This window comes from Triticum aestivum, chromosome 2D, assembly GCF_018294505.1.
Source record: "Triticum aestivum cultivar Chinese Spring chromosome 2D, IWGSC CS RefSeq v2.1, whole genome shotgun sequence".
NCBI lineage: Eukaryota > Viridiplantae > Streptophyta > Magnoliopsida > Poales > Poaceae > Triticum > Triticum aestivum.
In genome coordinates this window covers 13,414,996-13,486,310 of record NC_057799.1, presented here as the reverse complement: position 1 = coordinate 13,486,310, position 71,315 = coordinate 13,414,996, and the positions used below count along the sequence as shown (strand labels likewise).

The 71,315-nt window shown below is 45.1% G+C and overlaps 5 protein-coding genes across 9 annotated transcripts; 1 reads left to right on the top strand and 4 right to left on the bottom strand.

Moving 5' to 3' along the window:
- Positions 1–40,818: 40,818 nt before the first annotated feature.
- Positions 40,819–41,473, bottom strand: LOC123051101 (calvin cycle protein CP12-1, chloroplastic). The gene has a single exon (XM_044473883.1). The coding sequence runs from the start codon at positions 41,403–41,405 to the stop codon at positions 41,025–41,027; it is 381 nt and encodes a 126-aa protein (XP_044329818.1). The 5' UTR covers positions 41,406–41,473; the 3' UTR covers positions 40,819–41,024.
- A 7,479-nt stretch (positions 41,474–48,952) lies between these two features.
- LOC123051099 (glyoxylate/hydroxypyruvate reductase HPR3) lies at positions 48,953–51,332 on the bottom strand. 4 transcript variants are annotated; one of them, XM_044473878.1, is made up of 4 exons: positions 50,738–51,332; positions 49,907–50,402; positions 49,496–49,564; positions 48,953–49,381 (listed from the first exon to the last, which is right to left on the bottom strand). In XM_044473878.1, coding segments are annotated over exons 1-4 (1,062 nt in total). In that variant the 5' UTR covers positions 51,233–51,332; the 3' UTR covers positions 48,953–49,379. The 4 variants fall into 4 exon arrangements, with proteins under 4 accessions (XP_044329813.1, XP_044329812.1, XP_044329815.1 ...); XM_044473877.1 differs by having other exon boundaries at positions 49,506–49,564; XM_044473880.1 differs by lacking the exon at positions 49,496–49,564 and having other exon boundaries at positions 50,738–51,331.
- Positions 51,333–51,616: 284 nt separating this feature from the next.
- LOC123051100 (arginase 1, mitochondrial-like) lies at positions 51,617–54,343 on the bottom strand. Of its 2 annotated transcripts, XM_044473882.1 has the most exons (4): positions 54,111–54,343; positions 52,811–52,968; positions 52,325–52,435; positions 51,617–52,024 (listed from the first exon to the last, which is right to left on the bottom strand). In XM_044473882.1, the coding sequence occupies exons 2-4, from the start codon at positions 52,841–52,843 to the stop codon at positions 51,764–51,766; spliced, it is 405 nt and encodes a 134-aa protein (XP_044329817.1). In that variant the 5' UTR covers positions 52,844–52,968; positions 54,111–54,343; the 3' UTR covers positions 51,617–51,763. The 2 variants fall into 2 exon arrangements, with proteins under 2 accessions (XP_044329817.1, XP_044329816.1); XM_044473881.1 differs by lacking the exon at positions 54,111–54,343 and having other exon boundaries at positions 52,811–54,008.
- An 86-nt stretch (positions 54,344–54,429) lies between these two features.
- LOC123051098 (leucine-rich repeat receptor protein kinase MSP1) lies at positions 54,430–62,307 on the bottom strand. The gene is made up of 7 exons (XM_044473876.1): positions 62,010–62,307; positions 61,847–61,929; positions 61,657–61,777; positions 61,166–61,264; positions 60,350–60,468; positions 58,924–59,302; positions 54,430–58,585 (listed from the first exon to the last, which is right to left on the bottom strand). The coding sequence occupies exons 6-7, from the start codon at positions 58,933–58,935 to the stop codon at positions 54,662–54,664; spliced, it is 3,936 nt and encodes a 1,311-aa protein (XP_044329811.1). The 5' UTR covers positions 58,936–59,302; positions 60,350–60,468; positions 61,166–61,264; positions 61,657–61,777; positions 61,847–61,929; positions 62,010–62,307; the 3' UTR covers positions 54,430–54,661.
- Positions 62,308–69,182: 6,875 nt separating this feature from the next.
- LOC123048271 (hydroxyphenylpyruvate reductase-like) lies at positions 69,183–70,640 on the top strand. The gene has a single exon (XM_044471408.1). It carries the CDS (start codon positions 69,285–69,287, stop codon positions 70,257–70,259), a length of 975 nt encoding a protein of 324 aa, XP_044327343.1. The 5' UTR covers positions 69,183–69,284; the 3' UTR covers positions 70,260–70,640.
- The last annotated feature ends 675 nt before the right edge of the window (positions 70,641–71,315 follow it).

The window sequence follows — 71,315 nt, the reverse complement described above, 5'->3', positions numbered from 1 at the left end:
TAGATGCTCTAATGAGCTCATATAATCAGCTGATTTATCGTAATAATAATATTATACTTACATTAATTTCTGTGATGAGGTCATCTATGCGTCTCCCATATGTAAGGGTACGCCTACTGCTAGTACAGGATAGTGAGTGAGACCGGGAAACCCGGACCACCCCTGTATTTGAGAGTAGTATGAGGCAAATTTTGTTGTGTTCTCTGATCGGTTAGGGTTAAAGATTCACGGTAGTCTTTACCTTTTCCTTGGATTGATGAGCCCGATGGGTGGCCATGGTGGATGGCGGCGGTAGTGATGTGTGGGCAGTGGCAGCGGTGGAGCTTCCCATCGCTTCAGTGCCTCCCTCTGGATCGGATAGGGTTAGGAGTGGGGAACAGTGGCGGTGACGAACCTCGTACCCCGTGCCCCTGGTCCCCACCTCCTCTTTATAGCACTGTGCGACAGGGGCCCACCAGCCTTGCTTGGGCTGGACGCCCCCGATCAGGGCGTGGATCAAGGGCCCAATGAGCCGTTGGGCCCATTGGTGGAGAGATCAACCTAACATTCTCCCCCTTGATCTCATCATTATACTTTTAACTTTATACTTTGAAATTACTCTTTTCAAAGTACTTGTTCCATCACAGATTTGCATGTAGAGCATGTCTCATCATCATGGTTCATTCCCGATAGAATCAACACCTACAACACACTCCTCTGTTTTGAAACGGATTCTTTAACCTTGGGCCCTTTTATTGTCCAGAAATCTTAGACTATACCATAAAACCCATGTCGACTGTGTGTTCTCCGAACACACTGGGCGGCAAGCCTTTAATAAGCAGATCTGCAAACACTTGTCTGTTGCTTTTATGCTTCAAGCATTTCTACATGATTCCTGACTTTCTCCTTCACAACGCATAACTCTGTGTCAGTGTGTTTGGCATCAACACTTGACTCGTTGTCATAGGAGCGAAAAACTTAAAATGGTTATCGCTGTTGTCAACCATTATCAATTCCGGGTACAGGTTTCCATAACGATTTTGCCTGTCCCTCGGCCTCATATCATGCTATACTTTATATTTGCATCACATTGATGATAAATGATTCATTCTATAGAGTTCTTCCACACAAAAACAACTAATGTGAAGGTCAACGACAATTGTGGATTTCGCTGTACATTTCACTAGTTTTTATCTTTGTACTCACAACCTTTTGAGAGCACTTGTTTCTTTCAGCATGAGGCCGATATCTTTGACTCCATTCCATCAATTTAAATATGTACTGGACATTGCCAAAACAACCCGGATATGTGAACTATGTCACGGTAATGTTACAGTTTTGCATTCATAAAGCTTCCAACAGCTGAAGCATATGGTACCATATTCATTTGGTCTATTTCACATTGACTCTTGGAACACTAAAGTTCCCAAAATCATTACCCTTTACTATAAGAATAGGCGTAGGTTTTCTCGCATGCATACTTTAGAAACTTTCCTTAGCATGCCCATGCGACACACCTAATACCCCTTTTATTCTTTTCTCGGTGAATCTCGATCCTTATAACGAGAGACATTCTTTTAAACTTTGAGGACAAGAACTTCTTTTCCTCCTGCAGTCGAATTAACATCACTACTAACAAGCAGAATGTTATCCACATGTACAAGATATAGGAAATGAAATTCCCATTCTATAACTTTATACAAACACAATTGTCCTCTCATTTTCTTTAACCCAAAACAACATTTGATTTCTTTAGTCCATAAAAGACTTCTTCAGGCAGTATCCCCTGTGTTCTTTACTTTCATCTGATGTAACTCAGATCATAATATCTTTCATCTGATGTAACTCAGATCATGATGTGCTACCTACACACATTGTAATCTATTCAGTGTAAAATGCGCAAAAAACCTTTCGATTTTAGTCGTGTTTTACACCTTTACATATTTCCTTTGGAGTCACATTGACCTTGTAGACTTTTTACAGCCTACTGTTTTGGCTCCATTGGAAATTACTCATGAGTCCCGAACATCGTCAGAATTCACCAATTTCATTTCATCTCACATAGTCTCTTATCATTTAGATAAGCAGACACTTCTCAAAACTCGATTGAGCGCTTTAAATGAGGTGGGATCAACCTCCATTTGAATTTCACTACCATAGACTTTATAGTAATCAGAAGTATCTGATTTTCTCATTCCTTGAGACCATCTGTGTCTCAGGTACTGGCACTTCTTTCATATGGGGCTGTTGTTGCTCTGTCATTGCCAAGAGGCAAATTAATTGTAGTCTTTCACTTCCAAGAGGCAATAGGTTTTACAGGACCTGTATCACAAGATCCATGTTTACTCATTCCTCCTTTATGGAGCTAACAACAGGTGTTGTATAAGTCATACAACATGCACCCCAGATACAATCTATTCGAGTCTTAGGTATTTTCATACCATGCTCCCCCGGATTACTCCATCTTTACTAAAAATGGCGTATCTTTAAACTTTATTATTTGGGTTTATTCTGTTAAAACTTTCTTCTTTATGGCACTTTAAGCACCGTCTTAGTATTCCTTAGTCTGCTTTCGGAACTGTAAAAGATCCAGGAATACATCTATTTCTTTTCTTTAGGGGTATTATTATGATCGTCGTACTCCCCCAGATGATCACATTCTTCATTAATGGATATCTCATATTTCTTTCTCCCCCTCGAAATGTGTCAAGAACTTTTCTGCCACAATTTCGAAAAACCATTCACAACTCTTGTGAATTGAGGAAACTTTGAGTATCTACTTCATGTATCTGATTACTTCATATGTAATGAAATTATCTGTTAACGGTATGGGAGTACTTTTTCCTTATTCCTCATTCATTTTCGGAAACTCAAAAATAGTTCTTTATCATTAGTACTTTTGCAAGTCACACTTGCATATCATTCTTATCTTTAGGTTCGTCTGTAACTTTTATTCTCTTTGGATTTATTGAGTGCTTAATGACCGTTGCACATAAGGTGTACGGTCGATACTAGGAAAGCATAATAGCTACTCCATACTTTTCTCCCAGAGTGGGACACATTAAACGCACATGAGTCATCATATCTTTCTCCTGTCACACAGGATAAGTCTTAGCCAAAAATTATCCTGACGTATAGGATTTTTGACATAATACTATGTCAACTTTACCCACTTACGCAGGTATTTTCCCAGACTTTCCCTGCCATGCGGGTTTTATCATAGTCCTCTTTTCCCGGTATGCGGGTAATTCCCTGTAAGGAACATAAATGCCAGAATTGGCTCTTTTGACTGCATATGCAATCATGAAATTCAGAAATAAATCCGTGTTGGGGAACGTAGCAGAAATTCAAAATTTTCTACGCATCACCAAGATCAATCTATGGAGTTTACTAGCAACGAGAGGGAAGGAGTGCATCTACATACCCTTGTAGATCGCGAGCGGAAGCGTTCGAGAGAACGCGGTTGATGGAGTCGTACTCGTCGTGATCCAAATCACCGATGATCCTAGCGCCGAACGGACGGCACCTCCGCGTTCAACACACGTACGGAGCAGCGACGTCTCCTCCTTCTTGATCCAGCAAGGGGGAAGGAGAGGTTGATGGAGATCCAGCAGCACGACGGCGTGGTGGTGGAAGTAGCGGGATTCCAACAGGGCTTCGCCAAGCGCTGCGGGAGGAGGGAGATGTGTCACGGGAGGGAGAGGGAGGCGCCAGGGATTAGGTATTGCTGCCCTCCCTCGCCCCACTATATATAGGGCCAAGGGAGAGGGGGGGGCGCAGCCTTGGCCCTTCCTCCAAGGAAGGGTGCGGCCAGGGAGGAGTCCATCCTCCCCAAGGCACCTCGGAGGTGCCTTCCCCCTTTAGGACTCTCCTTTATCTTATCTCTTGGCGCATGGGCCTCTTGGGGCTGGTTCCCTTGGCCCATATAGGCCAAGGCGCACACCCCACAGCCCATGTGGCCCCCTGGGGCATGTGGGCCCCTTGGTGGACCCCCGGACCCCTTTCGGCACTCCCGGTACAATACCGATAATGCGCGAAACCTTTCCGGCGACCAAAACAAGACTTCCCATATATAAATCTTTACCTCCGGACCATTCCGGAACTCCTCGTGACGTCCGGGATCTCATCCGGGACTCCGAACAACTTTCGGGTTACCGCATACTAATATCTCTACAACCCTAGCGTCACTGAACCTTGAGTGTGTAGACCCTACGGGTTCGGGAGACACGCAGACATGACCGAGACGACTCTCCGGTCAATAACCAACAGCGGGATCTGGATACCCATGTTGGCTCCCACATGCTCCTCGATGATCTCATCAGATGAACCACGATGTCGAGGATTCAATCAATCCCGTATACAATTCCCTTTGTCTATCGATATGTTACTTGTCCGAGATTCGATCGTCGGTATCCCTATACCTTGTTCAATCTCGTTACCGGCAAGTCTCTTTACTCGTTCCGTAACTCACATCATCCCGTGATCAACTCCTTGGTCACATTGTGCACATTATGATGATGTCCTACCGAGTGGGCCCAGAGATACCTCTCCGCTTACACGGAGTGACAAATCCCAGTCTCGATTCGTGCCAACCCAATAGACACTTTCGGAGATACCTGTAGTGCACCTTTATAGCCACCCAGTTACGTTGTGACATTTGGTACACCCAAAGCATTCCTACGGTATCTGGGAGTTGCACAATCTCATGGTCTAAGGAAATGATACTTGACATTAGAAAAGCTCTTAGCAAACGAACTACACGATCTTGTCCTAGGCTTAGGATTGGGTCTTGTCCATCACATCATTCTCCTAATGATGTGATCCCGTTATCAACGACATCCAATGTCCATGGTCAGGAGACCCTAACCATCTATTGATCAACGAGCTAGTCAACTAGAGGCTTACTAGGGACATGGTGTTGTCTATGTATCCACACATGTATCTGAGTTTCCTATCAATACAATTCTAGCATGGATAATAAACGATTATCATGAACAAGGAAATATAATAATAACCAATTTATTATTGCCTCTAGGGCATATTTCCAACAGTCTCCCACTTGCACTAGAGTCAATAATCTGGTTCACATCACCATGTGATTAACACTCACAGGTCACATCACCATGTGACCAACATCCAAAGAGTTTACTAGAGTCAACAATCTAGTTCACATCACTATGTGATTAACACTCAATGAGTTCTGGTTTGATCATGTTATGCTTATGAGAGAGGTTATTAGTCAACGGATCTGAACCTTTCAGATCCGTGTGTGCTTTACGAATATCTATGTCATCTTGTGGATGCTACCACGCGCTACATGGAGCCATTTCAAATAACTGCTCTACTATACGAATCCGGTTTACTACTCAGAGTCATCCGGATTAGTGTCAAAGTTCGCATCGACGTAACCCTTTACGACGAACTCCTTTTCACCTCCATAATCGAGAAAATTCCTTAGTCCACTAGATACTAAGGATAAGTTCGACCGCTGTCATGTGATCCATTCTCGGATCACTATTGTACCTCTTGACCAACTCATGGCAAGGCACACTTCATGTGCGGTACACAGCATAGCATACTGTAGAGCCTACGTCTAAAGCGTAGGGGACGACCTTCGTCCTTTCTCTCTCTTCTGCTGTGGTCAGGTCTTGAGTCTTACTCAATACTCACACCTTGTAACACAGCCGAGAACTCCTTCTTTGCTGATCTATTTTGAACTCTTTCAAAATCATGTCAAGGTGTGCGTTCTTTGAAAGTATCATCAGGCGTCTTGATCTATCTCTATAGATCTTGATGCCCAACATGTAAGCAGCTTTATCCAGGTCTTCCTTTGAAAAACTCCTTTCAAACAACCCTTTATGCTTTCCAGAAATTTTACATCATTTCGGATCAACAATATGTCATTCACATATACTTATCTGAAATGTTGTAGCGCTCCCACTCACTTTATTGTAAATACAAGTTTCTAACAAACTTTGTATAAACCCAAAAACTTTGATCACTCCAGCAAAGCGTATATTCTGACTCCGAGATGCTTGCTCTAGTCCATGGAAGGATCGCTGGAGCTAGCATACCTTTTAGCATCCTTAGGATCGACAAAACCTTTCTAATTGTATCACATACAACCTTTCCTTACGAAAACTGGTAAGGAAACTTATTTTGACATCCATCTGCCAGATTTCATAAATGCAGCTAATGCTAACATGATTCCGGCGGACTTAAGCATCGCTACGGATGAGAAAATCTCATCGTAGTCAACTCCTTGAACTTGTGGAAATACTCTTTGCCACAAGTCGAGCTTCATAGACGGTAACATTACCGTCCACGTCCGTCTTCTTCTCAAAGATCCATTTATCTCAGATTTCATGGCTTCTAACCATTTGTCGGAATATGGGCCCACCATCGCTTCTCCATAGCTCGTAGGTTCAGTATTGTCCAACAACATGATATCTCAGACAGGATCACGTACCACTCTGAAGTAGCACGCATCCTCGTCGTCCTACGAGGTTTGGTAGTGACTTGATCCGAAGTTTCATGATCACTATCATAAGCTTCCACTTCAATTGGTGTAGGTGCCACAGGAACAACTTCCTGTGCCCTGCTACACACTAGTTGAAGCGACGGTTCAAGAACCTTATCAAGTCTCCACCATCCTCCCACTCAATTCTTTCGAGAGAAACTTTTCCTCGAGAAAGGACTCGTTTCTAGAAGCAATTACTTTTGCTTCCAGATCTGAAATAGGAGGTATACCCAACTGTTTTGGGTTTTCTATGAAGGTGCATTTATCCGCTTTGGGTTCGAGCTTATCAGCCTGAAACATTTTTTCACATACGCGTCGCAGCCCCAAACTTTTAAGAAACGACAACTTAGGTTTCTCTAAACGGTGTTGTCTCAACGGAATTGCGTGGTGCCCCTCTTAAAGTGAATGCGGTTGTCTCTAATGCCTAACCCATAAACGATAGTGGTAACTCGATAAGAGACATCATGGTATGCACCATATCCAATAGGGTGCAGTTATGATGTTCGAACACACCATCACATTGTGGTGTTCCAGGCGGTATTAACTATGAAACACTTTCCACAATGTCTTAATTGTGTGCCAAACTCGTAACTCAGATATCTCTATGATCATATCATAGACATTTTATCCTCTTGTCACGACGATCTTCAACTTCACTCTGAAATTACTTGAACCTTTCAATAATTCAGACTTGTGTTTCATCAAGTAAATATTCTCAGCATCTACTCAAACCATCTGTGAAGTAAGAACATAACGATATCCACTGCATGCCTCAGCACTCATTGGACTGCATACATCAAAATGTATTACTTCCAATAAGTTGCTCTCTTGTTTCATCTTACTGAAAACGAGGCCTTTCAGTCATCTTGCCCATGTAGTATGATTTACATGTCTCAAGTGATTCAAAATCAAGTGAGTCCAAACGATCCATCTGCATGGAGTTTCTTCATGCATATATACCAATAGACATGGTTCGCATGTCTCAATCTTTTCAAAAACGACTGAGTCCAAAGATCCATCTACATGGAGCTTCTTCATGCGTTCTATACCAATATGACTCAAATGGCAGTGCCACAAGTATGTGGAACTATCATTACTATCTTATATCTTTTGGCACGAACATGTGTATCACTACAATCGAGATTCATTTTAGGTGCAAGACCATTGAAGGTATTATTCAAATAAACAGAGTAACCATTATTCTCCTTAGATGAATAACCGTATTGCGATAAACATAATCCAATCATGCTCAACGCAAACACCAAATCTCGATGGTAGAGGGAGCATGCGATGCTTGATCACATCAACCTTGGAAACACTTCCAACACATATCGTCATCTCACCTTTAGCTAGTCTCCGTTTATTCCGCAGCTTTTATTTCGAGTTACTAACACTTAGCAACCGAACTGGTGTCTAATACCCTGGTGCTGCTAGGAGTACTAGTAAAGTACACATTCATATAACGTATATCCAATATACTTCTGTCGACCTTGCCTGCCTTCTCATCTACCAAGTATCTAGGGTAGTACTGCTTCAGTGACCGTTCCCTCATTACAGAAGCACTTAGTCTCGGGTTTGGGTTCAACCTTGGGATTCTTCACTAGAGCAGCAAATGATTTGCTGTTTCATGAAGTATCCCTTTTGCCCTTGCCCTTCTAGAAACTAGTGGTTTTACTAACCATCAACAATTGATGCTCCTTCTTGATTTCTACTTTCGCGGTGTCAAACATCGCGAATAGCTCAAGGATCATCATCTATCCTTGATATTTATAGTTCATCACGAAGCTCTAATAGCTTGGTGGCAGTGATTATGGAGAACCATTACTATCTCATCTGGAAGATTAACTCCCACTCGATTCAAGTGATTGTAGTACTCAGATAATCTGAGCACATGCTCAACGATTGAGCTTTTCTGCCATAGTTTGCAGGCTTAAGAAACTTGTTAGAGGTCTCATACCTCTTGACGTGGGCACTAGTCCGAAATCCCAATTTCAGTCTTCGTAACATCTCATATGTTCTGCGACGTTTCAAAAAACCGTCTTTGGTGCCACAATTCTAAACCGTTAGCATTACGCACTGAACTATCACGTAGTTATCAAAACGTGTATGTCAGATGTTTCGCAACATCTACAGATGACGCTGAGGTTCAGCACACCGAGCGGTGCATTAAGGACATAAGCCTTCTGTGCAGCAATGAGGACAATCCTTAGTTTACGGACCCAGTCCGCATAATCGCTACTACCAACTTTCAACTGAATTTTCTCTAGGGACATATCTTAAACCGTAGAACTAAAGCGTATGACATAATTTGCAAAGACCTTTTGACTATGTTCATGATAATTAAGTTCATTTGATTATTTAATGAACTCCCACTCAGATAGACATCCCTCTAGTCATCTAAGTGATACATGATCCGAGTCAAACTAGGCCGTGTCCGATCATCACGTGAGACGGACTAGTCATCATCGGTGAACATCTCCATGTTGATCGTATCTACTATACAACTCATGTTCGACCTTTCGGTCTCTTGTGTTCCGAGGCCATGTCTGTACATGCTAGGCTCGTCAAGTCAACCTAAGTGTTTCGCATGTGTTCCGAGGCCATGTCTGTACATGCTAGGCTCGTCAACACCCGTTGTATTCGAACGTTAGAATCTATCACACCCGATCATCACGTGGTGCTTCGAAACAACGAACCTTCGCAACGGTGCACAGTTAGGGGGAACACGTCTCTTGAAATTTTAGTGAGGGATCATCTTACTTACTACCGTCGTTCTAAGCAAATAAGATGCATAACATGATAATCATCACATGCAATCAAATAGTGACATGATATGGCCAATATCATTTTGCTCCTTTGATCTCCATCTTCGGGGCACCATGATCATCTTTGTCACCGGCATGACACCATGATCTCCATCATCATGATCTCCATCATTGTGTCTTCATAAAGTTGTCACGCCAACGATTACTTTTACTTCTATGGCTAACGCGCTTAGCAATAAAGTAAAGTAATTTACATGGCGTTATTCAATGACACCCAGGTCATACAAAAGATAAAGACAACTCCTATGGCTCCTGCCGGTTGTCATACTCATCGACATGCAAGTCGTGATTCCTATTACAAGAATATGATCAATCTCATACATCACATATATCATTCATCACATCTTCTGGCCATATCACATCACATAGCACATGCTGCAAAAACAAGTTAGACGTCCTCTAATTGTTGTTGCAAGTTTTTACGTGGCTTGTATAGGTTTCTAGCAAGAACGTTTCTTACCTACGTAAAACCACAACGTGATATGCCAATTTCTATTTACCCTTCATAAGGACCCTTTTCGAAACGTGATATGCCACAATTTCGAAAAACCATTCACAACTCTTGTGAATTGAGGAAACTTTGAGTATCTACTTCATGTATCTGATTACTTCATATGTAATGAAGTTATCTGTTAACGGTATGGGAGTACTTTTTCCTTATTCCTCATTCCATTTCGGAAACTCAAAAATAGTTCTTTATCATTAGTACTTTTGCAAGTCACACTTGCATATCATTCTTATCTTTAGGTTCGTCTGTAACTTTTATTCTCTTTGGATTTATTGAGTGCTTAATGACCGTTGCACATAAGGTGTACGGTCGATACTAGGAAAGCATAATAGCTACTCCATACTTTTCTCCCAGAGTGGGACACATTAAACGCACATGAGTCATCATATCTTTCTCCTGTCACACAGGATAAGTCTTAGCCAAAAATTATCCTGACGTATAGGATTTTTGACATAATACTATGTCAACTTTACCCAGTTACGCAGGTATTTTCCCAGACTTTCCCCGCCATGCGGGTTTTATCATAGTCCTCTTTTCCCGCTATGCGGGTAATTCCCTGTAAGGAACATAAATGCCAGAATTGGCTCTTTTGACTGCATATGCAATCATGAAATTCAGAAATAAATCCGTGTTGGGGAACGTAGCAGAAATTCAAAATTTTCTACGCATCACCAAGATCAATCTATGGAGTTTACTAGCAACGAGAGGGAAGGAGTGCATCTACATACCCTTGTAGATCGCGAGCGGAAGCGTTCGAGAGAACGGGGTTGATGGAGTCGTACTCGTCGTGATCCAAATCACCGATGATCCTAGCGCCGAACGGACGGCACCTCCGCGTTCAACACACGTACGGAGCAGCGACGTCTCCTCCTTCTTGATGCAGCAAGGGGGGAGGAGAGGTTGATGGAGATCCAGCAGCACGACAGCGTGGTGGTGGAAGTAGCGGGATTCCAACAGGGCTTCGCCAAGCGCTGCGGGAGGAGGGAGATGTGTCACGGGAGGGAGAGGGAGGCGCCAAGGCTTAGGTATTGCTGCCCTCCCTCCCCCCACTATATATAGGGCCAAGGGAGAGGGGGCGCAGCCTTGGCCCTTCCTCCAAGGAAGGGTGAGGCCAGGGAGGAGTCCATCCTCCCCAAGGCACCTCGGAGGTGCCTTCCCCCTTTAGGACTCTCCTTTATCTTATCTCTTGGCGCATGGGCCTCTTGGGGCTGGTTCCCTTGGCCCATATAGGCCAAGGAGCACACCCCACAGCCCATGTGGCCCCCCCGGGGCATGTGGGCCCCTTGGTGGACCCCCGGACCCCTTTCGGCACTCCCGGTACAATACCGATAATGCGCGAAACCTTTCCGGCGACCAAAACAAGACTTCCCATATATAAATCTTTACCTCCGTACCATTCCGGAACTCCTCGTGACGTCCGGGGTCTCATCCGGGACTCCGAACAACTTTCGGGTTACCGCATACTAATATCTCTACAACCCTAGCGTCACCGAACCTTGAGTGTGTAGACCCTACGGGTTCGGGAGACACGCAGACATGACCGAGACGACTCTCCGGTCAATAACCAACAGCGGGATCTGGATACCCATGTTGGCTCCCACATGCTCCTCGATGATCTCATCGGATGAACCACGATGTCGAGGATTCAATCAATCCCGTATACAATTCCCTTTGTCTATCGATATGTTACTTGTCCGAGATTCAATCGTCGGTATCCCTATACCTTGTTCAATCTCGTTATCGGCAAGTCTCTTTACTCGTTCCGTAACTCACATCATCCCGTGATCAACTCCTTGGTCACATTGTGCACATTATGATGATTTCCTACCGAGTGGGCCCAGAGATACCTCTCCGCTTACACGGAGTGACAAATCCCAGTCTCGATTCGTGCCAACCCAACAGACACTTTCGGAGATACCTGTAGTGCACCTTTATAGTCACCCAATTACGTTGTGACATTTGGTACACCCAAAGCATTCCTACGGTATCCGGGAGTTGCACAATCTCATGGTCTAAGGAAATGATACTTGACATTAGAAAAGATCTTAGCAAACGAACTAGACGATCTTGTGCTAGGCTTAGGATTGGGTCTTGTCCATCACATCATTCTCCTAATGATGTGATCCCGTTATCAACGACATCCAATGTCCATGGTCAGGAAACCGTAACCATCTATTGATCAACGAGCTAGTAAACTAGAGGCTTACTAGGGACATGGTGTTGTCTATGTATCCACACATGTATCTGAGTTTCCTATCAATACAATTCTAGCATGGATAATAAACGATTATCATGAACAAGGAAATATAATAATAACCAAATTATTATTGCCTCTAGGGCATATTTCCAACAATCCGAACGCTCTTTGACACACATGCTTAATCCGACGTTGGTCAAATTAAACACGCATGTTGCTTGTTTCATCTCAAATTGTGTTGACTGAAAAGTCTTCTTCATATAGAATACATGAAAGACATTCGTCAACCAAGACTCTCAATGATCTATTTGTTTTCTTTTCTTGGATTAATATCCAAGAATTCTTTTCTTTTGAAGCCATTCTTTAGAGAGAACATACTCCCTCACGTTATGACCTTTCTTGGTCATCTTTCGGGTAACAAGTACCCAGCCATTCACTTTCACGAATGAAAGCATGGAAAACTTTTAGTCTGAGAAAACTTAGCCAATAATCAACAATAATGAGCATAAAAAATAACCCCATGTTGGTCTGGTTAAAAAAATATGCACATTAAACTTTGAAAAAAAACTTTCTTTTATATTCTAAATTATCGTTGGGCAGAATTAGAATAAAACATCATCCTTCTACATTAATTCCATATCACCGTTGGGCGGAAATGGAAATATTGCATATAACTCGTAAATAATGTGATGATAAAATTTCTATTAAGCGACTTTGCTAAGAAAATAATCATCATTATCAACTTTATTGCAGCGGAAAACTTTTAATATACATTTCTCAATCTTTATCAAATGCTCTGAAAATTGGTCACTTTGATACAAAAATTTATCAGAGATTTAAGCTTTGAACATAAGACTCATAGAATTATAGTACTGTTATCATCAACGTTGGTCAGAAAATAACAATAGCATATTTTAACTTTAAAACAAATATCTTTCTTTTGTCATAGCGGAAACTATATGAATCTGATTTCACCCACAGGGGAAAAACATTGCTCAGAACAGTTATTCCAATTAAATTTTCTCGTTGGTTCCAATTTAATTGGAGGATAAAACTTTTACTTTGCAGCGGAAACTTTACAATATTCTATTCAGAAATAATTCTGTACTCTTTTACTCTCTAAGCAATTTTAACCGGTTGATTCAAAATTGCATTAGAGAAGTAACAATTTAGTCTTTTACTTTAGTTCTATTCACTTTTAAAAGAGAGCTTTTATTATATATTTTTTATTTGCAGCGAACAAACATGAATAAAAAATCCATGAACTTTTTACTTTTCAGAAGCACTTCTGCCACTTTCTTATTTTCTAAGCAAATCTTTCGTTGGATCAATTTGAATAGAAAAACTGGGTGAAAATTTGCCCAAAAACTGAACAAAAAACATCAAAATTGTGCTCTGTAAAAATTATCAGAGAAAACTCTCTGCGTGGGCCGTTTCTTTCACGCCGCGGCCCACAGCCCGCTCAGCGCGTCGCTCTGCGGCCTGCTGCTCTCGGCCCACAGCAGGCTGGCGAGCGCCGCCTGTCAACCGCGGTGAGAAACCGGCCCACGGCCCGTTAGCGCGTGCTCACTTGCTCCCGGCCGTCCGATTCGATCGATCGGTTCTCCGCGGCTCTCGCGCGAACAAAAAACCGCCCGCACGGGCCTCGCAAACCCTAGCTCCCCTCACTCTGTTGCCCTCCTGTCTTTCTCTCCCGAAAACGGCGCGAGTGGAGCGGCCCGCCGACGACGGCGCGATGGCGCGCGACGCCACCGCCACGAGCTCCTCACCCCTTTTTCCCTTTCCTGTTCTTTCTTCCGCAGAGAGAGAGAGAGAGAGAGAGAGCGACGGCTGCGCCTCCTCTGCTCCCCCTCGCCTCTCCCTCTCGCTCGCGACGGCGGCCTCTGTACGGGTCGTCGGGCCACCGCGCCACGCGCAGTTGCCGGCGACGGCCACCGCCTTCGCGATTCTTTCTTTCCCTCTTCTTGATTTGTTTCTCCACCACCCGCATCTCCTCTCTGTGTCACCGAGGACAACGACGGCGTGAAGCAGCGGTGCCCCTTCTGTCCCCCTTGCCGGTGTGCGCGAGCTCCCGTGGGAGAGCACGCCGCCGTCAAGCGGTGCGGTGGTGGTGCCCTTTTGCCCCCTTGGGGAGGCTGTGTTCTTCTTCCCCGCACCTCGGCTTGCCGATGCGTGTGGGGATCGAGAGGAACGGCGCGGCCTTGCGGCGGCGCACTTTGCCGGCGAGCACGAGGCCCTCTCCGGTGATTTCTTTGCCCTGTAACTTCAGGGTTCTTGTGGGACGGGAAAGTTCTTTGATTTGCACCGAAATCCTCAACCGAAACATGGCTGATACCATTGTTGTGTTCTCTGATCGGTTAGGGTTAAAGATTCACTGTAGTCTTTACCTTTTCCTTGGATTGATGAGCCCGATGGGTGGCCATGGTGGATGGCGGCGGTAGTGATGTGTGGGCAGCGGCAGCGGTGGAGCTTCCCATCGCTTCAGTGCCTCCCTCTGGATCGGATAGGGTTAGGAGTGGGGAACAGTGGCGGTGACGAACCTCGTACCCGTGCCCCTAGTCCCCACCTCCTTTTTATAGCACTGTGCGACAGGGGCCCACCAGCCTTGCTTGGGCTGGACGCCCCCGATCGGGGCGTGGATCAAGGGCCCAATGAGCCGTTGGGCCCATTGGTGGAGAGATCAACCTAACAAATTTCACTGCATAACAGAGAACAACAGCAGCTGCAGATGGGTTTAGACTAGACAGAGAGCGAGAAACTCGAAGTGTTAGAGAAAGATGCTGGCGGTGGTGCATTGGGGGATGGGGGAGAGGTGGATGGATGATCAATGATGGACATCGAGCTTGGGGTCTGGGTGGTTGTTTGCTGGCCGGAGAAGACAACGTAACAGGAGAAAGTTGTTATCATGCAGTGAGGCTGATGGCGATCCTTCCCGCCGCGGCACCTCCCGGAGCCCCGGCACCCCATGCACGCAGCACGCACCTACGCTGGACTGTCACTCTCTTGATTACTCTACTAGCATGCCGTTTGTTTTTAAAAAAAGTGGACCCCACGTGCTGTTTGTTTAAGCGCCTGTGGATCTAGGATCAACTTGTCCACTCATCCTATTCCTATGCCTAATCAACGTGTATATAACAAACTAAAAAATAGCAAACTGTCTGTTGATCTTCCTTCCTTCTATCTGAACCATACGTTGGATCGACGTCCAACGGCCCACGCTCCAACTTCTTCCTCCGGCCGTCCACCGTTCTTCGCGCACGCCGTCCTATGCCCCGAACATACCACGGAACGCTGCTCTTGGCCTCCATCCAAGCCTCGAACAATCCAATCACCGACGACCTCCCCCAATGCACCCGAACCCGTCAAATATCCGACTTCCCTCCACCTAGGGCGCCGATGTCGCGTTGTTCCTGGCTCCAGATCGCTTCGCCTCAGCGCTTTGCAGAAATTGACTAACGCGATATGCAATTCCAAGCGACGAATAAATAGCGAAATCGGCCCAGACGTGCAGGCATGTGAGTGAAAATTAGTACTACTACTAGCAAAAGTGGGCCAGGCATGCAGTTAGGGACCAGAAAAGGGTTATGATGATAGTCCATGTTTGTTTCTTTATCTGAACTCTTTCGGACACTCCCATAAGGCTCGCTTTGGGAGTCGGAAAGGAGCGAATCATCTACACTGTATATCATGCATTTGCATCTCCTTTTTCTTTCTTGATGAGAGCACTTCGCATTTTCGAGGAAGAAGATGACGGCACGACGGACGGGCGGACGATGAAACTGCCATCGAGCAAGCCAAACCAATTGGGGCTCACATGTACTAGTACCTACATCTCCATCTTTGCATGACCATGGATGCATGCTGTCCACTGATTCATGAATCTCTTATTATTTACCAAGATTGATAAATCCTCCCACTGTGTACTACTACTACTATAGTCAATCCGGTAATTAATCCCCATGTCGATGCGATGCGAGCATAAGGCTGCTCCCAATGAACCGGTGCTTAGATGGGGTGCTAAGCATATTAAATAGCTTAGCAACCAAACTTCCTAATGCATAGGTGCTTAGTTTCTTGTAGCTAAGCTCTCTTCATTTAATGATTTAGCTACTAAACTCTCTCATGCATGGGTGAGTTTGCTTCATTTAAATGTTTTACCTAGGTTCGCGTGCTTGGCATTGGTTCTTCCTCGGGTTACCAAACCCATCTCTCTCCTCTTAATTGCCTTGCCACATCAGATTTTTCGTCTACATGGCATGCTTAGCACCCGTACAAGATGGAGCATTGGGAGAGGCCTAATGCCCTACGCACGCCAGTCTCGGCAGACGGTTTAATAACTACCGCGGTAACTAAGTGCTGGTAATCCGCGTTTACCGAGGTGATTACCAGCGGATAGGGAATCATGGCGACGTTTTGAGCGCCCATTGGCTGCACTGAAAGTGATGCACTGCCCGATTCTTCCTGACATGATGCACCTAGCCCGAGCACCCAGTGGTGGCTGCATGCTGCCGCCGTGACCACTACTGGAAATCTTCCTTATCCCTTTCACAGCACAGCAAATTTTTTTTTTTTGCGAAAAACCTTTCACACAGTAACATACTACATTACTACTGTATCATTTACCATATCATTTTCCTTTCATTCTTGAGTAGTAGCAGCAACATCACAATGAGTGATGTTTTCTGAAATCAAATGCAGGCCTACACTGTCGGTAGATTAATTATTCGAACCAGTACTTACTAGCAAGTACTAGCGGCAGATTAATCAATGTGAGTAGATTAGACCCGTCCGTCCGTACATCCGGGGATGGTAGTAGATTTGTTTGTGTCAGGTATACGTTGCGGATTTGAATCGGGCTGCGTTGTTTGAAAATTGAAATGCATGCGAACAAGTGGATGGATGCATTCGCACATGCCGTACGATTTTGGTGGATCCATCGACCAATCACTTAATTTATTTTATACGTGTAGAAGTGCATGCTCTAGCTAATGCAACCAAAAGACTGATCTAATGGAAGAGACTGTAGACAATTGGTGCAACTCACGATATATTCATCGGGTGCGTATGCACGTATATATATAGGTACAAGGGGAGTCTAGACCTCAAGTATACAAGGAAGGAGGTAGACTTGTTGTACAAGAAACACACATGCAATAGACATCTCAACACCCCCCCGCAGTCGAAGCGTCGCTACGGCCGACGCAAAGGCTGGATCGAAACTCCTCGAAATGGGCCGTAGGCAACCCCTTGGTCATGATGTCCGCAAACTGTTGGGAAGTAGGGGCGTGGAGAACGCGAACATGACCAAGAGCTACCTGTTCCCGGACAAAATGAATATCCAGCTCAATATGCTTGGTGCGACGATGATGAACCGGGTTGGCGGAGAGGTAAACCGCGGAGACGTTGTCGCAGTAGACAATCGTGGCCTTGTCGACAGGACAAGAGAGCTCATGAAGAAGTTGACGAAGCCAGGAGCACTCTGCAACAACATTAGCCACCGCTCGATACTCTGCCTCAGTGCTGGAGCGAGAAACAGTGGGCTGCCGTTTAGACGACCAAGAGATCAAGGACGGTCCAAGATAAACACAGTACCCCGAGGTGGAACGTCGCGTGTCGGGGCAGCCAGTCCAGTCAGCATCAGAGTAGGCGGTGATGTCCAGAGCAGTAGAGGCATGAAGAGTCAATCCGAGATCCATGGTGCCGCGGATGTAACGGAGAACACGTTTGACCGCGGTCCAATGAGCATCACAAGGGGCATGCATGTGTAAGCAGACCTGCTCGACAGCATACAGAAGCTCCGGTCGTGTCAGCGTGAGATACTGAAGAGCGCCCACAATAGACCGATAAAACGAAGCATCCGGGAGCCGGGGAGCCATCGGTGGCAGAGAGCTTGGCCTTCGTGTCGACAGGCGTAGACGCGGGTTTGCAATTAAGCATCCCAGCGCGATCAAGAAGCTCATGAGCATACTTCCGCTGATGAAGAAAGAAGCCATCCGCACATCGAACAACCTCGATGCCGACGAAATAGTGCAGAGGACCCAGGTCCTTAATGGCAAACTCAGCGCGAAGACGATCGGTAAGTTATCGAAGAAGAGCACTAGAGCAAGCTGTCATGATGATGTCGTCGACATAAAGTAGTAAGTAGGCGGTAGCATCCCCGTGTTGGTAAATGAACAGCGAAGCATCGGAGCGAGCGGAGCGGAAGCCGAGTTGATGAAGAAACGCTGCGATGCGCTGGTACCAAGCGCGGGGAGCCTGCTTGAGCCCGTACAAGGAGCGAGAAAGCAGGCAAACATGCTCCGGACAAGTGTCGTCGACGAACCCCGTAGGCTGCTGGCAATAGACCTGCTCCTCAAGATGGCCATGAAGAAAGGCGTTGGAGACATCCATCTGGTGCACCGGCAAGGCACGAGATACCGCGAGCTGAAGAACAGTGCGAATCGTCCCGGGTTTGACAACCGGTGCGAATGTATCCGTGAAGTTAACGCCAGCACGCTGTCAAAAACCTCGGACCACCCAACGTGCTTTATAGCGGTCGAGGGTGCCATCGGGATGAAACTTGTGCTTGAACACCCACTTCCCGGTAATGATGTTGGCGTGCCGGGGGCGGGGAACAAGCTGCCAAGTCGCATTGCGCTGTAGAGCCTCAAATTCCTCCTTCATCGCTGCATACCAAAGCGTGTCGCGAAGAGCCATACGAGCGGAGGTCGAAAAGAGGCGACAGTGGCATCGTAGACGCCGGACAAGCATACTCATCAGCGGAGTAACGGAGACTCGGCCGATGAACGCCCATGCGTGCACGAGTGATAGGACCAGCAGGTGGTGGTGCAGTAGCCGTAGAAGCATCAGGTGCCGGGGGCGCGCCATGCACGACCGGGCTGGCCGACTGCCCCGACAAGGCTGGTGAAGGTACCGGCGTTGCCAGCGAAGAGCCCGGGGTGGCCGGCGTGGCCGGCGAGGAGCCCGGCGTGGCCGGGGTGGCCAGCGAGGCCGGCGTGGCCGGCGAGCCAGGCGAGGCCGGCAAAGACTCGAACGAAGCCAGCAGAGGGGCTGGCGAGGCCAACGGTACACGACCCAAAGAAAATGGTCCCAGTGCAGCACGTCGGTGAGTAGAGCCAGCCACGGGGTGATCATCTCCAGCAGGTGGCACCTCCATTTGTTCTTGTGCAAAAGGAAAAGAGCACTCGTCGAAATAAACATGCCTAGAGGTGATGACACGGTGAGACACCGGATCATAACATCGGTAGCCTTTAGTGTTAGCCGGGTAACCGAGGAAGACACAAGGCAAGGAGCGAGGGGCAAGTTTATGAGGGGCGGTGGCTGCGACACTAGGATAACAGAGGCATCCAAAAATGCGAAGACCGTCGTAGGATGGAGGAGACCCAAAGAGAAGATGATGTGGGGTGTAGTTCCAACGGACACGACACGGACGTAGGTTAACGAGGAGGGTGGCGGTGGCAAGGGCATCCGGCCAAAACCGGGGTGGCATGTAGGCGTGAAACAGAAGAGTGCGGACGCAGTCATTAAGGAGTGCGAAGAACACGTTCGTCCCGACCGTTTTGCTGGGAGGTGTATGGACAGGTTAACCGAAAGATGGTGCCGTGGTTGGAGAGAAGTGTACGGATGGTGAGGTTATCGAATTCCTTCCCGTTGTCAGTTTGGAGAGCATGGATGGGACGACCGAACTGTGTAGACACATAGGAGAAAAAGGCGAGGAGGGTGGCGGGAACGTCAGATTTCCGACGAAGCGGAAAGGTCCACACAAAATGAGAGTAGTCATCGAGAATAACAAGATAGTATAGAAAACCAGAATTACTTGTGATAGGTGACGTCCATACATCGCTATGAATTAATTCAAAAGGATAAGAAGCAACTGTCGAAGAAGAACTAAACGGGAGTCTAACATGTTTGACCATGCGGCATGCTTGACAAGAATGAGCATCCGCTTTATTACATGAAAAAGAAAAAACCTTGACTATTTGACGAAGTGCGGTGGTGCTAGGATGACCAAGACGGGCGTGCCAAAGATCAATGCCGGCGGAAAGAGCGAGAGGTCCAGTGCGTGACGATGATGAAGGCTGGACGGGGTACATGTCGCCGGGACTGTTACATCGGTGAAGAACCATTCGGGTGCGGGCGTCCTTAACAGAGAAACCAACTTCGTCAAATTCAACAGTTACAAAATTATCACGGGAAAGATTACGAACAGAGACTAAGTTCTGAATAAGTTGAGGAGACACGAGCACATTATTAAGAGAAAATGACCTAGACGTAGATGGAAAAGGAGTAGAACCGACATGAGTAATGGGAAGACCAGCGCCGTTACCGACGATGATACGAGAAGATGTGTGAACGGGAGACGCGGAGGAGAGGTTACCCGGGTAGGCTGCCATATGAGATGATGCACCGGTGTCCATGAACCAGTCGCCACCGCCGGTGTAAGAACCGGGCTGAGGCATGTACTGCAACGCCGAGAGCAGGGCCGGGTCGTATGAGACCGGCGGAGTGGGGTAGCCAGTGAACCCCGTCACCCCCCCCCCCACTAGGGTTCGGCGTGCCATAGCCGAATGATGCAGGGTAGGGGGGAGGCGGTGGAGCAGTGGTGCCGGGCTGGGGAGCGGCGTAGAAGGCCTGGTGCGTCGCTGGTCGAGGCCCGAGAAGACCCGGAAGTGGAGCACGGGGAACCGGCATCGTGTAAGCATGCACAAACCCGGTCCAGGGATTGTGGCAGGTACTCCAAGGCGGTGAAAGGAGCTGCTGCTGCTGACCGCCGCCGTTGGAGCGGTTGCCACGCCCACGGCGCCCACCACGGCCGCGCCGGTCGCCCTGGTTCTGCTGCTGTTGTTGCGGCGGGGGCACCGGCGCGGGAGGACGAGGCGGGAGGGCACCGTAGGGGGCGCCATAGCCAGCAGCACCAGCGGGTGCTGGCGGCACCGGCGGGCGGGGCTGCGAGGGCAGCGGGGCGCCGTGGCCCCCGGCGGGAGGGGCTGATGTAGACCCGCCAGGGGAATAGCCAGCGGCGAAGGCGGTATGAACCGCACGAGCCCGCAGGTTCTTCAGACTGCGCTCCTCAAGGCGTAGATAGGCCACCGCCCGTTCATAAGTAGGGTTAGCCATATATAAGAGTAAGATTGGACGCAGCATTACCGAGATCTTCATTGAGGCCGGCGGTGAGGGTGGAGAGGAGGAGCTCGCCCCCAACCTTGAAGCCGGCGTCGTTGAGCTCGTCGGAGAGAGTCTTGAGGCGCATGCAGTAGGCATCGATGGAGGAGTCGTTTTGGTGGCAACCAAAAAACTCCCGCTGCAAGAAGACGATCCGTTGGAGCTTGTTGTCGGTGAAGAGGCCGATGATCTTCGTCCACACCGTGTATGCATCATCACCGTCGCGAACAACGGTGTGAAAGATGTCCTTGGACACGGTGAGGAAGAGCCACCGGATGATGGTGGCGTCAACCGCCAACCAATCCTCATCGCGACGCATGGCGAGGAAGTCGGTGGTGCCGTCGATGTGGTCACGGAGGTTGTACTCACGGAAGAGGAGGTTAAAGTAGGTTTTCCAGGCATAGAAGTTGGCCTCCGTGTGGGATAGCTTGATCGGAACGCGATCGAAGATTGGAACATCGCGGATGTAAGCCGGGTCGGGGAGAGAACCGGCCTCGGAGGAGGACGCGAAGGGGTTGTTGCGGGCAGAGCGGGTCGAGTGCGACATGGCGGCTGGAGGTTAGGGTTTTTAGGTAAGGGGTGGTGCAGATAGGGTTAGGCGACGCGCGGCTGGAAGGGAGCGAGGCGCGGAGGCAGAAGCGAGGCAGCGGCGAGCGTCTACGCGACAGGGAGGCGAGCGACTTGCGGCTGGGAGGTGGAAGCGAGGCAGCGGCTGGGAGGCGATCGCAGCGCGGGTTGGGACGTGAGGTGCGGCAGCGGCTAGGGCGGCGGCGCAGCAGGGAGTCGCGCGGCGGCAGCTAGGGCGGCGGGAGATGGCGCAGCAGCGGGCTAGGGTTGCGGCGTGCGAGGGAAGGCACATCGGCAGGCTAGGGCGCCCGAGGGAGGAACGAGTTAGGCTGATACCATGTAGACAATTGGTGCAACTCACGATATATTCATCGGGTGCGTATGCACGTGTATATATAGGTACAAGGGGAGTCTAGACCTCAACTATACAAGGAAGGAGGTAGACTTGTTGTACAAGAAACACACATGCAATATACATCTCAACAGAGACTAGGCAGCACATTATACGTCAACACTCCCCCTCACGTGTGGCTCCCTCAGGCCTATGTGGACCGAAAGTGGGCTGCAATATAATTGCGACAGCCGGGTCTTGAACTCAAGACCTGTTAGCTCCGATACCATGTAGAAGTGCATGCTCTAGCCAATGCAACCAAAAGACCGATCTGATGGAAGAGACTAGGCAGCACATTATACGTCAACAATACGGATGGTAGACCGCAGCGTACGTATATCAATAGGATGAATCTACATGTTACTCTAGCTATTAGAGCATCTACAGCATGGCCCCCCACAATTCCCTATACGACCGGGCGAATGGTCCGGTCGCTGGCCGGTAAAAGAAAACCGAGACTGTTTTTATGGAACCCGGAGCCCGGCACGGAGATCGTTGACATCTCCATCGATAATGAGTAATGTAGGCTAGCTTAGGTTACCCGTGTAGTACGTAGATTTTATCTTGCATACTTTGTATGGAATTGAGGTATCAAATATGAGATACAGGGCAACCGGTGCCCCAATTTTTTTTTAAAAGGACCCCGCGTCGCTCCAGGGCAACTCAGACGGAACCCTAGAGCCGCCGCCTCCTTCCCCTCCGCCCCTGCTCCTCCCCACCTGGCCGAAACATGGCCTGATTCCTCGGGCCATGCTACCGCTTGCCGCAGCATCACCTTTGGCGGCTTCATGCCGGGCCTCGCCACCTGCTTCCTTCCCGACGAAATCAACTGTCCAAAATTTAATTTTCGAACAACTTACTTGCAACTAAATAATTTTTTACTTGCTAGCTATCAGTGGGGGTAAGATGGATGCTGTGGCGTGCCGGGCCGTTTGGAGGTGGTGATGGTACAGTCCGAGTGGTTCCATCAGCATTGATGTTCAGCAGGTTGAGTGAGCTCTTCTGCTTCCTTCCTGTTTTGGAGCTCCCTTCGCGTTGTGTACGTGGGCTTTTTTATGACCTAAATTTGTGCTTTTTCTTTTTCTTCTTTGTTGTCGCGTGCTTGTTATGCTCGATGCTTTGTAAATTGTTCTTCCCGTAACCTTGTACTTTAAATTGTGCGTAGTGCTTTGTAGACGGAAAGAAACTAGTTGAACAGGTAGTCGACACTACCGATCTATTCTGGTGGAGGTGAACCCGACGGATTGTTCTCACTAGAGTCCAAAAGATATAGGATGAGAGCGGGGGTTTGTGGGAGGGCTAGTAGCGGGCGGGTTGTATCGGGGGTCGACATGAACGATGAGCACCACATAAAGTAGTGGAAAAGTGGTGGAAAGCAAGAGAAAATGCCATCAAAGCAACACAAATCTTGATACTCCGTCGGTTCAATAATGTAGTGTGTATTTTTTTTCAAAAGTCAAACCTTGTAAACTTCAACCTTATTTGTAGAGAAAAATATTTATATTTAGAATACCAAATGGAAATCATTGGAGACATTACGAGTTATATTTTCATATTATATATGTTTAGCATGGTTAGATATAGATAATTTTTCTATAAATTTGGTAAATTTTGTACGTTTGACTTATTAAATTATGTATGTGCACTACATTATGGAACGGAAATGAACGGAGAGTGATGATGCGAAGACTGAGACGACGGTTCTAGGAAAATCAATCAAGGTGTGTTTTGAGAGGCGGTAGAGTCCCCGGCCGGCGTGTGAGTCGAGTGGGGGAAATATCGGGTGCTCCAGTCCTTGTGGTGCTCCCCATGCTCCAACTTCAAAACATCAATTTTAAATGCTTCAAAAATTTCAGGAAAAATGTGAATGCCACAAGGAATGTGATCGGAAGTCCTAAAAATTTCAGGTCCAAACTCATTATTATAATTGAGACACGTAAATGTGAGATCTAGCATGAATAGTGTCATAAAAGGACAAAAGCAACATTTGAATTTGTCTTTTTTGATTCTCAATGTACATTTCGAGTTTGGAACTGAAATTTTTAGAGGTCATAGCACATTCCTTGTGAGCATTCGCATTTTTTTCCGAAAATTTTAAAGTATTTAAAATTGATGCTTTGAAGTTGGAGCATGGAGAGCATCCAAAGATACGTGACCATAACTCCGGGCGACGGCACACTCACGGGCTATCCGTGCGCGCACGCCCGGTCCACCAGCCATCATCATTTCCAGCAACAGAGCTATAGGCGCGAACAATTCAAACTTGAACGCGTGGTGTACACGTTGTAGTACGTACGTACATACATTTGTATGCCTGGTCGCAGCCGTACGTATGCTTACTTGCAGTACTTACAGTACCGTGCGTGTCTATATGTGTAGGACGTCCGTGCATGCGTTCGCCTACACATGCATGCAAGGTGCAAGCACACCCGTACGCTTTGTAACCAAATATTTTAGTCAGGAAAGACAGAAAGGTGCGTGCGTGGTACGTGGCTGCATGAACGCACATGAAGCTACGTGTCCCACCGGGAGCGTGCGAGTGTGTCGGGCACTCGTGCCGTCGTACATGCATATACATATCACTACGTGCAGCCTTGTGCTCGTGCAAATATTCTGATTCCATCTAGCTTTGTTCGTTTTCTCTTGAACTTTAAAAGGGAGCTACTAGCTAGCTGGGCAACAAAGTCGGCAGGCGTTGTGCGCTGACCGCGACTCGTGATAGACGTGGCTGCATGCTATTGCTAGCTAGCCTGGATTGCTACCGCACTGGACGGCCTTTCGTGCAAACGCGCACTTGCTCGTGAACTTTGGAGGAGCGCCATGCATTCAGCGTTCGATTCCTGGTTAACTTCCTAGCTTCCTTTTCGACCTGGCCGGCCTCCCATGAATCACATTGGCATGTGCTGACGCCTGACAATAACCTAGCTGGGCTAGGGCTAGAACGTACCTGAGCACATCGAGGGTAATATCGGATGGGCGACTATATCCCGTCGCCTGAATATGCTTGGAGGCTAAATTATTTTGAGGTCCCGTAAAATTTACCTGGACCGTTCGATGAAATTCAAGGACCGTCATTCGTCTTCCTCCTCTGGCCTTCTTCCTTTCCGCTTCCGATGTTGTACCCCTTCTCTTGTCCGGCAGCGACGCTACGCTGTCCCCGTCTCTACTCTCTACTGAGTTCATTATCAACAATGCCACGAGTAGCCATCCAAACTCTTACTCTACTGGGATGTCGCAACCCTATCTCTGTATCAACAACGCTTCGCCTCCTTCTCCAGGAAGTGATTGGCGTGTTTTGCATTTTTAGGCGACTGCAGATTAGCAAACGACGGAAAAGTTTGTAGGTAGGGTGTACCACACACAAAAAACATCACACAGATAGTGCAAAATTGAGCCACGCAGAAAAAGAACATCTCAAAGACAGTGCAAAATTGAGCGAAAATTTTACAAGATACCATAATCATCTCCCTCGAAAATTCTGGGTGGGCATGACCCACCCGCTGGCTGCGCCCTGCTCCCTCCAATGCATGTACAGATGATATGATCTTGTCAGGGCATCGACGGCGCGTGTGTGCCTACGGCGTCAAACGGTGGAAGATGGTGAAGAGTTGGAGTTCCACTAGTAGAAAAAGGGCCTTTTGTCCCGGTTCTGGAACCGGGACTAAAGGGTCGTTACTAAAGGTCCCCCTTTAGTCCCGGTTCTTATACGAACCGGGACTAAAGGCCCTCCACGTGGCTGCTGCCTGGAGGTCCACCTTTAGTCCCGGTTGGTAACACCAACCGGTACTAAAGGATTTTATTTAAAAAAAAATTGAATTTTTTTTCCTGATTTTTAAAATTTTGAATTATTTTAATCTCTAATCTCTAATTACCCCTCATCACTGCTCAATTTAATCTCTAATCACCCCTCATCATTCCAAATCATCTAACTTTTCGAACGGTCACCCATCCTTCCATTCCCCTAGCCTGAGCACGCTTAACTTCCGGATTATATTCTCCCTCGTTTCCAAGTCTGCACTTGTTGTTTTCCTGACAATAGTAAGATGTCAATCCTATTAACCCTCAGGAGTTTAGCTTGAGCATGAAGTCACACATTTCACTGTTTGAATTTGAAACTATTGTTCTAAAAAACAATAATTATTTAGTAACACAAATATTTCTTGAATAAGTAGTTTGGCCATTGTTTGGCCACAGTTTGACCAGATTTGACCAAAATTCAAAAAAAGTGAAATAATTATTTAGGAACACTAATATTCTTGAATAATTATTTAGTAACACTAATACTTCTTGAATAAGTAGTTTGACCATAGTATGACCAGATTTAACGAAAATTAAAAAAAACTGAAATTTGAGCATAACATTTTTTCCTTTTGGAATTTGAGGATTCTAAAAATTTGCAAACAGGCCGTAGGCGGTCAAAATCGGATGCGGATTTTCGTGCTGAACATTTTGATATATTATACGTTGTTTTCTGACATCATATGCAAAAGTTATAGCCGTTTCACATTTTCCCTACACTTTTTGCAAAACATGTCCAAATTTAAGTTTTTAAATTTTCCTAACTAGTAGATGTGGTAACATAACTACATCTCGAAGGATTTTAACTTTTGAAGTTTTTATCATTTTCTTTTGCTTTTTACAAAACTGAAAAGGCGATACACGCGGGGGGAGAGGGGTAGGATTTGAAAATTGCACCATTAGTACCGGTTCGTGGCACGAACCGGTACTAAAGGTCTCAACCCCATTAGTACCGGTTCGTGGCACGAACCGGTACTAATGGGTATCGCACCCTTTAGTACCGGTTCGTGGCATCAACCGGGACTAAAGGTCCCATTTGAACCGGGAGTAATGCATGTACGGTGCCCTCGCCGCTCGAACCGGGACTAATGCTCACATTAGTCCCGGTTCGTAATGCAACTGGTATTAATGCTCTTTTCTGGCTGAACCAAAGCCCCTTTTTCTACTAGTGTTCATTTGTGCGCTACGCTTGCTCATGCATGAATGAAGGAGCGAACCATGTGGTTCCTTTGTAGGGGTAGCACTACACGGGGAGTGATGGTACGGTCGACGTCACAGCTGATCTGTCGCATGTCACGCTGCAGTGTGTGGGGCCGACACAGCATGCTTACACATCTCGGTCGAGCGATGGATGTACAGCAAGGTGAATGAATGGAAATAATGGACCTGGCCGGTCACTCATGTACAACCTGTGTTGTACTACATGATTTGTCTGTAGGAGCACAGTGGACTGACGCATTTAGAAGAGTGGGTGTGTGTCTGTGTGGAGTAGATGCATGGCATTGGCATTGGCATGCAGTAGTAAAATGCAGCATGCATGCAATACCACTGGTCCCTGAAGGCCAGAACGTGTACGTGTCTCTGACAAGCGCAATGTTGCTCGGCTGCTCCCATGTCGCAAAGGGAGGCCGGCCGGCGGCGACAAGCGAGCGAAAACGACGGAGGACCGATCGAGTAGCTCACGAGGTTGGTCGAGTGGCCGGTCGAGCTATGTTCCGCATATATCCACTTGATCATCGATCATTGCCGGATACGAATTCAATTTCAAATGTCCACCCGGCAGGCCAAAGGATCAATTCTCGCGCGTTGTCCAGAATCAATTCTCGTTCGCACTCTGAGGTCTGAACTGCAGAGAGCCAAGCAACATCAATTGAATTGATGGGTAGTTAATGTGATGAACGGCAGACCGCGCTGCAGGCTTTGCCGGCCTCATCCAGCAGAAGCAGTTAAACGTGTTTAGCAGTACGACATGTGTATTTATGCATGTCTGCCGGTTGCATTGCAGAACGCCGGTGCAATTGGTGCATCTCGGCTGCTGTACGAGCCGGTGGTCGTCATGAGTTCCATTTTTTTAGAGTTTACACATTTGTGCAGTCTGTACGTGGATTTAATAACAGTCTTGAATCTTGCTAAATCTCTGTCGACTTAGACTTGGTTATGTCTCAATCGATGCTATATCTGTGAGATCTTACATTAAGATCCGTATAAAAAATTCTACAAGTTTTTCTTTTTTTCGCTTGACTGAGACTTGCTTAAATCTTAGTCGAATGAGGCCTAGCCACACCCATTTAATATTATTCATGAAATTGAAAAAAAGGTGAACTCTAAAAAATCAAAACTTGAAACTTTTTATAAATATAAAAAATCATTAATTTTAAAAATATTAGAATTTGAAGAAATATGCACAGATTTATAAATGGATTTCAATTATTTCACAAAATTTTGACATGTTCATATTTTTTTTTAAACAAAAAGATAAAAATAAAATAAGAAACCAACCAAGTAAACCCGAGGAATACAGAGAAAAGGAAAACCGGAAGGAAACTTCCGCTAACAAAAATATAGGAGACTCCTTAGACGGGCTAGCCCCTTACGAGGAACGCGGGAGTGGGGCTGCATGCAATGCAGCACTATCTGGCGCCTCGATTTTCCCTAGTCATTTTTCTTGGGTGAACTGATTTTCCGCGTAGTTCGCAAGGTGTGCTTGGTGTAAGGTCATGTTTAGCATCTCCTCCTCCCAAGTAGTTTTCCGATCAACACTAGTCCTAGCTCTCAGATGATCATCGGCCCCACGATTCGGTGACACTTGGAGCCAAGTCGATAGTGTCTCTATTCAGACATGGAGAAGGATGATGTTATTACATCCCGACTTCCTAGATAAGGAGAGGGCATGATATTGGCTTTCTTGTACCTCCCGATGTTGTGTTAGCTTCATGTATGTCATCTGATCATAAATATGTGTTTTTTGTGACTTAAAGTCGCACTTCTTTTTTATTTTCTGTCATGTGCTTGTTATGCTCGATGCTTTGTAAGTTGTTCTACCAATAACCATGTACAGTGATTGGGTAATAGTGCTTTCAACATGGAAAGAAACTAGTTGAAGAGGAAGTCGCACCGCAATCCGGTGGAGGTGAATCCGACGACTTGTGGTCACTTGAGTCCAGAAGATAGAGGATGAGAGTGGGGGTTGGGGCAGGGCCGGCTCTGGTGCATGGCCAGTGGGGCGACGGCCTTGGGCCCAGGTCTTGGGGTGTGGGGCATAATCTGCTATGCATGTATATATATGGCCCATTAAAAATATAGAGCACCGTAGAAAGGAGTGGCTAATGGCTAGTGATGGAAAAGAGAAAAATGCCATTAAAGCAGCAGAATTTCAGACTGCTTGATGATTGGCAACCGGTTACATTCTCATCGGTGATGATGTGACGACCGGGAAGGTAGCAAAATCAAGCTGTGTTTCGAGAGGGGTTAGCAGTAGCTAACCGGGTAGAGTCCCCGGCCTGCGTCTGAGTGGGTAAAGTGCACATGACGACCATAATAACTCCGGGCGACATCACACTCACGGGCTGTACGTGCGCGCCCCGGCCCACCAGCACTAAATTAATCACCAGAGCCAGCGAGTGAGCTATGGGCGCGAACAATTCAAACTTCAAGGTGTGGCGTGTGCGTACGTACATTACATATGCATGCGTGGTCGCAGTCGACCCATCGTGCGTGCCGTTCGTCGGTGCGTGTCTATATATACGACGTCCATGCATATGCGTTCGCCTGTGTACAACTGGACATGCATGTAATGCACGCATATACGCTTAGTCACTACGTGCATGCATGTGCTTGTGCATATGCTCCGATTCTATGTAGCTTTGTTCGTTTTCTTTTGAACTTTTGAAAGGAGCTAGTAGCTAGGCAACAAAGTTGGCCTCCCTGCGATAAAAAGGGAACGTATGCGCCTGACCGGCAGGTCGTACGCTGACCGCGGCACGTGATAGACGTGGCTACCCTGGATTGCTACTGCACTGGACGGTTTTTTCAGGAGAGGATGTGCACTTGTGTGTGTGTGTGTGTGTGTGTGTGTGTGTGTGTGTGTGTGTGAGAGAGAGAGAGAGAGAGAGAGAGAGAGAGAGAGAGAGAGAGAGAGAGAGACGTGGCGTCCCGTGAACTGAAGGACGACAGACGAAGCGATGGAAGGAGTACCGGCCTACTGCAAACGGGCCGTTCATGCAATGATGCAAACGATGTGCGTGAACTGCTCGTGAAGTTTTGAGGAGCGGCATATGCATGCATGCATGCATGTGCCTGGGCTTCCATTCCTGGTTAACTTTCCTCCCTTCCTTTTCGACGTGGCCCTGGCCGGCATCCCATGCTTGACACCGGCAAATGCTGACAACAACGCTAGCTAGGCTAAGACGTACTCACGGTGGAGTACCTGCGCACATGCACCGCTCACGGGTCATATGGGATGCATTGGAAGAGGCAGGAACATTTGGGACGACCGACTATAACCCGTCGCCTCAGATTGCTTTGAAGCTTAGAACATTTGAGGCCCCGCCGAATTTACCTTGACCGTTGGATCGAAATTCTAAGGCCGTCCTTCGTCTTCCCTTCTCTAGCCTTTCTTCCTTCTTACTATTAGCACCGTCCTAAATTAATTTTCTTAGTTTTGTCAAGATACAGATGTGTATAACACTAAAACATGTCTAGATACGTATATACTTAGATAAATTTAAGACAAGTAATTCGGGACGGACGGAGTACTTCCGATCCCGTGCCCTAGTCTCTCCTCCGGCAGTGACGTCACATTGTCCTCATCTCTAGCGAGAGGTCTTCGTGAGCTCTTATCGGCAACACCGCGACTAGCCATGCTGACTTGGTCTCCGTCAGGGCGCGGTCCTTACTCGGCATCGTATGGGATGTCGTAACCAGCCACGCCGTGCCCACGGCCCCTCGCTTTCTTCTCCAGGGATGGATTGATGCGTTTTTAGGGGCTGCTCATTGCCAATGCGGGAATAATTCGGAGGTAGGGTTACCACCCAAAAAAGAAAACCACGAAGTTACTATTTCTCATGTGCTTAATTTTTTTAAAGCGCCAGTCACTTTTTCTTAGTTCTTCCCGAGGTCGCTGGAGAAGGAGAGACCTCGCCGGAGAAGAGCTAGCCCCACTATCTATCTTAGGGGGAGGCCATGGCCCATTATCTATGTTAGGGGGTGGGGGTGCAGGGGTGCATGGGATTGCCGGAGTTGTGTGGCGGGGGCAGGGCGGCGAGACGGCGTTAGCTGCCGACCGCGGAGTGGCGGAGGCAGGCAGTTAAGCCACGGCTGGCCAGCGGCTGCGCGAGGTGGAAGTAGGTGAAGGTAGAAGATGAACAGTACCTGATCTATTTTCTACCGTTGGATAAAGATGGTGCGACCATGAACGAAAGTGACCGATGCATTTTTTTTTCCAGATGCGTGATCCATAGGCGGTCCCAAAAAACCAACATCACACAGATAGTACGAAACTGATCGGACGCATGTCACGGTGTGTTCGTGGGGCCCACACGACGTTGGACGCATACACATCATGAAAGATGCGCGTGGTCGAGCGATGGATGTACAGCAAGGTGAATGAATGGAAATTGTGGACCTGGCCGGTCACTCATGTGCAACCTGCTGTACATGATCTGTCTCTAGGAGCGCAGCGGACCGATGCGTTAACAAGAGTGGGTGGGTGTCGGTGTAGATAAATGCATGGCATTGGCATGCAGTAGTACAGTACTACGTAGAATGCAGCATGCATGCACGCGGTCGCGTGCAGTGCAGTACTAGGTACGGCTCCCGTCCGGAAGGCCAGTACCTCGTGTACGTGCATCTGACAAGCGCAATGTGGCTCGACTGCTCCTGGGTCGTCGGCCGGCGACAAGCTAGTCGTGTGGCCTACGAGGCTGGTCGTCGAGTGGTGGGTCGAGCTACAATCCGATCACATCCACTCGATCATCATTGCCGTATACCAATTTCAATTATTCAAATGTCTATCCGGCTCGTCAAATCACCGGATCAAATGGAACGGAGTGAATCTCGACCGTACGTACGTACGTGTACGTGCATGGAGACGATGGAGTCCGCTGCCGTGGAGTAGTCGGGCGCCGTAGACTGACCGGAACAGCATGCTGCATTCTCGCGCGCCCGCAGAATAGTCCTCGTTCGTACGTGTACTCGACTCTGAGCTGCCCAGTGCCAACGAAGATCGATTCAATTGAATTGATGGCGCGTTAATGTGATGGTGTGGCAGACAGCGCCGCAGGCTGGCCGGCTGCAGCCAGCAGAAGCAATCAGAGCATTCACGTCATTCATCTTTCTGTGCGCGTGCACAGTACGACACGTGTATTTATGTATGCCTGCCGCTGCCGGTTGCGTTGCAAGCCGCCGGTGCATGCAATCGGTGCTTCTCGCCTGCGGTCCGTCCGAGCCAGCGGGCGGGGCCACCGACGTCGCCGGCCGCCGTCATGGGCTGTTGGTGGACCAGTCCATGGTAGTTTTTCGATGATGCTGGTGGCACTCTGTTACAAGTGGCTATGGGGATTCCCATTTGGCGCCGGCTAGTGAGGGGTACCGCGTACTCCCCAAGCGCTGGTTTTTTGTATGGCTGGCCCATTCTTCCTGCTTTCATCCAATCCGGTGTTGGGAAGGTTCTAGGACCTTCCCTGGTTTTTCTTTATTGTTTCTTCCTATTTACTTTTTTGTTTTTGTTTTTCTTTCAACTTTCATTTTCTTTCTTTTTTGGTTTACCTTTTCTTTTCTGATATTCCAATTCCATTTTTATTCTTTGTTTTTAATATTTGCGAAAATAATTTAAATTCGTGAACATTTTTAAAAATCCTGAAAAAAATTGTGCATTAGATTCAAAAAATGTTCAACAATGTAAAAATCAATTTATCGAAATCAACTTTTGTTCATTTAATCTAAAAATTATTCATCAAACTCAAAAAAATCTCATCGAAATAACAAAAATGTTCATATTATTTTGAAAAAAAATTCGACAGATTCGAAATTTGTTCATTTAATTTTGAAAAAATGTTCATCGAACGTGAAATTTGTTCATCCATTTTTCAAAAGTCCCAAGCGGCATGGTTTTCATTAAATTTTGGAATCTGTCGAATCCTGTAAAAAATTTGTGCATTAGATTCAAAAAATGTTCATCAAACTCAAAAAAACGCGTGCGAAATTTATTCATTAAATATTGGATTAGCGAACATTTTTTTCAAATGTATGAACTTTTTTTCGGTTCACAAACATTTTTTGAATATGTGAATATATTATTTGATATCATGAACATTTGTTTTAACCATGAACATTTTGTGATTTCTGAAACATTTTCCCAAAATTTATTTATTTTCCTTAAATGTTAAACTTTTTTATATTCCTATTTTTTAGAGAAAAAGAAACTAAAAAACATAAAATACCGAATAAATAACATGGGGGCACCCAACCGCGCTTATGGGCCGGCCCATGAGGAGCACGCGGGAGGGGAGTGAGTGCGCGCTGGCATGCGGTAGCAACTAACAAAGGCGGGCTCGTTCCCGAGCCTGCCCAAAGGTCACTTGGGGTGTGCTGAGAGCGCGCCACTTGGCGCTTTTAGCCGCCGCCATGTGTCACGTTCTGGCGCTACCTCCAGATTTTGTTTTTTTCGCACGCGTTTCTGGTTTTTTAATGGTTTTTTCGGCTTTTCGGTTTTCCATCGGTCTTTCTAAGTTTGTTGACAAAAAATATTTGAAAAAAAATATTTTTGCGCAGAAAAAATGCATTCCCTTTTTCTTTTTGGCTTTTGCGAGAGGCTTGGTTTTGCTTCCGCGAGAGGAACGACCATGCCTCTCGGAAATAGGGGGATGCACTGTTTTTTGCTTCCGCGAGAGGCCGTGCCTCCCGGAAACGGGAAAAACGTGTTTTTTCCTTCCGCGAGAGTCATGGTTTTACTTCCGTGAGAGGCATGGTCGTGCCTCTTGAAAACGGCTTTTAGAAACGGGAAAAAACTTTCTCCCGAAGTGGTTTAGTCGTCCGTTTTTTGTTAAAAAAAAGTTTGTCAAAATCAATCGACATGGTATCTAATTTTAAAGATCTCGATGCGAGAAATCCAAAGGTGAAATCGGATCGAGATTTGGAAGCACGGTTTTTGAGATAAAATGTTTTTGAATAAACGGGATCTACGAAAAAAGAGAAAACTCCCAAGTTGCGCCAAGTCGCGCACATGCAGTGCGCCACTTGTCTTAACCTGGAGAGGTTGAAGTGATCTATGAAAGGAGTACTCCTCAATTAGTGAATTCGCTGGCATATTGGCCGATAGAAAGTCCCAAGTGGCTATTCGTCCGAACAAGGCTTCTCCTCACCAGGTCCGGCTTCAATAACCCTGCCCGGTTAATTAGGCATGGGCCTCACCTTGCAGGCACTGCTATACCTCGGTTAAAGCGAGAACCTTCCGACTCGCTGAAGCGGGGTGCTGTCACGCGAGCGTATGGGCGGGCCCAGTACGCGTCAGGCCACTGCTCCTTCTTTTCATTTTATTTTAAGGTTTTTTCTATCGTCTTTTTCTTTTATTTTTCACATTTATTTATACTTCCAAATACTATAAATAAATATATTAAAAAAACTTTACATAAACCATTCAAAACAAATGTTAAACAAACATTATATGTACATAGAGAAAATGTTTCTAATGTATACAAAAAATATATAATGTGTTTCAAAAAATGTTAAACAAGTATTTGAAAAATGGTAGTCAATGATTTCAAAAATGTTAAATGTGTGTAAAAAAGGTTGACCATGTATTAAAAAAATGTTAATCAAGCATGTGAAAAAGAAGTTAAATGTGTATAAAAATATTAATATAGTGTCTGAAAAACTGTAAAATGTGTATAGAAAGAATATTGACCATGTATTAAAAAACTGTTATAAAGCATTTGAAAAAGATTAAATGTATGTACAAAAATGTGTGTAAAAAAATGAAAACCGGAGAGAAAACTAAAGAAAAACCAATGAAAAACATGTATAAAAAAGGAAATCCGAAGAAAATTGAAGAAAAAGGTAAGTAATGAAAAAATCTTGTGAAATCGAAAAAGAAGCGAAGAAAAACCAAAGAAAAGACCCAGTAAGAAGAGAAAGAAACAAAGAAACACCGGTGAGCAAAAACAGTGAAAAACTGGGTCTGTTTCTTTAACAAGGTCACGACCTACTCTCTCTGTCCCAGAATATAAAAACGTTTTTAACACTATACTAGTGTCAAAACCGTTCTTATAGTATAGGACGGAGGGAGTAGTATTTTAACACGAACCGGACGGTGGCCCGGTGGCTAGCAGCGCTGCACTGCAACCTGCTGATTCCGCGATTGATTGTAAGTATGCATGAATGGGACAACCCTCAACTATAGACGCTTCAGGCAAGACCGAAAGAAGCCTTGCTATAAGCGAGATATATCTTTTTTGTCACCTTGCTCTGCGATATCGGCTAAAGGAAAATCCTTCCTATAGGATCTGCTTGAAAAAAAACTCTTTGTAGCAAGAGCTCCTAAACAGCGCCTTAAGCGCCAGTTAAACCAACTAGTGCCCACGTGCGCGTGTGCTGGGCCGGCCCAGCTACGCCTGGTTTCACGTGGACCTTTCATGGGTTGCCATATGGACTGGTTGACAGGTGGCTCGGTTGACGTTGACCAGTTGACTTTTAAAAACAGTTTTATTAAAAAATTACTGGATTTTAAAACAGGTCATAAGTTCCAAAAACTTTGTGTATATGAAAAAGTTCAATTTATTTAGAAAATATTATGGACTCGGAAAAAATGTTGAGAGATGTTGAAATGTTCATGTAGTTGAAGAAGTTTGCTGCTTCAAAAAAAAGTTAATTGATTACAAAAAAGTTCACGGGTTTTTAAAAGAGTTCCAAAAATTGAAAAAGTTTGTAATTTTTTTAAAAAATTCTTATACATTTGAAAAAGAGTTGATAGGTTTTGAATTAAATTTCTAATTTTCCAAAAGTTCGCAAAAACTGAAAGCTATTCGTAAATTTGAAAATTTTCACAAAATTGGTTTTTTCAAGAATTTTGGAAAATGTAAAAGGAAGAAAATACAACACGGACAAAAAGAAAAAAAACAAGCAGAACCCACGCTGTGAAAAAACCGAAATAAAAATCATCCAGATAAAAACCGTCTGAACGTTCACATTTTACATTGTAGCTGCCTCTTGTTTGACGAAGTCACTAATTAGTTTTCTTTGTAGACACATCACCAATCGCTACATCAGATGCTTTCGAGCCACCCGTTTTCACTCATACAACCCATCTAATAATCAGGTCGTCGGCGAACTAAGAGCAAAGATTTATCCCAAATAATGTCTTTCATCAGTTTTTGTATGATGTTTTAAACAGTAATTATTTTTTAGCCAAGTATTAGAATCAAATATTATTTCAACTTTAACAATATGTTATGTCTCCATGAATTAGCATGTACGAAACCGAAAGTTATGTGTGTTATAACAAAACATAAAATGGCAACCCACGATGATTAAAATGAATAACTGATTTATTATTATTATTAACATTAAATGGAAGAGAAGCCGAGAATTTTCAAATATGCCAATACATAAAAATATATAGATTCCACCAAATTGCGCCTTTGTAGGATGAAAAAAATTGTTGCAATTTCATTATATTTCATGTTTTCGTTTTAAATGAAAATAAGTGAGAACTACGTGATAATAATCTCATGATATTTTCTCTGTAAAAAAGTGAGAATTTCATGATACTAATTCGAAGAGACTAAGACAATTAGAACTAATGTATCAGAAAAAGGACACTAGTTGCTGCAAGACATCAATATTAACCACAAAAGTTGAAAAAAGGAACCTCTATGCATGAAAAAAATTAAACCCAAAATCCACTTGCGATGGCTCCTCGCCTGCCTGGTCATGTGGCGGTCGTGCCAGATCATTGTCCAGCGCATGAACGAAAGAGAAACCTCGATCTAGTGTGGGATGGCACCGATGGCGAGGAATTCATTGGCTACATCCGAGTGATTTGGTGGACAAAGGCTACATCGGCTACCTACATAGAGATATCACGTTTTGCAAGTGGAGGATGTGACCACACGTTTCCAGCACCCTCGCCATCAGTGAGGAAATCCTGAGCTACGGGCTCAGAGGTGAAAACATTGCGCCGGATCTGAAGGCAGCCTGTTGCCGCTTGGCCCGATCCCGAAGTTGCCGGTTAGGAATATTCCTCGGCGTATCACCGATCCGCGGGATGAACACCCTTGACGTAGCAATCGTCAGGGTGTCTTGGGTGTTGCGGTAACAGTAAGGCATCATCGATCCTCGCCATCGTCATGGTAGCAACAGTAGCCCATCGACGAGTCTAGCTAGGAGACTGAGTGATACAGAGGTGGCCGGGGAAGGGAGGTTCGGGGAGAATGAGTGGAAAGAGAGATAAGCATGGAGTGGCCAATACGAATCACATAGTACCACATGGTTCGCTTGTAATCAATGCCTAAGGAGGGACCATGGGACCTCATGTGTTGAACACAAAAGCTTGTTCCGATCTGTATCATGAGTACAATTTGTTTGGACCCGAATATGGCATTGACGTTCAATCTAGGTAGGAGGGTCGAGCTAACGTCTTCGTCCCATCGCGAAACACCCCTCGATAAACTAGTCTTTGGGCTAATCAAAACACCAAACATAATAAAAAAGGAAATTGGGCCTACTAGCACGACCAACAAACCAACGGGACCATCTAGGTGCTAAACATGTAAAAATGCAGAAAACGATTTAAAAAATAAAGAATAATCTTAACAATAAAAGATCCACAAAATATGTAGAAATTCATATGTATTAAAAAAAATAGCTAACCAAAACTATATAAAAATGCCATCGATTAGCCGATATAATTGCGATGTTATACTTGTTAAAACTACCGCACACAAAAGGTACCTACAGAAAGAAAAAAAATTGCAATGATAGAGTACAAACTAGCAATTTTTTCATGATCTACATTAAAAAAAGTGAACAAAAGCACCTAGAAAAATTACAAAATGAATTTTCATTTCGCATTACTTATGAAAAAACAAAACTACCTACAATTTGCCATCGATGTAGAAATATAAGAAAGATTACCAATGCTACGTACAAACAATACTGCATGGTCTAAATAACAAAAAAATCCCACGATATACATAATTAAAAATTACAATGGTACCTACAAATGAACAACCATGATTGCCAGGATATAAAATAAAAGATTGCCATGGTATAGATGATATAAGTGCCATGTTACCTACAAACAAAACTACCATGGTGTACCTAATAAATGTTGTCATGGTGTAAAATAACAATAAAAAATTATTGACCATGGTCCAACTAATAAATTTTCCATAGTACAAAGAATACAATTTTCATGTTCCAATTATAAATTCTCCATGGTCCAAATATACAATTTGCTATTGTAAAAACTAAATTTTCCTTGGTCAATTTTTTTACCATGGTTGAAAAATATAAATTTGCCATGGTATGTAATACAACATGGATTGTCTGGTAAATTTTCTTTGATCCAAAAATTGCCATGTTTCGTATAGTAAATTGCCATGGTCCATAAAGTTTTGCCACAACAACTTTTTTGGGTAATTTTTAATGGGTACAGGGAAAAAAGATATGGATTGTGTTTCTTTTAGAAAGACAACAAATATAGGAATTTTCCATCGAGATATGGCAAGTTTGAAAGAATGTTGTTCTCTAAAAAAATGTCATGTTTTGGAAAATTGTTAAATGGGCAGATGAAAAATTTAGGAGATTTGTTCTTTAAACAAAAAGGATGGCAAAAGTTTATACAAAATTGTCATGGACACGTGGAAAAATTAGTTTTTGTTCCTAAAAGGATGGCAGCTTTTGGAAAAAATAATAATGGGCACATGCAAAAAAAATTATTGTAAATAAGGATGGCAAAATTAGGAATTTTCCATGTTATATTTGATAAACCTAAAAGGCTAAAACTGTCATAGTGTATAGACTACATTTTCCATAGACACATGGCAAAATTGCCATGGTACAAAAAATATAATAACAATTACCATGTTATGCACAAATGAAACTTGCCACAATGCATAAAGTAGATTTGCCGACTTATGAAAACAAAATTGAAAATCAGGCAAAATTGCAATATTATACACTTGCAGTTGCAGGACAGAGCAACGCGGATAAAGGGGGAAGTTGCCATGTTCTAATTAATAAACTGATATGGTCTATTTGTTTTACATGCTACCTAAGTTTAAACCGCCAAGGTCTTATTAATATAATGGACATGCTCTAAATAAAATAAAATAAATGACATAGTACCTACAATAAAACCATCATGGTCTAATTAATAAAAATGTCATGCTCTAATTAGTAATTGAATAGTAATTTCCATGTGAATAGTAATTGAAAATGTAGTAAAAAGGAACTTAAAATTTTGTGTATAAGAAAACTAATTTGCCATGTGAATAGTTTATATCTAAAGAGAAGCAAACTTAAATTTTTCAAGGCATAAACATAGCTACGGGCTAAAGAACAACATAATTATTCTTTGATGCAAATACACTACTTGCTTTGATGTTGAAAAACTACATCATGGTGACACCCTAGTTTGTTTAGATTTGCCATCAAGGTAGATAAAAAAGGTTCCGGGTTCTATTAAAGTTGCCATGATTTTTACTCTAAAAAATGCCACCCCAATACAAATGTGTCATGATTATGAGACCATGTTTCAATTTGTAAGAAACTGCCATCATTCCAATCTAATGATTTCCAAATACTTATGTGATGCAACCATGCTACATGGCACATGGCAAAATGGCCATGATATGGATCTATTTTGGCATTAAAATTGTCATGGACAAAAACATACAAAAAAAAATCAACAAATTCCAATGTTGTGTTTCACAGGCCTACACTATCCACTGCATTTTCACCAGCCACTGTCCACTGGATTTTCATGGCAAATCCACTACATAAATTGCCATGGCTGTAAAATCCACTGTCCCCTGCATTTCCAGCCGAATGAAAACTGTTATGGGGGAGGAATCGAGCAGAAACCTCACCAGCATATATGACGACGTCAGAGTCGACGATAGCGCCCGTGTTTTCGAACCGACTCATGTCCTTGGTCCCCCGTACACCCTTCCTCGATTGCTGGGACCTCGACGCCGCCAAAGACTTAGCCTTGGCGGCGGCGGCCGGGGCAGAGGCAGGACCGGCTACCACCATAGCAGAGGCAATGGCGCTGACCTGTTAGATGCAATGGGGGAGGAATCCTCCTACGTCAGCTTGGGTTGCGTCTCAACGGGGGCCTCCCCCGGTATCTCTGAAGCGGTGTTGGGTATGGAGGCACGATACCAGCATGCAGGACATGGCGAGGAAACTGCCCCGCTGCCCAGAGCCGCTCATCATTCCGCAAGACAGAGGGGCGACACCGTGGTGCGGAGACGAAGAAGGACGCCGCAGAGTAGACACCCTCGTCGCGGAACGGCCGACAGGTGGATCTGTGGGGCGGCGTCGGGAGCACAACTGGCGAATTCGCGGGTGACCTCAAGCCAGTTCGCCGGGAACTGGTCGAATCCGCGGGCTGGCTGCCGAGTTCACTGAAATCTGTTCGGCGGAGTCGTGTGGGGGGGGGGTGGTGAGTGGGGGACCAAACACATCTCAAAGTCTAGCGTGGCTATCAGATTGCTTTTAGATGCGTGCAATGTGATCCGATGGCTAAAACAGCGTTCGACCGGAAGTGCTAAAATTCGGATGTCAGGTTTTTAGAGCTTCCTTTTTTTCTTAATGGAAAAGGAGGATCAGACTCGCGCCTCTACACCATACCCATGCACACATCCATAATACAACTTTAAATAAACGTCTGTAATATCAATTGTATATCAACCACGTATGTCCCTGGGAAAATATTTGGCGCGTTTTTACTACATACATCCCGATCGTGTAAGTAACGGTAGGTTGAGACATAGCAGGTTTCTCGGGCTCCCATGAGCCAAGAACACCACGTCCAGCTTCACTATCCGCCGTCCAGAACAAATTAGCACGTACGCTCAGCTGTCGTAGGTGCGGCACTCGTCGGTCTCGGGGTTCTCCTTGCAGTAGTTCTCGAGCGGGTCCGAGTCCTTGAGCTTGTCCCGGGCGTGGCTGGCCGCGGCGCTGAGCTCCTCCACCTCGTCCCACGCCGCGGCGCACTCCCCGCTGGCGGCGTCCTCCGAGCACGTCTCCTGGGCCTCCTTGATGCTGTCCGACATCTTGTCGGAGATGCCCGGCGGCGTGGCCGGCCCGCCCGCCCTGCAGGAGAGGGCGCCGCTGCCGCGGTACGCCGTCGGGAAGGTGACGCGGGCGGGGGCCACCTGCGGCCTCGCCAGGACGTCGCCCCTGGCCGTGGGCGCGAAGGTAGACAGGCTCACGTTGGTGAGCGCGGACGCCATTGCAGGGTGTGGTGGATCGGCCGAAATTTTATGTGGTTAGGCTGTAACAAGTTGTTGCGTTTGATGCGGTAAGGTTTGTATTTATAGCTCTGGTTGGATGCTTGGGGAGGGAAGCTCTTTGGTGCACTCGTTTCCTATCAAGTTTGGGCGTTTGGGAGGGGGGAGGTTTTACGTGCACTCGTTTCCTATCATGTCTGGGCCAATCGTTCCGGGCCACGTCGTCTCATTGAGGATATTTTTCAGGCAAGCAACTGGAGCGTGGGAGGAAGATCTTTTCTACTTGTCCACGATTGGCAGGAGGAGGAGGAAGTGTGTGATTTTCATTTTGACACGGAAAAACTGTCCTTCTGGACGCGTTCATGGGTGTATGTTGGTGAGAAAACCCGTGTTGGATACGAAACGTATACGAGGTTCATGTTGTGCCAGAGAACAATGGTTTGTACAGATGCGAATTGGATGTGTTTTGAAAAATATCTGTGATATATCTGGTATATCTCCTACATCTGGTATCGGTAAGCCCTCGAATGATACTTAGAAAATATGCTGTGGAGCAGAGGTCCCAATTAAGATGTACGTAGGACCATGTCACTGGAGAAATTTCAAGTCAGTTGGTAGCCTATTTCCAAGCGAGTGCCAAAGAAAACCATCTATCTAAGTGTAATTTCGAATGGCCAAATAATTATGGCGTTGGGAAGAGCTAGGACCCGTCTCAACTTACCATATACTCCAATACTCCATCCGTCCCATAATATAAGAACGTTTTTGACACTACACTATCAAGCAGACCAAGAAGATATTTTTCTACTTTCTGTTTTCGGCTTGGCAAGATGAGGAAGTGAGTGGTTTTCATTTTGCCCCCCAAAACTGTCTTTAGCACACGTTCTGGGTGCATGTTGATGAGAAATTCCGTGTTAGATACAAATATATACGAGGTTCATATTGCGCCGGAGAATAATGGTTTCCACATATGCGAATTGGATGTGGTCTAAAAAATATCTGAGATATACAACTATTAACCCGGCCGGTTGCTAGTGAGCGGGTGCTCCTTGTTTTCACATGCATGGTAATCACTCAATTGTTTTCGGAAAGAGCCTTGCTTCATTACATCCTCCTCACAAACCGTATAAGGGCAATATGGCCCATTTTTTGTTTCTTTTTTAACCTTCAAAAGGTATGTGCAAGAGGTGGGATTTGAACTCCCAACCACTTCTTGTACTTTCACCTGAAGTAACCTACTGACACGGCTCACTTGTTATGTCTGGTTACTTTTTTTATTCTAATTGTTGTGCATCTTCTCACTCTAGTTTTCTTTTTTTCGGTTTGTTTGACCTTTCTTTCCTACGGTTTACTTTTCTTTTTTTCTTCTATGTACACACCCCCTGTGAACTCACCTCCTATGTCTAAGTTCTTCATTCCATTTTTTTGTAGTGCGTCAAATACAACACTAAAAAGAGAGACTCTAGTTTTCCTTTTCTATCAGGCTGTCTTGGTCGATTTTTTGTTTTTACTGGGATTTTCATTTTTTCCTTTTTTTCGATTTTTTTCAAATGTGCGACCTTCCTGAAAATTTGAAACTTCTCCAAAATTCGTGAACATTTCTCAAATTTGTTAATATTTTTCAAATTCGTGAATTTTTTAATTTTTTCAAATTTCGCAAACTATTTTCAGCTTTTTGCTAACACTTTGGTGAATTTTTTCAAAGCCATGACTCTTTTCAGTTTATTTTCTACTTTTTTCCCAAAACCATGAACTTTTGAAAAATACAGGAATTATTTTTTAAAATTCATGAATATTTTACAGATAATCGGCTTTTTTCCAGAACAACAGCGTCTTTTTCTTTTATCTGCTCACATTTTGTTTCTTTTTCATTTTTCATTGTCGCTTCTTTTTTCTTTTCCAAAAAATGCTCGTGCTTTTAAAGATTTGTTCAAAATTTCAAAAATGTTCATCTTTTAATATTTTTTTCAAAAATAACAAAAATTTATATTTTAGTAAATTGTACGTACACTACAAACGAAATGTATGTGTCTTCAAAAATTGCTCAGAGTTACAAAACATGAACATTTTGAAAAAAAAAGAGCAAACAAGATTTTAATCATGAAGAGTTTTGAATTCGTTTGATCATTTTCTGAAAAACCGTAGTAAATTTGGAATTTCAAAACAAATCAGAAAATATGGAAAAGAAATTGAAACCATTTTTCTATCAATTTCCCTGAACTTTTTAAGTATTTGTTCAGAATAGCTTTGAAAACAGGAAAAAAATAAATTCCAAACAAATATTGAAAGCCCGAATATTATTTGAAACTGCCCAAACATATTTTGAATCTTTGAACAAGTATTCAAAAAAGGAACATTTTGTGAATTTGTGAACTAATTTGAAAAAGGGGGGAATTTTTTTTGAATCAGTGAACTTTTTTCAAATCCGCGAGCGCTAGGCCGGCCCAACAGGTGACCAATGGGGGCGATGTCGTCGCCTAGATGGGCCAAGGCCTAAGCATTTTTTCAATTTTAATTATGTTTTTAATTTTTCTTCAAATATTTATGAAATGCTTTTTAAAACATTTAATATTTAAATTATGATTTTAAATGCTTTTACAAATTTGGGGTCATTTCACGAATGTAACAAAAAACACCATGTTCAACGTATGGTTTGTTGGTAGGCTAGAAGGCTTCGTGTGAGAGCACGTTATTTCTCAACATCCATCAAATGTCTCCAAAATTTTCAATATGATTGTATGACCAATTCAGGGCACCATGCCAAGTTAATTTTTGTTTTCGGCAAATTTTGCATTTTCTGAAGTTTTTCTAGTGAAAAAAGGATGATAAATGACCGGACGTGTCGTAACTTTCATACGGTGTCGAAAATCATTCAAACCTGGCATGAATGCCTACCATGGGCATGCCCACCTGCTGGCAAAAGTTGAGGTCATTTCATGAATGAACGAAAAAAATACCATGTTCAACGGAGTGTGTTCGGGTAGAGGGTAGAGGACAGAAAGCTCCATTTGAGAGCATTTTTTTTTGGCATCCGTCAAATGATCCCAAATTTTTCCATGAGCTTAACCGACCAACTAAAGACATCGTGCCGATTTGTTTTGTTTTCGACAAATTTTGCATTTTCTGGAGTTTTCTCGGTCAAAAAAATCAATAAATGACCGGACATGTCGCAACTTGCATATTGTGTCAGAAATCGTTCAAACATGACCTGGATGCCTACCATGGGCATGTTCACCTGGTTGGAAAAGTTGGGGTCATTTGAAGGATGTCCAAATATAGACCATGTTCAACGGAGGGTGTTCGCGTCTGAGAGCACGTTGTTTTTCAACATCCTTGAAATGGCCCCATTTTTTCCATGGCCTTGTGTGACCAATTCCAGACACGATGCCAAGTTGTTTGGATTTTTGCAAGTTTTACATTTTCTGAAGTTTTCCCCGTGAAAAAAGGCTGATAAATGGTCGGATGTGTCGCAACCTGCATACATTGTCGAAAATCGTTCAAACTTGACATGGATGCCTACCATGGCTGTGCTCAACTTTCTACAAAAGTTGGATTCATTTCATGGATGTTCAAATCTAGACCATATTCAACGGAAGAGGTTCGAGTAGGCGAGAAGACTCCGTGTGAAAGCACGTTGTTTTCAACATCCTTGAAATGGCCCCAATTTTTTCTACCAGCTTGTATGAAAAATTCAAGGCACCCTGACAAGTAGTTTGAGTTTTTGACAATTCTTTCATTTTCTGGAGTTTTCACAGTGAAAAAAGACCGATAAATGGTCGGATGTGTCGCAAGTTGCATACAGTGTCAGAAAATCATTCAAACCTAACATGGATGCCTACCATTGGCATCCCCACCTAATCGCAAAAGTTGGGGTCATTTGAAGGATGTCCAAACATATGCCATGTTCAAAGAGGGTGTCCGGGTAGGTTAGAAGGCTCCGTCTAAGAGCACGTTGTTTCTAGACATCCTTGAAATGGCCCTAATTTTTTTGCATAGCCTTGTATGACTAATTCAAGGCACCATGCCAAGTTGTTTTGTTTTTGATAATTTTTGCATTTTCTATAGTTTTCTCGGTCGAAAAAGGCCGATAAATGGCCGGACGTGTCGCAACTTGCATATGGTGTCGGAAATCGTTCAAACCTATCATGGATGTTTACCATGTGCAGGCCACCCCCTTGAAAAAGTTGGAGTCGTTTAAAAAATGTACAAAACTAGATCATGTTCAACGAAGGGTATTCGGGTAGGCTAGAAGAGTCCGTTTGAAAGCACGTTGCTGTTAACATCCATCAAATGGCCCCCGATGTTTTGCACTAGCTTCTACGACCAATTCAAGGTACCATGCATACGGTGAAAAATGATTGCATTTTCTGGAGTTTTCTTGGTGAAAAATGGTTAGATGTGACGTAACTTGCATACGGTGTCGGAATTCGTTAGAACCTGGCATGGGTGCCTAATATATGAACTTTTTTTTAAAATTCCAGAACATTTCTTAAATTTGTGAACCAAAAAATTCAAAAAGGGCACATTTTTTGAAATTCCTAAACAATTTTTAAAATTGTAAAAAATATTTTAAAGCAACAATTATTTTTGGTATATTCAAATTTTTTAACAGGTTTCAAAAAGAAAGATAAAGTTTCATTGGTTATGCATGCAGGCCGCGTATCACGTTTGCGCGGACGACGTACTTTAAAGAAAAACCATCCTACCATTTATTATAAAAGGGTATGAAGAGATCTACCATTAATATGTTTAGGGGGTGTACCGAAGCTTTCATACCAGGAAACTATGGTGACCATCGCCCCAAGTTCAAGAAGTTGTAGTGTGATAACCGGACTTAACTACCTCATGAGCCACCACATTTGTTTCCCATCAACAATACATGAAAGTGTCCTAGTCGTCGTTGACGTGTCCACACAATCCGCATAAATAGCCACTGCCGCATTCCACCAGCTTGCCTGCCCCGTGCACAAGTTAATAACCTTTGTCAAGTCAGATTCTGCCCGCAATCTTTCTAAACAAAGTGCATACACCGAGATGGAGTCCCTTTTTCATCGCTAGAGCTTCCATTCTTGTTGAATCTGCTACGTTGGGGTAGAAAACACATTGTGTTGCTACAAACAATCCAAATGAATCTCCCGGGATCGCAGCTATAGCTCCCGCCCCATCATCCTCATGGAAAGAGGCATCGAAATTAATTTTTATGAACCTTACTGTGTGTTTTTCCCATTTTACCTATTCTCATGTTCCATGGGGAAGACGTTCAACCATTGAAGCATTTGCCGCAATGGCAAGAATAGAAGAAGCCTAGCGCCCACAGGGAGGAATGCACTCAGCCCAAGTAGTTTGCCACTGAACCACCATAGGTACCAAGGAGCCACAACTATAACTTCTGAAACACTCACACATGTGGTGACATCGGCTGCGTTGGTCCATTGAGGAGATATTCCAACATTGCTGATCCCGATCGATCCACCACAAACACTAAATTTATATTCTAAAAAATCCCCAGTCTGCACCATAGATTTGATGCTCGACCGCGGGTGAACAGAAGGTGTTGAATGCCCTCAGGCCCTCGTTGGCAAACAAGCATTGATCATCCATACCTATGTGCCTATCAACAAGGATCCTTTATGTGGGAGGATGTTGTGGAGAGCTCTCCAACAAAAGCTTTGCACTTTGCGTGGTATTTTCATCTTCCATAGAGCACTCTAGAGTGGGTTGTTCATAGATGCGCATGGTGCATGCATATTGATGGCATCAACATGCTGGTGTTTCCATTCCACGTGATACATCGTACGAAAACACCCAACATGGAAAAGTGACACGAGATAAAGTCATAGAAGGCATCATAACTCGATGGAATTTGCTTGATCCTTAATGCATCCACCAAGAAAAAGATGAATCAGGCCAAGGCCTCATCCCATAGGCCGCTCGAAAGATCAATGAGGCCCTCAACCTTGGAGATAAGAACTTGCCGGTGCAACGTGTTGTTCATTCTGCTTGGGCTTGAAGGGGTCCAAGGACCCGTCTAGATGTTTATGTTGTGTCCATTCCCTAATCTCCAAATATGACTCTGCTTAAAAGTTTGAATCCCAACCACCAAACTCTGCCAGATAAGTGAGGAGACCTTCTTGGGACCATCCCGAAGGATATCTCCATCCGGATAGTACTTTGCATGAAGAACCTTTGCACACAGGGACTAGTATTGTGACAACGCATGATACTTGCTTGGCTCACATAGCTAAGTTGAAACAGTCAAGGTTGAACCTCATACCTCCCAACTTCTTTGGTATACGTAATTTCCACCAACCACTCCAATGCATTTTAGTCTCTCCTCATTATCACCTCACCAAAACCCAACAATAATTTTCATGATGTCCTTGCAAATCCCTTTTGGAAGTTTAAATACTCACATCACAAGTCCCTTGTTCGGCCCCGCATTTTGTATTTCTCTTCCAATCAAAATTCTTCATAGATGCTAGTAAAGCACCATACACCATCACCGCCTTCCACTCGAACATCAATATAGTTTCTGTCAGAGAACAAGAGAGATAACTTCATTTCCTTTCTCCAGAATAAAGCAACTCCTCTTTTCCTTCCATTATTAGGGTTTACTGTCACAAAATCTATTTTGAGATGACGTCACAAACAATATGGCAGATTGCCATCCAAGTGAGTCTCCGAGAAAAACAATACCTTGGGATTGTGTCTCCACTGGACATCCAACATATAGCTTGAACTGCTGAGGCGTTCCCTAGTACCCAGCTATTCTAGGCTAGGGCTCTCATTGTTCCCGGCACAACTCCTCGAAGGAGCCCAGCAATTCTGAGTGTGTAGTTAAAATTGAGTTACCACTTTCTGTCTTATGCCTCCTTGACGCCTCACTATTCTTCCTCATATCATCCTCATTACATCATGCATCAAGTCTATGAGCATCGGGACTGTGGGAGTCAGGTCCCTCATAGCTGGCTCAGTGTCATCAACCTCCTCTAGAGCCGGTCGCTTCTTGGCATTCTTATCCGCCTTGGCACATCCCTAGGCTTCACAGGGCTGCTTTTTGTGCCATTAAGTTTCCTTGTACCATTGTTCTGACCACCCTGGTTCTACACTTCTACTTGGGGCAGGTATGCTCCTGGTGTAATCGCCAATCAAAGAACTCACCATGCCCGTGTCCTCTACCTGCATCATCATAACCCCACTACAACCTCTAGCATCGAATCCTCTGCCCCTTAAGACGGCCCCTCAACCCTACCATGTTTCATGACCAGCGTTAAGCCATGGCACCATTTGAAGTCCTTCATCTCACGCTCGTCTGTTCCACATTAAGGTGTGAGTGTCCACTTTGCCCGCCCGTCTCGCAAAATCACGGAACGTTTTCATACTTCACTTGAAAAAAATTATGTTCCCTTCCACAAGTGATAGTAACAATTTTGTGAGGGCTTTAGGTACACTAAACTTAACACGAGCCCACATATAATTTCCAATTCCACCTTATCCTTGCGCCTAGAGCCTTCGACTGGTAACCATCTAACAAGGGGGAAACTTGTCCAGGACTTGGGAACAGTGAGTGAATGATGACCACCCGCACAATGTACCCAGACTACAGATCACTCTACCTCCTTGAGCAATGAACCAGAAGCAATTTGCAAAACTTACCCTACAATTATTTCTGAAATAGCACAGTTTTGCTGAGAAGGGGCAGAACCAGGCAGGGTTCAGAATCTGCTGCTTGAGCAGCGACCGCGCCTAACCTTCATCCTTCGCCTGATCAGTCCACCATTCATCCCCGACTGGCATGTACATATTTCTGAGCGAGAAATCTTCGCCTTCAGAGAGTCATGGCGCTCTTTTGTCGGTTGAGTTTTGTATCAGATTACAGGAACATGGAAATCCCATAGGGCGGCGAGCTCATTTACTGCATACCTGGGCAGTTAGCCAGTTACCACCACCTGACCAGGGAGGTGTTCCTTGCTTTTATCCTGCCACATGGATGGAGTTCAACTTTAAATTTCATCACAAGTTTCTGCCAAATTTCACGGGCATGCATGATGTACATGGCTCCACAATCAAAATAGCTGTGGGTTGCTACGTACATGTACACACCTGGTTCTTCAGAAATGCAGCAGCTACTGGAGCGAACCAGACGTGATATTCATGTTCAGCTACATGGGATTTGCATGCATGGTAGACTGGTAGTGATCAGTAAAACATTGAGCAGTCAAATACTTCACATACTTATAGACCAAGATATTGGATTTCTCCATCATCCTTTTCTAATTACAGACCATGCACATTTCTTATAAATGTCCCTTGCTGCATTTTAAGAACCGACACTAATAATGCTGGCGCGGCCCTTGCTTACTCGGAGGAGGAGCAATATATACTATCTACTTGTCGCATGTAACATCAATCACAAATGTCATATGAAACCTGACGTGGTCTGACTTGTTGTTGTATCATCTACAGCATTTGCTCCGGAAGCACTGGCGTGAGCAATGGCTTACCTTGGAAGAACGCCTCAAGGTTCCCGATCATGAGGTCCGAAATATCAGAGGCCGACTCCACAGTGAAGACGGCCTCATGCGCTGTGAGCACCACATTTTCCATGGAGAGTAGCTCTGCCGGCACCTCAGGCTCCTTCTCAAAGACATCGAGGCCCGCGCCCGCTATCCCCCCTCCCTTGAGTGCGCAGATTAGGGCCGCCTCATCGACGTTCCCTCCGCGGGCAATGTTCACAATGACGCCGTCTTTCCCTAGCGCCTCCAGGACTTCCTTGTTGACAATGTGCTTTGTTTGATTATTGAGAGAGCACGCGACGATGAGCACATCGGACTCGAGAGCCAAGTTGATGACACTGGGGAAATATTTGTAAGAGATGGTAGCTGAATCCTTGGCCCTTCTGGAGTGATAGGAGATGGTGCAGCCAAATGCCTCGAGCCGCCTCGCGATCAATGTACCGATGCTCCCCAAACCGATGATGCCTACTCGCTTGCCACTGAGCTGGTGAACCATTGCAATAAATATTGACATCAGTTTCTATTTGAGATATAAGTATAAAACATATGTACGCAAAGAACATAACTTGGGGGAATCAATATGAGGTACTCTGAATTCTAGCACTCTACCGTTGTTCTCGTTGAGCAATTTGCAAAACAAATGGCAAGATGTGGATTCAAATCTTGTCAGTTCAATCAAATACTCTGGTTGACAAGGACCAAAATTTGTTGTGATTTTCAGATGAATACAAAATTTATTGTGATTTCCGGATCAAGAAAAGTAAAGACTTGAGAAATAATGTGTCTGCTGCTATTTCAGTAGAGAAGGAAACCACGGACCTTGGAGCCAAGCGAGCAGTCCCCGCGCGCCGGCCACAGCCCGCGCCGGACGAACCGGTCGGCCGCCGAGATGCGCCGGAGCACGTCGAGGAGGAGCCCGACGGCGTGATCCGCCACGTCAGCGGAGAATGTCTCACCGGCGCCGGCCACGGCGACGCCCCGGCGCGCGCACTCGGCGAGGTCGACGTGGTCCAGGCCGGCGGCGGTGGTCACGACGCAGCGGAGGCACGGGGCCGCGTCGAGGAAGGCGGCGTCGACTTGGATGGCGCCTCCGCCGACGACGACGGCGGCCCGCGGGGGCTCACCGCCCCCCCGGGCGGCCGCGGCCCCGGCGAGGAACGCCAGGAGCGGAGCGCCCGAGTCGTAAAGGCTGTGGACGCGGTAGCGCGCGCGCAGCGCGGCGGCGAGACCGTCATTGGCGCGGCGAAGGTAGAGGACCGATGGCTTCCCGCCGGCGGCAGGCGCCCGCGCCACGGCGCCGACGGTGGATGCCATCGGCCGTTGCTCCGAGGGGAATTTTGCTGATCCAGAGCTGAACTGATTCTTGTGGCCAGCGACTTAAACCTACCCCTTCCCCCTCCACTGAAGGAAACACCGCCCATTTTCAGCTATATTTACTTGTGGCCTATTGTTCCTTAGTTCCATTACTTTCCGTTACATTCACTCTGTATCTACAACTATCTCAAGTCCTGCAGATACCATACTAATCAATTCACTCAAGACTAGTGACACCTTGGTTTTTCAAATTTATTTCAGATTTTTCAACATATTCTTTGCGTGAGACACCATGTTCTCATCGACTACGAGGCGCCTACGAGCTTAATCTTGGATGCGTGCATGTGAAAGGAGAACCAACAAATACCACATATCGCATACCAAATTCAAGGACATTTTGCAGCCTGATTTTGTTATTTATAGAAGATTGTCAGACTAAAACGTGGCACAAATGAATGATTGGCAGGAACTGAGATCAACGACCACCGTGCCTGAAAATCCTCTTTGCTGCTTGGTCCTGACTATCGCTGCTCATTTTGAGATCTTGGCGCTCAGCTCCCGGACCAGCTTTGCGGCGACCATAGCCGTCATGCCGTCGACCGTGTCACGCTGCGGGTTGAACTCCACCACATCTCCGGCGACGACATCGCCTTGCAGATTCTGAAGGATGTTGAGCACGTCGCGAAACAAGAGGCCTCCCGGCTCGATGTGAGAGACACCAGGAGCGAATGCGGGGTCGAGGCAGTCCACGTCGACGTCGACATACACCCCCTTCACACCTTCCCCAAGTTTCTGCCAAAAGCAGTGAAGGACAATCATTCAAGAAATTCGTATCATTTTGGTGATAAAGTATTCCACCGAAGGAGTACAAGAAAGGAAAACACAAGGTTACTGCACATTGTGTTGAATTAAAATGAGCACAGAATGGTCTATTATGAATGTTGAATACCACCAGAGGTAGGTAATACCAAATGAAATTAATAGGAAGAACTGAACCACAGGACACATCAATATGAACTGTCCTCGTGATAAAATGAATAACTGACAGAGACAGACAAGTATGAAATGATGTGGTTTATGTTAGCGAGTTACCAGATTCTCAAGCTTCTCCCGATCCCTGGAGAAGGTTCGCATCTCATACTGTTCCACACCAAATCTCTTCCCTTGCTCACGTCCTTCTTTGGTAATTGATCTAAGTCCAACCTAAAATCCATCAGACTCAAGGTAAAGACACAGAAGCAGGATAGAAGCAGAGTCGCACAATACTGACTAGTGAGCACCAAAAGGTTAGTCCAAGGATAGCACAAGAAATGAAAAAACAAACGTCTAAAACTCACAGCCGGTCAAATGTTTCTGGTGGCCTATAACCATTATTTCAACCTTGATACAACTTATAGATGTTAATCTTCGTAACATATTTTGCAACGAATGCATTACCCAACATTATATTCATATTTCATAATTATCATTTTCTATTTAAACTTGAGAAGGAAAAGAAAAAGGACAAAGAACTTCAATCGGTAGTATCCCCATGGTTCATTTGGATTTCAAAACTCAGACATGAAAAAACAGAGTTACCTGCAAAAGTCGCCTCGCATAACCTCCCTCCATTATTCTTGCGAATGAAGAAGCATGTGAGTAAGTGTTCCCTTCAAAACAGTCATAGATATCTGGATGTGCGTCAAGATGAAGAATGTCAACAGGTCCGCCAAGCTTTTCAGACACAGCCCTAACAACTGGATAAGATATCGAGTGATTTTTAGTGCCAGAGGAATAAGAGAAAAACATGTCTTTGCGCCATAGACATACATGGGGCCAATTACCAAATGAGGAGAGCACAAAAAAGTGCGCAATACATGGCTTTCTGAAGAAGTAGCAATATCAGTGTAGCACGCTAATAGGTCTTAGACAGCACACAAAAAAAGAGATCAACTAAACCTCCAACGATGAAGCAGAGGACATACAGAAGAATACAACCTTCGGCTCATCCCAGGATGAATGTGCTGGTTAATTCCATGCTTATGTAAGTCATATCTTCGGTTCATATCTCACAAGGAGTATGTGTAATCTATACACTAATCGATATTACTCGTATGAAGCTTGTAGCATTAAATTGCTAACTGAAGCAGGACAGACATTCCCTCTCCCCTGACCCGCTTCCTCTATTATGCGGGTAATCGCCGTCGATTTCCATCCTGAGTTTCTTAATTGGTAGAATCATAGAAGCGGTTAAACAGCAAAGACGTTGCTGCCAATGCCTTGTGAAATATAATTCACTTCAGCGTCTGTATCAAGTGCATTTGCCATAAATAAATTTGGATAGAAGCTGTTCACTCACAAAATTAACTTGCCTCTGTGTGATTGCACGACACAACGGATTTGGATTGCTTGGTATTGGAAAAGTTAGGATGTCAAGAGCCAAGAGGGTAGCTAGCTGCTGGGTTTGTGATATCATGTTAACCTTCAGAAATTGACAAAATTGAACTGGATCTGAGAGTTTGTCTGAGCTCGAGCCGACAGCGCAAGGAGGAGCAGCAGCACGAGGCCGCTCAAGCAACAAGACATCGTTCTTCTAGCTTCGCTGTCACTCGCCTCACTGAGATTAACGGTGAAGGGTGCCTACTCTACTACTCTCCAAGGGGTTTGACGGACCAGGCCATGGCTATCATCATTTGGTCACCGTTGACTTGTCAGCAGGGAAGATGATTCTCCTATCCTAGTTAAGCGAGCCCCGCTTGGCACTTGCAGTTTTTGTACAACTCTCCACATAATTACGCCTGTATGGCTGCAAGTGCAATAAACTCAGATAAGATCATCACACTGATGACGCACAGACCAGCACAAATCCAGTGAGAAGAGAAGGTGTCGGGTTATTCACCTCAGTGACGAGGCCGTGCTCTCGGCCGGCCGCGGCAGACCCACCGTAGCTCGATCGTGGGTGAGGCGCATGGCAGAGGCGGCGGGCGTCGAGCAGCACGGCTGGTGGCAAGTAAGTCAGCAAACTGATTCCTGAAATTGCACACATGTCACCTGATTCCTGAAATTGCACACAGAAAAAAATCAGTCAAAACAGAAGCAGCAGCAAAGCGCGTACAACATCAAATCAGAAGAGCTCTGGATCTGGTAAAAGAGATTAAAAAAAACATGAGCTTAGAACTACAAGTTCTCTAAAATGCATAAACAAAAGAAAGGAGAAGTGAACTTTCAGCACAACCATCTTCAGAGCTTGTGCTGCCATGAGTGACTGACACACAGTACATGAATTAAGATACAACAGCATTTGTCCCAACTACAGCCTGAACATGAGCAACACTGGTTTATCTCTTTTACAATCTCCAGCATTTGTCCCAACTACAGCTACAAGTTACCTACCATCAGCCTACATTATTACGTCACATCACTGTCAAGAACAGTGCTACGAGGCCGGCTCTACGTGCCGCCCCTGGACACCGTCACCACCAGAGGTCCGCACTCCATCGCCTGGGTCAGCTTGAGGCCCTTCACCACGTCCACCATGCTTGGCCTCTTCCACGGCTCGTCGGCTGTGCAGTCCAGGGCGATGCTGAGCGCGCGCACCATCTGCTCCCGCCACATGCCTGAGACTGGCAGGCAAGGATCAAACAGCTCGTTCCTCGTTCCGCGAGCGATCACCCATCGTACCCAGCCAACAAGGTTCCCACCACCTTCCAAGTCTTCTTGCCCTGTGGGTGGCCGTCCTGTAAGCAGCTCCAGCATGATGACGCCGAAGCTGTACACGTCGCCTTTCGTGCTGGACTTCATTGTCTGGCCGTACTCTGGGGGGATGTATCCAAATGTACCGGCGATGTCGGTGCTGACATGAGTCTCGCACGCGCTGATTATCCGTGCGAGGCCAAAGTCAGAGACCCTCGGCTCAAAGTTTACATCCAGCAAGATGTTGCTTGATTTCATGTCCCGGTGGATGATATGAGGCACAAACCCTTCATGAAGGAAAGCAAGCCCATGGGCAGACCCGAGGCAGATCTTGAGACGGTCTGGCCATCCAAGTGCTTCAACCGCATCTGCTCGGTTCCTCAGCCATGTCTCAAGGCTCCCATTCTCCATGTACTCGTAGATCAGGAACCGTTCGTCGCCACAAACACAGTAACCAAGCAGGGGAACAAGGTTTGGATGCTTCACCTTTCCAATGGTCTCCATCTCAGCTAGGAATTCACGGTCACCCTGGAACTGATGGCCATCATGAAGCCTCTTGATCGCGACTCTCCGACCTTCAGGGAGTGCCGCCTTATAGACAGTGCCAAAGCCACCATCGCCTATGATGTGTTCTTTGCTGAAATTCTTTGTGACTTTCAGTATATCATCAGTGGTGACCCGCAACAGTGAATGCTGAAAAGTTGCGAGATTGATACTCAGAGGTTCCCGTGACTTCCTTCCTAGGAGCTCATCCCTTGAGGTTGGCTCAACGGTAGCCTTGGCCTTACCAGCGGGCGCAATAACCAATGAACTGTTCCTCGATAGTTTGTGTCTCAGATAAAACACGAGAAGTACTAACACAATGATGACAGCAAGTGAAAGGATACAAATGATCCCTAATCTTCGAACTCGATGAGATGGATGAGCCACCCTACGACCAGTGCCATTAGTGGAGCAAACACCTCCTGCTGCACAATCTGATGAGCTGAACATGTCAATGTGGTTACCAGAGAAGTTGGCAAATGTGAGGCCAAATATATTGCAAATACCACAAGGGATGACACCATAGAAATCATTGCTTGAGAGGTCAAGATAGTTCAAAAAGCTGAGATCAGAGAGTGCTGATGGTAAGCTTCCAGTGAGGCTATTGTTGTGGATATCAAGAGAAGACAGTTGTGTGAAGTTCGAGATAGACTCATCTAGGGTCCCTGAGAAATGGTTACTGCTTGAATTGAAGAACAACAGTGAGCTTGAGGATTCTCCGTCCATGGGACAAAAGAATAAAATTTTCCCAGAGAGATTGTTGTTACTGACATCCAGGCGGTTCAGATATTTGTTGCACAGCAAAGACTGGGGTAGACTTCCGGTAAGTACATTACCGGACAAGTCTAGCATTGAAATTTTGGGAAGAACTTGGCCTATCTCAACAGGAATGGTGCCATTTAGGTGGTTGTTTGATAGAATAAGGCCTTGAAGTTGTACCAATGGTGCAGACCAAGGAAGCATTGGTCCAACTAATCCATTAGAAGACAGATTAATGCTTGTAAGATTTGTCAGCTCACCAAGCTCTGAGGGAATGGTGCCATTTAGCAAGTTGCCTTGCAGGTTTAGCACCATCAGCATAGAACACTTCTTTATTGCTGCCGGAATCTGACCAGTCAACCGGTTGTATGACAGATCAAGAAGACCGTTATGCTGCACAAACTCCGAGTCAGGGTGAACCTCATTTTCAAACCCCACACAGATCTCAGCAGGAATAACACCAGAGAGCTGGTTATAAGACAAAATCAAGCTATTGAGCAATGTCAAGTTAGATATGGCCCTCGGGATGTGCCCGGTCAGATTATTAGAGCTCAGGTCCAGTGTAGCAAGGTTTCGGCAGTTGAAGAGTTCTATTGGAATGTTCCCAGATAACCCATTGCCATGCAGAGACAGAATAGTCAGATTTCGTAGATAGCCGACAGACTGTGGTATGGGTCCTTCCAAATAGTTATTGTCAATCTGCAACCTCTGCAAGCTGGACAGTCTACCAATGCTATCTGGGATCTGGCCGGTAATCTGATTATAGCTGAGAGAGATCTGCAAAAGAGTTGATGACTCCCACAACCTGTCAGGCAGCATTCCTGTGAAATTGTTTAGGGACAATTCCAGACTAACTAAAGGCAGCCCAGCCAGGTACCCTGGTATCTCTCCATGAAGATGGTTACCTAGCAAGTTTAGCTCGGTGAGGTTTGTGCATCCTTTAAAAGTTTCCTCGATACTTCCAGTCAGATTGTTATCATGCAGTATGAGTGTTTGCAGGGAGTTGCCTTGACACATCTTAGCAGGGACAGAACCTGAGAGACGGTTGGTTTCTGCAGAGAAACTGAGCAGATGCAGCAATGGCAGCAATGGCAAAGGTCCACTGAACAAGTTTTGACCCACTGATATAGATCTTGCATTTGCCCAGTTCCTTATCCAATCTGGAATATTGCCTGATAGTTTGTTCCCTTCCACAGAAAAAGAGATAACAGTTTCCAGTTCTGCAAGTTCTTCAGGGATGGAGCCAGTGAAGGCATTAAATGACAGATTTATGAGAGTAATCTTCTTGCAGTTACTTAGTTCTTTCGGTATGCTCCCCCTGAGCCCTGCATTCTTTGCAATCAGCTGTGTCAGATTGCCAAGCAGACCGATTGATGTTGGGAGTTCTGCATCGAAGTGGTTCTCTGATATGTCAAATTCCTCCAGGCTTACAAGACCGCTGATTGACCAAGGGATGGTGCCTGTGAGCTTGCATTCAGGGAGTAGAAGTACTTGAAGCCGCTTCAGATTACCAATTTCTTCTGGAATGGTCGCGGTGAACGCATTTTGGCCCAAAATCAGCAGTCGAAGGTTTTCCAGTTGACCAATCTCCCTAGGTATTGGCCCCACAAAATTGTTTGAGGACAGATCAAGTGACATAAGGTTCACCAATGAGCTTATTCCAGAAAATATTAATCCACTGAGGTTATTCTGGCTTAGATCAAGATGCAAAAGCTGAGACAGATTACGAAAAGCTGCTGGTATCGATCCATTTAGGCTGTTCATGTGAAGGTCCAGGAACTCTAGGTTCTGCAGACTGCCCAACTCTGTAGGAATGCCACCGGAGATGGAATTCCCGGATATGGACAGCTTGGTGAGATGCTGCAACTGACCAATTGCAGGGCTCAGTTCTCCATGTAACAAGTTGTTGTCAAGCACCATTTCTTTCAGCATCTTCAAGGTATATAATGAGGCAGGCAGGTTCCCAGTAAGCTGGTTATCATTCAGTTCTAGGTACTGAAGACGCTGCAAATTCCCCAGGGTGTCTGGAAGCTCACCGGTAAACCCACACCCACTTAAGTTCAGCAGAACAAGCGACTCGAATGCCCCAATGCATGAAGGAAACCGGACGTAGAGTGGCATGGAGGACAAGTCTATGGCCACAACGCTACGCCCCGAACAGGTTATACCTAACCAGCTGCAAGGGGGAGTTTCTGAATCAAACCAGCTGCGAAGGAAACCTTTTTCTTCAGCAATTGAGTGCCTCAGAGTGAACAAACTTTTTATATCACTTGATTCAGACATGACAGAGCTGGGGATGAAGATCACAAGAAGAATGAGAAGGCAGATGCTTCGAGATCCCATTGCTATTATGTTCTTTGGACTTGTGTGATGTTCAATCTGCATAAGGGATAAACATGTCAGCAGCTTTCAAAAGAACCACATAGGGCATGATATGTCAAAAGTTCATCATGTTCACTATGTCAGTGCGGAAAAAATGAGATGTTCTATGTGATGTGGCACAAAAGGAAATTCAACTTTTCCTTTAGCTTATGAGGAAACAACAATCGAAGTAATAGTCAGGTTTTTATTTATCTGAACCAGACTGGATGTTCAAGGCTTCAAAACAAATGGCTTGTTCATTATAGAACTTGGTAGATTTTAATCACACTTTGATGTAAATGAGCAATCAAAAGTTGTACAAGCATAGAGCTCAAGCAGGGATTTACACTGACTACCTTCTCAATCATATGACGCCCGTGCTCCTCCCCGCACTGACCAGCAGCAGCAGCGCCGCCCGTGCTCCTCCTCCTCCTCCTGCCTCAGCCTCCCAGCTCCTCGATTCAGGCACCGGAGCTCCGGATCCGGCCAATTGACCTCTGCCCGTGCTCCTCCCCGCACTGACCAACAGCAGCAGTAGCGCCGCCCGTGCTGCTGTTTGAATTGATCAAAATTGTTAATCGCCAGAGTTGTACCACTTCTTCTCGCCACAGACAGAAATTTATCAGATGTGGTGATTGACCAGGACGTCTTCTCGCCAGTCACAGCAAGCTTGAATTGATCGCCAGAGAAATTTTGAATTGATCAGCAAGGAGCAGCCACTGTCCATCTGTTCACCTGTCAAAACAAAAGCAAGATCAGCAAGGAGTACTCCATTTGCTGGAGCAGAAAATTGACAAATTAGCAGATCAACAGTAGGTGAGCTACTCCATTTTTATGTGCTCCATCTGCTACAAGAAATTCTGTGTACTCATGCTTGTAATTGTACTCTTGCAAAAAAATTACTCCATGCTAGTACTCCAGATCATGATTAAGTACTCAAGAAAACAGTAATTATAAACAGTCAGTAATTGACAGTAACATCCCACAAGGTTATGTGCTTTAAATTCAGTTAAATTTGATTAATGGAAAAGATTCACCTAGCAAGGTTTATTTGACATGGAGTAGTTTATTTCATAGGAGTAAACACTAGCAAGAAGAGATAACATAAAGAGAAGAGAAAGAGAAGAGAAGATGGAGAGAAGAGAGAAGAAAATTTCAGTTAATTAACTGAAACTTAACAGCAGCAACAACAAGTCCTACTCCAAGAACTAATCCTACTCCTAAATTTAATTTACTGAAGAGAAGAGAAGAACACTAAAATAGCTGCACAGAATTAACAGAATTATGAAAGCATCAGGAAGTTAACAAGACAAATTTAAGCTACTGAAAAACTACTGCAACCAAAACAGTACTGCACTTCATTTTAAGTTAATGTACCAACTCAACAGAAGATTCATGACAAGATTAACAGTAGCAGAAGCTTCATGTGCTAAAATATTGAAGCTTCATGGGCAAAATTACTGAAGCTTCATGTGCAAAATTACAGAATTTGTAAAATTTTGGAAACTGAATTCTGTAAACTGGTTTTTTTGCCAAGGAAACAAAATTGTATGTTCTGTTTCATGAACTAAATAGTCTTACCTTTGAAAATATTCAGCTCAGGAGTATTTGTTATCAAAGGTATCATGAGCTCAGCTTGAATATTCAGCTCAGAAAATAACCTTACACAAACTACAGTGAGATGTAAAGAGCCACTAAAACCCACAATAAAACGACCCCAAAAACTGAGAAACAGGATCCCACATGGAGTAATCTACAGTACGAGGTTAGTGATGAACTCACCTAGCATTTCGCTAAGTTCACTGAAGATATCATTGAGCAGGTCGCGCTTATGCTTCTTCCTCTCTGCTTTGTGAAAAATCCTCGGGGCCTTCTTATTGCACTTGGCGTTAGTGACAGGCCTGCGGATCGAAAGCTACTGCATCAGCAGCAATGGAAACACGGGCCTCATTGCAGAATTTTGGAATCTCAGGAATTTTGGAGCAGACGAAAACATCCTCACACAGATCAGCAGGTGATGTTTCTCTTTTGTTCAGAATTTTTTCAATGAAACCAAAACAGTACTGCACTTCATTTTAAGCTACTCCATACTCCAGTTTAGATATGAGAAGAAGATAAGAGAGTTTACTCCATTTGAATTAAATCCTGATGTATTGTAGTTTAAGTGTCAACAAGCAACGTGGTCTACATTTCCATGCCACTAGTCTACAGTTTCTGTGGAGTAATTTTTTACTAAAATGTGATTCAGAAACAATGCAGAGTTGCCTCTGTTTAGAGTACTTGCATGTTCCTCCAACAGTAGGAATTATTCCTAACAGAGCACTACTCATCCTCTCACAGTAGCAATTCAAGATGAGCACTACTCCAATAAACCCTACACTAAACTACAGATGCAAGAGGAGAAAGAGAAGAGAGAAGAAGAGAAGTCCTACTGTAACTGAAAAAGTTTCAGTTAAGTAACTGAAAATTGGTAACACTGTAGCATTGGTAAAACTAAACATTGACAGCATCAAAGAACATCATGGTCATGTAGGCATTGAGGATTTCTGTGAGCATTCTGTGATCACGTACGAGTAGGCAGGTGAATGGATCACTCACTTCTTGCACATGAGTTGGCTGATCCTGGCCTCCCACTTGCCGCACTTGTGTGCAGGGTGACGCCGCGGAACCAGCGCCTGCCGCAGAATGCCGCAGCACCTGCACCAGCCCCGCACGATTGAGTACAAGGAGTACAGTACAAATACTCCTAGAGTATTTACTCAAAAACTGATCAAGAAAATGCAAGATTAATTTCCTTCTGGAGTACAGTACAAATGAGTACTCCAGATAAATGCAAGGTTACACTGAACAAGGAGTAAGATCATCTTCTCAATCTTACTGATTGTTGCATTCAGTTATCCTAAATTGAGTCATGATTGGAATGATTTGCAGAAAGTAGTGTAATGCTAAGAAATTCAGTCATGCTGGAATAATTTGCACACACACAATCAAGCAGGGAGGGGTGCTGATGCTAAGAAATTCAGTCATGCTGGAATAATTTGCACACACAATCAAGCATGGAGGGGTGCTGATGCTACGAAATTCAGTACCATAATGCTCAAGGGCTTCTCCGACGGCCGCCTTGTCCTACTCATCAGTTGGGAATACAAAAAATTGGGCAGTGCCATCGCGACGCTGATGGCCACCTTGTCCTACTCATAGCACAAAATTCTGCATTTTAAGCTACTCATCAGTTGGGAACTGCTGCATAAAACAGAGAAAGAGAGGAGGGGACGGAACCTGTTCTGCTCGTACTCCACTTGGGGATTGATTAGGAGGAAGAGGGCGAAGCTACATGCCGGGGACGAGCTACACGGCCGCCGCTGCGAGGGAGAGAGGATTAGATGAGCAGCAGCAAAGATTAGATGAGCAGCAGCGAGGGAGAGATGAGGGGGTGGCATACTGCAGCTGTTGGCGATGGACTGGAGGAATGGCGTTGCAGATCGAGCCGCCGTGCTTCGGATCCAGCCGCCGGAGATGGAGTAAAAATGAGATCTTGAAGAGGGAGAGGGGGAGGCGGAGGTGCTGCGTGCGGGGTCACCTCAGCCTCGGTCTCCTTGGCCGGCTTCGCGTCACCGGCGGCGGCCTCAGCCTCGGCTTAACACTACAAACACATGTCGAGGGCAGGGTTTTCATATAAAAATGAAATTTAGTCAAAACTATTGCATTTCGTGTCATGCCTTAACATCATACTAGTAGTTATGGAATGTCACAATTCAGATGATATTATTGATTTCTACACGCACACAATTTCCCTGATGCGTGAGTGCGAGATGGAAGAGAGAGAGAAAGAGTGGCCAACGTCAAATGCGATGTCGACGAACATGGTAACGACCAAATCAGGCGCCGGTGCGGGTTGAGGTGCTAGTGAGAGCTCAAACAGGAAGCTTCACAACGGGTTTGAAGCATGGTGAGAAGGGGTTGTACAAAAGAAACCCACATGGGGAGAGGGTAGAAGAAACCCACGTGGGGAGAGCGGTATGGGGAGGGGCAAAGATTAAGTAATTTTTCAGTAGCAGAGGTTATGTTTCATGCACTCCCTCTTTTGATAAATTGTGTGCTTGTGTTCTTCGTAGTTAAACTTTGATCTCAATCTTTCCAATTTGTTTGCTTGTAGTTACAAAAATCACAGCGGTAAAAAAGTGTATCTAAATCTGCGTGATTTGTTTCACATAATGCACGTATCGTTGAGAGAATCGTTAAATATGATGCCATTTTTTTCAAAACATACAGGGAATTACATAACATTGTCATTACAACCATTTATGGATCTTCGTTTTGCATAATACATCTAAGGATTTTCATCTATGACTTACTAGTATGTGTATGTCCACAATATTGACATTACAATCATCCGAAGATGGTCCGGAGAAACGAAACAATCATTTGAAGATATACAAGAGGCATTTATTCTCAAACGCTAAATGGAAAGTAAGTGCCTCATGACACATCCACGTTGATGTATTTTTTTTTCCTATTTGTACGCGAGTGGCACTTCCGCACGATTAAACCATCCTATTTTACTAAGAGATTCCCTGGTTGAACAAAATCTTACACCCACAAATACTCGCCAAGGGCAAGATGTCCATATGAAAATGGAATCTGGCCACGACTATTGCATTTGTTGCCGTGCCTTAGAATCATACTAGTTGTCACCCAATGTTAAAAATGCCGATAATTCCATCGATTTCTAAAGAATAGAATGCAACGTTGCCAAATCTCATGCATTCCGGATAAAGTCACAACCTTCATTTAACCATGACAAATATTTTGGAATGGAGAAGGTACTTTGTTAGGATCTTATGAATATATTTTTTTCCCAAATGATAAGTAGCACACGTGTGACACGCTTTTATAACTATAAAATTGTGATTAAAAATAAAAATAAACTAAAACTTGCCATACTTCACAACTAAAGTTGCCGTCCGTCCTCGGGTAACTAAAATTGCTATCAAAAATGTCAGGGCGGAATTGTTTCGTGCAGACACTTATCAGGAGGGTTTTCTTTAACACAACCACATACGTATTACTAACAACATGCAGGCACGTCCACAGCCGAGCGAACCACAAGTCAACTCCAAGTCCGGACGTTGAGGAGCAAGGAGCAACCCCACGGACGGGCTCTGGCCGGAGCATGCAAATGCAAGGCGAAGCTGGCACGCCGCAGCTAGGCTCGTACCTACGTAACGCAGCTATCGCCCCATCGCCATTAAACCTCTCCCACACTCCTCCGAGTCCGTGCGGCAAGGCCCGTGGAACCAGCGGCGATCGCGACAGGTCCATGATCCGTCGTGCATGAGTTCCGTGTGAGTTTGGGTTGATCCTCCGCCCATGATCCGTCCGTCGCCCGTTCCAGCGGACGGACGGGATCGTGTACCTCTACTGGCCAGGTCGGGTCGGACTTGCGGCCGGTCGGTCTCGTTGCCGCGACGAGGAGGGAGAGGAGAGGGATGGAGAGCGAGGAGGAGTAGGGGTAGGAGTGGTCCAGGTGAAGTGAGAGTATGGGCATCAGGATTGGTCCACATGTCAGTGCGTACGTTAGCGATCTGATGGATCACGTCTCCCGCATCTCCTGATAGCGCGGATGACACATGCAAATCATTTTGAACGGAGCCAAAGCCACCTTTTGTTTCTTTTGACCCTGCGACGGATCACTGGGTCTGGGTACGTACCTCTCCTGCGCCATGATTGTTCACTCTTGTTTGTTCGGTTCTTCATCCCCTCGGCACTCTCCGACGACAATGATGATTAATTAAGAGCGCCGACGTGACATTCTCACATTGCTCCTTATGGTGCGTATAAACTAGGAGCGTTGTGGTCTTGTGGATGCTGCTGGGGAATGAACGCATTAACCCAAGATAATGGCGACTTTCCGTGCCTGGCTGGACGCACGCCCGTCCTTGCTTTTTACGCAGCTAGCGGGCAGACTGTACAGGCCCGTAGCCAGCCGTAGGCGGATGCTTGGGCCGGTGAGAAAAAGACAACCACCGGGCTAGGCTGCTCCAGCTCGGTCATTATTCATTCCTAACCCATATGTTTTACTCACTTCAAAAAACAAAACAAAAACCCATGTTTTACTGATACTAATACCACTGCAAGTCTCGTATTTTTATCTGTCTTTCAAAACACGGCGTACTATGTATCGTTAAAAACACAGCGTGCTGCATATGAGCAGCAGCGAGCCATACATGGATCGCCGGAGGAGCAGGCACTGCTGGCTATTTTGGGGTAACAAATTGGGTCGACCGTTCTACTCACGTGTGAAGTTTCATCAAGGACACGCGTGATATTTTCAGTGGAGAAAATACAATTGAGACCTTGCTATTCATTAAAAAGTGTTTTTTTTTCACGCAAAAAAAACAGTGTCGTTTTAATATAGCTTCGATTTTGTCATTTTTGCCCAGAATAACAAGGATGTAAATTCTTTGTGAAACTTCATACGTGGGTATATCGGTTGATTAAGTATGTTACAAAAATAATTCAGATTTTTTTTGTAGTAATCTTTTTAAATTTACTATTCATAAGAGGTGTGCGTGGAACCATGTACACGAAATCCGCGTCCCATGTCTTAGTCGGTTTTTTGTATCCCTTTTTGAGACTTGGATGAACAGAACTTTGTTTTCTGAAAATACTTCATCTGCCACTGACAATTTGTGTCTTTGCTATTTCTCTCACCGAGTTATTTTTAAAAAAGTAGTTTCGCGAGATTGGCAAAATCTTTTTTTTTGTAGCCAATCAATTGATAGCCACATTTTTAGTTACAAAATATTACCTGGCCAATGTTTGACAACCAACTAGTCATGTTCATACTCGCGGCATGTTTCCCTCCCTTTTTATTTTTGTAGATCAACAATCATGTTTTTGTCCAAGCTGACAAAAGAAATGATTTATAATGAAGCCGGAAAATAAGGTAGCAAAATTTATCTCACTTTGATTTATCATTGAAGTGAGCATTATATGCGCGCAGATGTTGATAAAAAGAATTGCGATATATGAATGAAAAAAATATGATGCTTGTCTACTGGCAAAGTCGAGGTACCCTACTACAATATCAGACATATGCCTTTCAAGTTTGGAGAGTATCTCACAAGCCCTTCATCAAGGTTGCTTCGGCCTCTTCCTACAATGATGAGGTCTGATTCGGCACTAATGAAGGGCTTGTAAGATTCGCGTCGTCATATTTGTCGGCTCTCTTCTGATCTTAGCAGTTTGTGTGTCTATCAAGAAGAGCAATTAGCTATTGTATTGATGCTTGAATTTTGAATCGTAATGTACACATTGTGAAAAGGTATTTTTGTCCGGTGCAATGCGTGGTTGCTGGAAGCATTGAACTTTGGGGAATGAGTACTTACATAGACATTGGACTAATCTAAGCTATGGCCTTCATTAGTTTGAAGTCGCATAATGTTGTTAGTCTTTTGGCAGATGTTTCTCTTTTGCTTGGCTCCATGTTTTCTTATAAACAATAATACTATAAATGGTATAAAAATATATGGCCCTTATTCGACACCCTACTGAGAAATATCCTTTCATAGTTCAATCTAAAATTAGATGAACATGTTCGGCACTACCTAATTTGTTCTTGAGCTTTTGCTAGGGAGAACTGAAGAATCACAACTGAGCAGCAAAGTGAAGTCAAAATCGGTTCTTTGTGGTTTATCAAGCAGCATGATGAAACTTTCTCATCTCGAGCTCAAATGCTCCAGGTATGAATAGAACAATAAAAAAATATTACTCTCTCCGTCCCATAATATAAGAGCATTTTTTACACTGGTGTGAGTATATACTCCGCGTCTGTAATATGATATGAAGCATCCCGAGTATGTATTGCTTCCTACACAACTTAAAAGCATATTTGGTTTGGAGGAATTTGATAAGAATTCCACATGATAGGATTTCTATAGAAAAATTACCTTTAGATCCCTTTGGTTTATAGGAATGGATTTCTATTTCTCTGTAGGATTGATTCCTCTCCTCGACATTTAAAAAAAAATATTAGCCTAGACTCAATGAAAAAAAATATCCCTTGAACCAAATGACACCTCTTTTCCTATTCCTATTCATAGGCTTTGAAATACATCATACATGATCAGGCTCGGAGTGGTGACCCATGCACTATGACTTGTGGCCATGGACTTACGGTATGTGTCTCTTATTTCTAGTGTACTCTTTGCCACTCCATGTATGTCATGTTTCTGTTATGTATGTGACATTCAATTTTGTTTGTTCAACTCAATTTTGATGGATGTCTGATAAGGACCCTACAATTGTTCAGCTGCAACACCTCACGAAGTTCCGCATTTGGTTTTATGACACTGAAAGAACGAGAGCCAAATGGTCTATAAAACAATCAACCAACCTAATACACCCCACCTCAGTACCTCGCCACAAGTATTTTGACCAAACCACGCAGCAAAGCACACTGTACGGCTCTAGTATGCTGGTCTGGTACAGGAATATGAGCGAACATGAATAACCCCTTCTGTTATTCTACGTGCACTCTTCTATAAACTAAAACGTGCATTTGTACATAAACCAATACATACTTTCTTACATGAACCAAATTTTTATATACCTTTTGCCATGTTTTATTCTCGTAAATATGAGTTAGAAATATAAAGAAGAAAAAATATACGAATATCTCAGTTTCAGGGTGAAATATACCGTTTACTTTAATTATTTCAAATTATTTATTTGGAACATTTTCAGAAGTATTTTTTTACTTTTTAAAAAGTAAAGTTCTTTTTCGAAAGATTACACATGTCTTTGTTTATGCTTCGTATTAGAGCAAATGACTCTAATTCGTCCACGCCTACGAATCAGTCGGCATTTTGTACAATTTTTACAAATGGAAGCTCTTATTTTCATATTTTTGTATCCTTCTTTAAACTATGAATCTAATCTTTTGAAAAAAAAGTCTCTTCGGCAGTTACAAAATTAAGAATGTATTTATATGGTGTGCTAGTGTGGAATTTTGGGACATGGGTGTAGGCGCACCCGACTAAGCAAAAATTATTTTTCTAAAATAGTAAAGAAATTTGAAAGAATGTGAAACTTTTTTTGCGACAAACATAATCTAGCATAAAATTCACGTTCAAAGTTTCAGCACAAAATGAGCTATGTATTCTGAACGGAAAAACAAGAGTGTAGTTATAAAAACTGTGAATAGTAGCATTTATATAGTACTCCCTCCGTCCTGAATTACTTGTCGCGGAAATAAATAGTAATTGATGTATCTAATCTAAAATACGTCTAGATACATCCATTTTCGCGACAAGTAATTTGGGATGGAGAGAGCATTGATTATGTTGCATTTTTCCTGAAATATGGCACAAATGATTTTGTCTCAAAACTTTTACCGTGAGTATTATATTAGATCATGTATGTTGTCAAAAAATTTCAAAAAAATGACTATTTTTTCAAAAAATTAATACAGATACGCCTAGACTAAGATTCCACGGGGTATTTTCCGATGGTATGCCTTTTGTAAAGTCCCATATGTGTGTATGATTACATTTGTTTATTTACTGCTGGTATTTTGCAAGTTTACTGGCCCCATGTATATTATTATTATTATTATTATTATTATTATTATTATAAAAGTAAAAGTAGCTGGAGAGAGTAAGCTCACCTTTGTTCTTACTCTAAGTAAATAAAAAACTCCCTCCATTCCTCATTAATTAATTGTGTCTAAAATGGATGTATCTAAACGTATTTTAATGCTAAATACATCCCTTTGAGCGATATTGTATATTGTGATGTTTTAACGGATTTTATAAATCAAATGTTGATTTTGAATCGGGAGCACATGCCCAATACAAAATACTAATCAGTGACAAATTCCAAATTTTCGTGTAAAAAATACTTTAGTCGTTGCATCCACTCCGCTTTGCTCGTCATTTCCTGTGTTCCTGATGGCGTCCCCGACGGCGACGCCGCATTCTTTATCGCGGCAGAAATGACGTCCTATACGACCTGGTCTCACATCGCATCTCGTAAGACCCTCTACAGAAGATGCCACGTGTCCTTCACCAATCTTGATGCGCCTTTTCTTCCCAATCCTCCTAACGATGCCCAGCCTGCCGCCAGCACTCGTCGATCTAGTCCCCTCCGCTACTCGTCTATCCTGTCGCCCATGTCCGGCGAGCTGGTAGGCGGACAAAAATCACACACCCGATACGGCAAGGGGCAGAGGAGGCATAGCAGCCATGGGAGCGGCTACTCAGTCGAGCCGGTGGTGGGAGCACATGCACAGCGAGCTCGCCGCCGACCAGTGCGCTCCCTGTCTGCAAAATACGAAAGCCCGGGCCAACCGTACTCGATCCAGCACGGCAACACCAGCCGCTACATCCCACGAGAAGTGACTAAATTATGCTGCCCTGCCCCTTTCGAAGGAACTTCACGAGGTCGCCGGCAAGTTTCCCGGCGCCGCTGATGACTCGCGTCGTGGTAGAATAAGAGACGGTACGGGGAGTTGTAGCACAGCAGGCCGGGACGAAGAAGATGGGATTCGGTTGTTTGCTTAGAGGTTCGTGATCCACGTGTACGCCGATGGAATGGGTCGTTCTGTTGGGAGCCAGCGACCCGGTCGCATAAGATTTCCTTCCCTAATGGAACTGCAGCTCCAGATCAACTACCTGACCGCCCATCACGCCCTCCTCTCGCGCGGCAACGTACGATGGCAGCGACGCGGCGTGTGCTAGTGCTCTGCCGCCTCTCGCCGGCCTCCCTCGCCGGCCTCGCCGCCCGCTTCAGCCTCCTCGACCGCCACGCCTCGCCGCTCTCCATGGAAGCCTTCCTCGCCGCCGCGGCTGCCGACGTCGACCCACCGCGCCTGGCCCTCGTCCCGGGCGTTGGCGTCCGCGTCGACGCGGCTTTCCTGGACGCCGTCCCGTCGCTGCGCTGCGTGGTGACCGTCAGTGCAGGCCTGAACCACGTCGACCTCCCCGAGTGCGCGCGCCGCGGCGTCGCCGTGGCCAACGCGGCCGGGGTCTACTCCTCGGACGTCGCCGATCACGCCGTCGGCCTGCTCATCGACGTGCTCCGCCGCGTATCGGTCGCCGACAGGTACGTGCGGCGGGGGCTCTGCCCGGAGCGCGGCGACTTCCTCCCTCTCGGGTCCAGGCTCCGCGGGAAGCGCGTGGGCGTCGTCGGCCTCGGCAGCATCGGGTCGGCGGTCGCGAGGAGGCTGGAGGTGTTCGGCTGCGTCGTCTCCTACCACTCCCGCGGACGGAAACACGACGTCTCCTACTGCTACCACCCCGCGGTGCGCGACCTCGCGGCGTGCTCCGACGTGCTGGTCGTCGCGTGCGCGCTGACGGCCGAGACCCGGCACGTCGTGGACAGGCGCGTGCTGGACGCGCTGGGGAGCGGCGGCGTGGTGGTGAACGTGGCGCGCGGCCCGAACGTGGACGAGGCGGAGCTGGTGAGGGCGCTCGCGGAGGGCAGGCTCGCGGGCGCCGGGCTGGACGTGTTCGAGGGCGAGCCCGACGTGCCGGCGGAGATGCTGGCCATGGACAACGTCGTGCTGACGCCTCATCGGGCCGCGTTCACCCCGGAGTCCATAGCCGACCTCGACCGCCTCGTCGCCGGCAACCTGGAGGCCTTCTTCGCCGGCGCACCGCTGCTTACGCCGGTCGTCGTCTCCGACTGAGCACAAAGAATGTCGATCGTGACTGGCCGCGAGCTCTTCACAAAGAAATAAAAACTGGCATTGATTAGTCCACCACCAACCGATGTCTGCTGGTGGCTTTGTCCCTCCAAAGCAGCATGTACGATGAGACCATGCAGAAATCTAAACGGTGACGCTAAATCTCAGTCGAGAAGCCTCAGTTAACGTGTCAGCCCTATGATTATTACTTGCTTTAAGATTCGTGTTGAAGAGTTGGTTGTTTTGTTTTCAGCCTGCTAAGGAGAGTGTCCAGCCGGATTCTCTGTTTGTCTGTGTCTTCCGTTGTTTGAGCCGTTTTTTGTTTTCGCGTTGTGACTTTGTCGTGCAGGTCTTTCTCATTTTGTTTTATTTTTTTTCAGGTCGCATCTCAATGTGTGTTTTTAGGCTGTTGTTGTCTCGTTCTTTGTCTTTTCTTTTTCTTCATTTTCCTCCCTTTTTCATTTTATCTATCATTTGTATGTCTTTTCTTTTCCCATTTTTCTTTCTTTTGTTATTATTTTTTATTGTCCCATTTTTAGTTTATTTTTTTGTCTTTTTAGCTTTCATTATTTTAACGGACTCGCTAAATCTCGGTCGACTGAGATTTAGTAAAGTCTCAGTCGACGCGCCATCCGTCGGATCTTTGTTTGCTTCAAGATTCGCGCTGGAAGTGGGTTATCTTGTTTCAGCATGTGTAACACGTGTGTCTAGCCCGTTTGTTTGTTTGTTTGTTTGTCGGGCTTCTTTGTGTCAGGGGACATGGGAGGTTTTCTCGGTGGGTTGTTCGCTGGGCTGGGTTGGCGTTCCTCTGATCTCTCTTTTTTTAGCCGTCATACTGTAGATCTGAGAGTAGGTGTTCCTCCGATTTCTTCTGTTTGTTGGTTTCAGTAGGTTGTTTTAAGTAGAGATTAGTAGTTATCTTCATTTTTCCCATTCGAGGGGGATTTGTTTGTTCCAGTAGTTTGGACAAATCGCAGATTAACAGTTTCTTTTTTACCAGTAGTTTTATTTCCATTTCCCCATTCTTAGCAGAGGATCAACAGAGGTCTAGTATTTTCA

Bases quoted from the DNA above. Each gene is read 5' to 3' on its own strand.
- LOC123051101 (XM_044473883.1), bottom strand. From the start codon at position 41,405: ATGGCGTCCGCGCTCACCAACGTGAGCCTGTCTACCTTCGCGCCCACG.
- LOC123051100 (XM_044473881.1), bottom strand. From the start codon at position 53,020: ATGTTTTTCTCTTATTCCTCTGGCACTAAAAATCACTCGATATCTTAT. The intron at 52,436-52,810 runs GTAACTCTGTTT...GATGGATTTTAG, and splicing joins ATGCGAGGCGACTTTTGCAG to GTTGGACTTAGATCAATTAC. The intron at 52,025-52,324 runs GTAACTCGCTAA...TGCTTTTGGCAG, and splicing joins GGGAGAAGCTTGAGAATCTG to AAACTTGGGGAAGGTGTGAA.
- LOC123051099 (XM_044473877.1), bottom strand. From the start codon at position 51,232: ATGGCATCCACCGTCGGCGCCGTGGCGCGGGCGCCTGCCGCCGGCGGG. The intron at 50,403-50,737 runs GTCCGTGGTTTC...ATGGTTCACCAG, and splicing joins ACTGCTCGCTTGGCTCCAAG to CTCAGTGGCAAGCGAGTAGG. The intron at 49,565-49,906 runs GTAAGCCATTGC...AATCCCATGTAG, and splicing joins CCTTGAGGCGTTCTTCCAAG to CTGAACATGAATATCACGTC.
- LOC123048271 (XM_044471408.1), top strand. From the start codon at position 69,285: ATGGCAGCGACGCGGCGTGTGCTAGTGCTCTGCCGCCTCTCGCCGGCC.